The 72,089-nt window shown below is 39.1% G+C and overlaps 2 long non-coding RNA genes across 2 annotated transcripts; both read left to right on the forward strand.

Annotated features, from left to right (window-relative positions):
• Positions 1-29,755: 29,755 nt before the first annotated feature.
• Positions 29,756-57,086, forward strand: LOC108492719. The gene is made up of 4 exons (XR_001873197.1): positions 29,756-30,570; positions 37,259-37,510; positions 50,327-50,489; positions 56,987-57,086. It is a non-coding gene; the product is annotated as an uncharacterized LOC108492719 (long non-coding RNA).
• Positions 57,087-59,879: 2,793 nt separating this feature from the next.
• On the forward strand, positions 59,880-63,860 carry LOC108492720. Its single transcript, XR_001873198.1, has 3 exons — positions 59,880-60,222; positions 62,643-62,800; positions 63,619-63,860. It is a non-coding gene; the product is annotated as an uncharacterized LOC108492720 (long non-coding RNA).
• Positions 63,861-72,089: the final 8,229 nt, after the last annotated feature.

The raw sequence follows: 72,089 nt of genomic DNA on the forward strand, positions 1-72,089 counted from the left end.
AATTTGCCTCAGGTCTCTTTTAAGCCATCTCCTTGGTTGCTCCTTTCTGTGGAAATGTTTTCTTCTTTGAAAGTGGTTTTCTTTAAAATACTATTTGAAAGAAAAGGAAAGAGAACAAATGTTGTTGTTTGGGCATCCTTACAGCTTGTACCAGGTCCAAGAGATGTCTGTCATCTGAGGAAGTTAGTTGCTCTATGAGCATCCCTTCTGTTTTTATTCAGGTCTGATGGCTGAAGGGTCACGTGGGAAGAGCCTGGATGAACAAATGTGACAAAATCCTGGTTCCATGATTTTCTCCAGTACTCCTGATTCAGGTCTGTGGCCAAAGCAATGAACAGTGTCTCTTCCATTTTGCAGATAATAGTGGTTTCATGCTTTTGTCATTGGCCTTCCAAAAGGGCAGGTGTTCTTTAACCTGTCCTCTGAATCCTGAACCTGCAAGTGAGGACCCTCTAGTTGCAGTATGAAATGTGCTGAAAAATGAGATACAGTAGCAAGAGGAATATAGTTACAGGTACAGGGATCAGTCACATCCTAATTTTGACAGGCTTGTATGAGCAAAGGTTGTTTCAATACTGTGAGGCAGCTGCTTCTCGTGATGTGGCATGTCATTACAGAGATTCACACACAGACTGATGTTTCAATACCCTGTCACCTTTGCCTGAAAAATAAGGTCATATTATATGCAAGATGATACTGTATTCATCACTTAATATTTTATAAATTAAAATATTAAGCTAAGTAACTGTGTTGGAGTGGGTGTGTTTGCATATATGTGGATATAAATAAGTATAAATAAACAAGTATTAGTGGTGCAATAGCACTGAATAATTTATCCAGAGCAAATGAATTATTTTCAGCATCTTAATCTTGAAAATTTCAAACTGAACTCCTCAAATTCATTTAAAATTTTCTTTTTTTTCAATAGGCATGTTGCAGTAACAGTAGCTGTGGTGTGTCAGGGTATCCTAACTAGCTAAAGGGTATGATGGCTGGAGAGCCTCCCCATTTTCCCCACTTAGATCAGATAGTCTGATGAGAGATTATACTCCTGTTCGCAAAACATGCTGCTTTACTAACCAATAAATTTAGTTTTTGTAGGTCCTAATTTCTGATGGAAGTGGTATAAATGTTTAAGAGCAAATTAATACAGAGCCCAGAGGATCAGTGAATACTAATAACCCTCCCAAGTACCAAAGTGAGACCAAGTGGAAAACGAAGGATGGACTGATCAGAGACAAGCTGACATGAGCAGCAATAATAGTAGCAATATAAAAAGGCTTAGAATGTCACTGCAGAACAAGATTTGCCCAACACACTGCAGTAGGATCAGAGCAGAGATAAGAGCTTGCAGTATACATAGTTTGCCTATGTAGTGTCACTATAATCAGAGACTCCCATCATGGTATAGTTACCCTTTGATTCGAATTCACCCCTTTGCTCCAGTGCTTGCCTTGGGCTGCACCAGATCCATCTGGCTACCTGTCTTGCTTTTCCCACTCCTGTCATAAGGACTCCTGCCAACTGCTTGTCTCTCAACATGCTGCATTTACTACCCCTGAAAGCAGTGCCTTCTGCTAGTCAGGGAAGAGAGCACTGAGGAGCAGTGAACTGGCAGATTGACAAATAAGCTGAGACTGACCCAGGGCTGGCACCCTCCAGAACTCGCTTATATTTTTGTGTTGGGCATGATTATCTCTAAGTGTGGCCCTGATTCCAGCTGTCATTTTAGGTCAGATGCATAATATCAGTTTACAGAACAAGTGTAGCTAAAGGACCCTCATCCATCATAGCCAGATGGAGGAAAAAAACTACAAACAAACAAAGTAGGTATCAGCAATGCTTGGGACATACTATGATGCTCTGGCACTCCTTCAGCACGGGAAGCTGGGCAGTGGCACCAATTAAGATGGTAACCTACTCTACAACACTCTTCTGTGAAACTACTGTATGCTGGAGAAATTAATATGAATACCTTGTCAACACAAAGATAGAGAATTTTCTTTGTTGGTACTACTTGTGATATATTTGCAAGGTAAAGAGTAGAACCCAAAGTAATTGTACCAAAAGTCAAAACATCACACTGAGCAAACCTTCCATATAGACTGTTTGAGAGCCTTCTCTTTATCAGAAATTAGCACTGATTTTGTAAACAAGATGTCCTTTCTTTGAGGAGACTGTTGCCACATAAGGCAAGAACTAAATAATTTATTCCTTGTTGATGTCAACTTAAAACAAGTTGCAATTACACTCTTTACAAAGGAAGCAGAAATTCTTTTTTTTCCTCCTCCATGTATTTTTCATCCGGTTTTTGTTTTTGTAGAACTTCCCCAGAGCAGTGATCTCATGCTTAAGAGGTCTGTGCTTCCCTGGTAAGAGGAAGTGGATATTACAGCCTCTCTACTTGGACCAGTCCCTCTTTTCGCCAGCTTTTATGTCACTGGCCACATGCTGCTGGAGTACTCTCCAAACACATCTTGCCCCACTTACCTGGGCAAGTGCTATGTTTATATTCTGAGATACCCTGAGAAAGCTTCTGCTGGACCTTTCGTGAATGAGGACACAGAGAGGTAAGATAACTCACTTCACCTCTCCAGTTCAACGTGTATTCTCGTTGGAAAATGGAATTAAGACTTTGGCCTGTGGCTACACAATTCCTTCCTATGGGCTTCTGCAGTCAGCTGTGTGTGTGGATATCTCAGGCTGGAACTGGGTGGTGGTTACTTAGCAGATTCCTTAGGCTGTATGTCTTGTCATATTGTGTCAATAGTGAGTAGTTAAATCCCCAAAAAATAAGGCTATTTTGAAAGACAGTAATTACATATTTCTTCTAAGGCTCATAAGGATTGGTTCCTACCCTTGGGTTTTAGACCATTCTCCTGCTGTCTTTTCTCTTTTCCCTGGGAAGCTATTTCAATGCCTGCAGCTCTGCTACAGTCAGGTAGTGGTTAGAATATATTGTCAAATCTTTTAGCTTTTTTTTTATTGTTGTGTCACACAGCTCACCTGCCAACTTGTTTCTTGTTAATTCAACTCATCTGCTTCTGTTTCTACACTTACTTGTGGGGAGATGAGGTGACTGAGATTGAATAGGAGATAGCAGCGGTAGTTGAAGCAAGATGAAAATGAATGATATTTTCAAATCCTAAGCAGGGCTGCAGAGGCTAATAATTACATTAAAAAGGCCCTCTGCAGGTAGGTGCAAATAGGCTAGTCTAAACAAGTGCCGCTATTTTAATGTGGGCTGTTCAAGACGATGTCATTACCTGACTAGACTGCCACCTTTCACCTCCAGCCATTGTGCTCTGTTAGATCTCACTAACAGGGAGAGTGAGGAACTTGTTTGCAGGGGATTTGTTGTCTCACGCTCAGAGGCAGCTGAGAGACTTGCCAAATGACAGGAAGACGCTTACATTCACAAGGTGTGATTGCCTAAGTGTTTGACTGTGTCTAATTAGTTTGCCTTTGCTGGTTGGTAGCTCCACAGTCAGAAGCAGATTGACTCTGCAGGCTTTAAGCAAAGAGGTCTGATTGGTGTTATTATCATTTGTTTATTTAACCCTCCCACTAGCCATGAGATATTCCCTACAGTATCTCATGGCCTTTCCTCCGTCTTTAAAAAAGGCATTTTAATGGCTTGTATCATGATGACTGTTTTCTGCCATAATCTCTCCTCAACTTCTAGTTGTAATTGGATTTCCTTTAAAAATCTTCAGAACAGGCATTAGTATTAACTTTTTGAGCTTTGAAATATGAGCAATATCTGATTACCTTCAGAAGCAGGTGATGTTAGCTTATTTGTATCATAAATAATAAAGATGCTGTCTGCTTCTGTGTGTGAGTACCTGTTTGGTCAAGCATCTCTGGGAATGAAGAATCACTATGCTATTTTGTTTCCTTACCAAGTGATTCCTATAATGGGAAGAGACTGTTAAAAAAACAACGAACAAAATAGGCCTTGAAAATTCATATAAAATAATAGGTAGCCCAAAGAAGGTTTTCTGAGTGTGAGTGAACACAAAAGCACCTTTCTTTCTCAATTCTATTCCACTTGGCTGTACCTCAGGGCTGCAATTCTACTGTCCAGGTTTTAGGGAACTCTCCATGCTACAATTTTCAGATTTATAGAGCATGAGACCCATTTTTCAGCTAAAAAAGGTTCCAAAAGGTGATCCCAAGAGAAGAAATGAATTTTCTCTCTAGTGGAATTCCATTGCCTTCTTCCTGGAGTGTACTTACAGGTAACCTTTTAACTGTGCCCAAAAAAACCCTGGGTTTGTAAGGATTTGGTGTTCTTGTCAGATATTCCTCCCAAAGATACCACTCCTAATCTGAAAAGGAAAGAAAAGATTAATATCCATAGTCTCTGGGGTGACTTGGTTGACTTTACCTAACATCTGTTCTGTTTTGGTTCTTTGGATGTTACCACTTTGAGATGTGTGAAACTTGAAGATACCAATGCATGTCTCCTCGTTTGAAGGGCAGCTTACATTTTTAGCTATTCTGCTTCTTCCCTTCTGAATTCTATTCAGGCTCCATAGTGAGAATTTCTACGCTGTCTTGAAACTTGCTTGGGTTATCAGTACCTTTTTTTTTCCTTTTAAACATCAAATAGACTGGCTTCTTCAGCATTTCCTAGAGGCAACTTAAATTATCCTCAGGACTGTGTCAAATTATAGAAGCAATCCAAAGCATATAACTGAAAGAATAGGTCACTATCCTATCAGTGAACGAATAATCAGATTAAATATGCCTATTTAGATACATCTTTCTCTACTACATTATTCTTAAAAGTTCCAAAGTAATAAACTCTGTCTTACCATCTCATAATATGATGCAAATTTTGTATGCAATTGACATTGTTATATCCACAAGCGTTATTCTGAATCAGTTAAAACACAGTGGAGCACAGAATATAAATTCTGTCTCAGATTTTTAGACTGCATTTCAGGGCAGGCCTCCTTTTGGCCTTTTTTTTCCAGGAGTGTGAGATGCAAAAGGAAGCTGCTTAGTGCCATGGTCTTGTAATCACAGCGGTGTTGGATCAAGAGTTGGACTTGATGATCTCAGAGGTCTTTTCCAGCGCGGTCGATTCTATGATTGTATGATCTTTCAGGGATGGTGTGTGGGTTCGTGATTCACCTGAGAGAGTGTCATCACATCTCTAGCCATATGCTCTCAATTGGCTGATGATCTCAACAGGTCCAAAAGATCTGTCTGTAGCATCAAAGGTCAGGTATCTTAATTACCCTAATATTACAGATGAATTATTTCAGAAAACTGAGAACAATCCCAAATCTTCATTTTAATCAGGAAGTTAAAGATTCATTAATGCTGTAAGCTGACCAAGTCTTCTTCCTTAACTAGACCTTTCCTCAAACCTCTGTCAGACTTTTGCCTGCTTCAGACATCCTTAAAATTTTCTGCGTTTCAGGACTACTTTGCAGCAATAGGGAGCAGTTTTCATTTCTGGTTCGAGACCCCTCTCGAGCTTGCATAGGCTGGGGCAGGAGGGTGCAGAAAAGAAACCAGCCACTGTCCTGAGTTTTGCTGTCACCATGGAATGGCTTTTGGCTAGCTCATTCTGGGAAACAGAAATCACAGTTGCCCCTTGAATTCCCATGTGTTAACACAGCATGTTGCTGTGTACCACTGGGCCAGACTTGACTAAACTTGTATAATTGTAGTACCATGTTAGCTTATCCTAAATCTTGAAAGATTTTCTCAACAGCAGAGAGGCCAAGATCTCTAAACCACTATTATAAAATAGCAGCAGAAGAAAATATAACCTATCAAGTTCCCAGATTAAAAATAAAACAAACTGATATTTTCCAGAGCTTTTACTAATTGTCACTTCTCTGCAATGTTACACAACTCCCATGTGCAAATGGACTTAGTGACAAGTTCCTGTGTACATACCAGTGCCCTGGCTCTACTAAACCCCCTTATCTTAGCTTCACTAATTTGCCATGTCAAATTAGTGTGATGAAACAAATTCTAATTACACTGGAAGATCACTTAGAGCATTAGCACTGCTGCTGTGGTCCTGTTCTTGTGCTGTCTTATTTGCATACTAGTCCAGTGTGCCTAGGTAGACGACAAAATGAAATGTCTTCTAACATGTTTATGAGTTTTTCCTGGGAAGGCGCTGACTCAGCCTTGGCAGGTGCTCCCATAGGCAGAAAGCTGGAAGGAGGAAACATGAATCACATTGCTCAACCACAGGGAGGATGTTATTGTTCTCCTTTGACTTCCCCACTTGTTTGTTTGATCCATTGGGAAAACAGTAATAATTTTTTCATTTTAAATAGAAGCCAAATAATGGCATCAAGAATCAAAAAATATAATCTTGACCCGTTTGATAGCAAACTTTATAGCTTATAAACACCAAAACCATAGAATAAAGTACAATTTAAAAGGGAGAATTAAAAAATTTCTTTAAATATGTCCTGCAAAAGAATAGTTGAGTGAAATTCCTAATGGTAGGAGTTATGGAATAAGAGCATGGGTTAATGTATTTGTAACTTTTTCCTTCTGTCTCAATGTGTTTGATGAGTTTATGCTTATAAATTGATAAGTCACTTGTTTTCTTCTTGATCAAAAATACTGGTTTGTAAATATGCCTGGCTGCAGAATTTGCATCCATCTGCTCTAAATGTGGATTTGCTCACCAAGGAAGAAAAAAAGGAAAAACTATTTCACAATTTAGGCTCAGAATATGGAACAACCCCAAAATATGACTCTTGAAATTTGTTTTCCTGCTGGTATTACAACTCCTGTTCCATTGGAAACACACACCACATATTAATAGGTTTTGCTTTAAGATTTTGAAGCCATGAGATTGAGATACTGAATCCTGAAAAGAAGGGAAATACAATGTCTTATCATTTGTGGGCGGGACTGCTAAAATCATTTCCCACTTGTCTTAACATGTGAGTGATTTCTTGCCCTTTTATATCACACTACCAAGCATTGGCCATGTCTGGAGATTTTCATGGGAGTCTGCAGGGCTATTCCTTGCTCTATTCCTAATTGCAGTGGGAAAATTCATAGGGAAGTTTTGGCTTAGGTGAGATCTTCAGGATCGTGTTCCGAAAGAAACAAGCTGCAATCCTTGCTCCACCAAGGTTCATGGCAGAACTCTGAATGATTTAAATGCAGCCAGGTTTAGTGTAAGAGTACAGCTAAAATGGCTGGCAATTGCTGCATATCTTGGTCACCATGGAAAGCAGACTACGAGGTAAAAATGTTTGATGTCATGAATAGGTGTATATTGACTTAGTATCCTATACACAGTCTGCAGTGTGCATGCTTAATAACCTAGGCTTATAGCTTTTTCCATATGAATGTTTATTGAAATAGAATAGGGAAGAATTTCTTATATTTGTACCTGCAGAGAAACCATTCTTTATTTGTGTATAAGCATGTCACATAACATATACAGAAAAACAAACACCTCATAGTAGAAAAGTTATGGTGTTTATTACAATTCAATAAAAAGAAATTCACAGAAATATTCATACAACAAAAAAATTAACCCAGTGCCACAGTGCTCTCGTAGAATATGGGTGCTTTTACTTTCCTAATGCCATAGAGGACATTGGTCATAGGTGAGTTTGCAAATAACTGAGAAAATTTTTGATGTGATTATGTAGTAGATGTACAAGAGATGACCTGTGTGTTGAATCACACAATGTACTGGCAAACTGGGACATATAAAATAGAAATTGTGTTATATTTTCATTCTGGTTTTTCAAATTTTTCATGAAATGCTAATTTTGCTACAGATCCATTATTTATGAAACTGAAAGGATTTTTTTCTCTCTCAGTGCCGGAGGGATTTTGCATGTGTAAGCCCCATTTAGTGTTAATGGCAGATACCAGTATACAAGCTCCATTCACTGGGAGGAAAATAGTCTAGTGCACCTAATTAACTAATACCAAATCACTTGCATAGAAGTATTTCCTATACACTGGGATTTAGTATTCTGGTTAAAAGCACAGTCCAGCAAACAGACTCCAAGATTGCACATCTAGCTGAAATATGACATAGTAAAATAGACTTCATTTATTGTTTAAATGTAGATTGTTTGATTCCTTCCTTCAAGTACAGTATAGCTTGTATGGTTCAAGAGCTTAAACCTATTTGTGTGTTGAATTTTCAGAGTAAAGCAGCAGCTCAGGCATGGGACCCTGTTGCTCTACAGGCAAGGTCCAGGGTCTATACCTGGGCTTTCAGTAAGGGAAGGAGCAGCACCTCAGTGGTCCAGTATCAGATTTTCTCTACTGCCCTCACTGAGCACTGGAGTGGTTTTAATGTCCTAATTGATACTCTGAAGACTATAAAAATCTACCTGTTTTAGTGGAAGGGTGTGGCTCTTGTTTCTGTCAGCTTCTAAATTAGTGGTATATCTTAGCACTAAACACTAGTTAGATACCTACAGCAATGTTGTACTTCTGTATTAAATCCTGTACGATTTTCTCTGAAGGATTAAGGCACAGCCTTGCTTTTTTCCTTTAAGGCAGCTTCCCTGAATCCATCATATCTGTTTTTTTCCACTTTTGAGGGCTAGATACTAGCCTAATCGAGAGTGGGCTAGCGAAGAGCTGTCACTGTAGCTACAGCACTGTAGATCAGCCAGGGAAAGAGCTGGCTTCAAATACAGCAATGGAAGAGAGTTAGGATGTGGATCCAGGACAACATTCAACTTCCCTTTGCCCAGACTATGAACACAGTCACAGGGAGCGCAGACTTTCCTTATTAGGGGTAAAGAAAATTATGCATTAGCTACTAAGGTGGGAAAGTGATGATCTCATTTTTACCCATAAAATAGATGAGGAAGAAAAAAGAAGTGTAAGACGTTTCAGTGTATTACATTAAAAACATAATGTGTTTATTTCCAAGGCATTGCAGGTCCCAGGATATTGAACATGGGCTTGTATAAGAAGAGAAAATTGAAGTATTTTTGAACTTTGCTTGACGTTTGGGCTACTACAAAACTTCTTGGCTCAGCCCTCTCTCAATAGATTTACAATATCAGAGTTATGCTGTAATTGGTGCCATACTGACACATAATGTAAAGTGTTACCTACATTTAAAACTTGAAAATAGTATTTGAATTCCATATTCACAGGTAATAAGGGTTCATCTTCATGGTGGGGAAAATGAGTTTCAGAATGACATCTTGTAACCTGATTTTTTTTTTCTTTCCAGTTCAATTCATATGCTTTTCTCAATATGGGCATTATTCTGCAGTCCTTATTCAGACAAAATCCTCCCTGAAGTCATGAATTGCAACACGATAGCCAATGCAAAACGCTTAACATTATAAGTATATATTTACCTTCTAGTTTCTACACTTTCAGTGCAAGTTGTATCAAAAATGCTGGGATGGTCCATATTAATACCAGCAGCATTATGATAAGTCAGTAGTTCCATGTAAAACATTTAATTTAAAAATAACAATAAATAATCGGCATTTTGATCTTCTCCTTCCTGAGGATTTTAGAGCACTTCCCACAAGTAGGTTCAGTTTAGTAATTCTTACAGTAGCAAATACTGTCAAGACAAGTATATCTGGACAATGTTCAAAACCCTTTGGAGAACTCTCTGTTATACTACCATTGTGATTTTGCCAGAGAAAAAACATACATGTTCCAATTTCTTTGGTGAATTTACAACAAAAAGTTTCATAACCCCCTGAAAAAGAGACTTTTTTCAGCCAGCTCTTCTCTTACCCTTAGGTCATGTTATCTCTCAGCAACACGGCAAATCACAGGAATTTGCGCTTGCAGTGTCTTGATTTGACATTTAAATTATTCTCTGGATTCAGATCTTCTGACAGTCTGGCAATAAGGTTGACAGTTGAGACCAAATTTGCTTATTCTGTGGCATTTGTGACAATCGCTGCATGAGTCCTGCTCTTTTAAAAACCAGATTTCCTCATGATCCTTGCCTGGCAGTTTGTATGGTAGGAATCTGTTTAAAGCTGGAGAAAGCTCCCAAAAGAGGAATGGGTAATTTTTCCACAGTGTCTTCAGTGAAGCTTGGAAAGATAACCACATGTATTCTCTCAAGCTTTATTCTTTCCTTAGAAACAAGCATCTAAAGATGATGGACCACAATCTGATGTCTGTAGACAGAGGGAAGGAGGAGATGCAGCTCTGATCATCCTTGTGCTAGAGAGGTGGGAAGGTATCAGCTTAGTCTGCTTCTCCACAGATTACATGGCTTCAGAAAATGTGAAAAGGCCGTTGTTGGGGAAGAGCAGAGATGAGAACTTTTCTTCCCTTCCTTCCCCTTGAGAGTTACCATTCTGGGCAGCTGGCAAGCAGCTGAGCTGTGTCCCTTCACAATTAGCCCATCAGGCATGGTAAGTTTCTGACAATCTCAACTTCTTATTCATTGCATGAGTGAGTGATTAATGAATGAATGTGGTTTTTTGCAGAGTAATTCAAAGCTGCAGTATAATCACTTTGATAGGATTAAGATCCTGTTTGACATTTTAATAAGAATAAAACAAGCATTTGCTTGTTAGTACATGATCAGGAAATACTGTGGTTGCAGATAAATCAATACATAGTATAATATAAGCTGCTCGTTAGAAACTTTTGAAAATGTTACTTGTATTTGAAATACTGCATACTTTGTGAACTGTCTGGCAGTTATATTGCAAGGTTTTCTATCCATTTTCATGCGTTGAAGAAAGATAAGAGAAGGTAAAAAGCCATGCACAAAGCTGAGAGTCACAGAAAATCCCTTAAAAGAACACCCATTAAAGCCATTGGCTGCATATATTATTATTTTGGCAGCATTGTGTCTTTCACGTGATAAGCACCAAACCTAACATCAACAGCTAACCAGGATAACCAGGAAAAGGTACACTATTCCTTTTGAGTGGTGCAATTTGGACCACTATCATATAGCGAATGCTTACATATTTCTCACAAACTATTGATGACAAAAATGAGTTAGACATAGCTGGGAAAGAATAGTTTAATTAAATTCATATTAACTAAAACTTTGTCATTTGGCATAAAAAATTGCATTTAAAATATTGCTTAGCGTTGTTTTTGTCATTATTCACCTTCTGTCATTTTTAGATTCAGTGCCTACTTCTCTTCTACCAGTGAATATTGACTGATGACAAAGCAGGGTCTGGGCTGCATGAAGAGTTCAGCTTAGAAATGCTTGCTTTAATTAAAAAATATTGCATAGATGATGAGGAGGATGTTGTGGATGCGCCATCACAGACTTGCTGCTTGTTCTTAGGCACATATTTTTTTCTAGGAGCAATAATAATGTGAGCCTTTGGATTTTCCTTGTTAATTATGGATGGGGAAGTAACTTGATGGCTGACAAAAAGCACTGAAAGGCCTGTGTTCGTGTCCACTAGCAAGCCAGGTGATTTCATTGATCTAAATGCCTGAATTTTTACAAAAAAATTACACCTCTGTGTCTTGAGGTAACTGTTAAAACAGGAAGGACCCGGGGTTTCTGCAATGAGTGATTTTTTTACTAGATTCTCCATCCATGAATGTCCACATGTGAAAGGGCAATTAGTTTCCAATACTGCTGCACATTTTTTGCTGTTAAATATTATTTGCAAAAGCCATGGGGAAAGTATTTGCATGGATTGTCCCAGCACCCCAAATGACACTTGTGTCTGTGGGAACAGAAGTGAGAGTAAAGATGAGTAATGATTTGATCTAAATAGGGACACAGCTGTATTTCTAACAGGATTCAGGCTTTCCAACGGCCAACTTCTTTCAGTCTGCCTTAGAGGAGCTGTGAACTTATCATTCAGGCATGTGCACATAAATGCAGCAGCTGCCATTGCTGATGGCTTTGAAGCATTTTGCAGGCAACTGCCGGAGCTGGTGGCTCCATGCCAAATCATCATGTGATTCTGATCCTGAGAGATTTTTATGCAAGACTGGGGACAGAGGTCATGGATCAAATGTAATGGGCTGACATGTATTAAGAAAGATTAATGAGTCTGGGCACAAATTAATTGTGTTCTTATCAGATAATCAGCAGGTCTTGCTAACACTTACTTTCAATGTTACGAAAGAAAAATATGTTCTGGGGTCTCTTGTGGTCAGCTATAACACAACAGAGGATTTTTAAATCATTATTTAAATGAAATAAATATCAGTTTTGTCTGGTATAAAATCTTAGCAAGGGGTTATTCCAGAACAGTCAAGGCTGTTTTTCCATATGTCACATTAACAATGAAAGAAGCTGCCACAACTGTCTAGATTTGCTGTAGTATCAGGAAGAAAACCAGGGTAGAGCAGAATAAGCCAAAGATTGTTGTTTCCAACCGCAATCTGAGAAAAGTGAAGCAACATAAGGGTAGTGGTGAAGTACAGAAGATGCTGCCAAAAAAAATCATGTTATAATCCACGAACTAGAAATTATTTTATATTTTTCTTAAGTTAAATGAGAGGGCTTCTGTTCTCTAGGATAGTTTCCTTTTGATTAAACAATCAGAACTAAGGATGCTTACTTCTTTCGAAAACCCAAGAGTTGGGAGTCCAAAGGCAGCACAGATGTTATGTTGCAGGGTAAGTTACAGAACAGCTTCCCTAAAACCTTCTGCCTTTTGGTAGTAGATGGTTCCCTTCAGTGAGTATTTGTGTGTGTCACTTGTGAAAAATTCAGCTCCCACTCTTTCTTGTAAATGTCATACCTTCAGATGTCTTGTATTTGTCATACCTGTTTCTCCATTGCTTTTCGTCTTGTCTGGATTGAATGATTTTTATTTTTTTTTAGTGAGTTATACTAGAACATTAAGCCTGCTGACTTAAGCAGTTCCAAGTCAGCAGATAATAGAAGCAGTAGATTATTATGTATCAAAGAGCCTGCAAGAAGACAATTAATGTGTAGAATTTGAATGAGGGCATTTTCTCCTTTTTTCATTGCTTTTTGTGTGGAAAGATTCCATACCCCGGGATGAGTGAGCTCGAATTCTTGTGTCAAATTGCATACATCTGGGAGAGAATTTCATTATAGTCCATGAGGTTACTTTGAGTTTACTGAATCAGACTTGAACTTTTTGGCAGTAATTGGTATTTTTTCAGATCTTTATGCAGGCGTTTGTGGAAAGTCTTTCATCAAATATTCCAAATTCAAGCTATTTATAAACCAAAATTCTCACGTACCAAAGCCAGATGTTTTAAATAAATAGATGACAGTGGCAACAAGCAAAGACATACAATATATATGCATAATAGCAAGATTTCCACTTTTGAATTTCACCTCAGCTACTCATATAAGTGGGCCAAAAGACATACCTCAGTAGAGCCCACTGAGTGCACATGTCCACCACAAGTTTTAGGATAATTCAGTGAGAAAAGAACAAGGCCAATTTCCAATCCTTCCTGTGGGAATACTCCCAGGATTGTCAAGAACACTTCCAAGAGAAGAATATGAACAACATTCACAATAAAAGAGAGTGGACATAGTAGTTCTTTTTTCATATGTGAGTTTAAGTCACGTGTCAAGGAGAAAGGTGTTTTTCTCTCTCCCTTAGGTTTCTCAAAGAGTGCTTTACATGTAGAGGAAATGCAATCCTCCCTTACTGAAAGAAATCCCATGTATTTGAGCTGAAGCATCACTTGGCTGAAGTGAATGAAGGTGTATTTTTTTATCTGACAGAGCAATGACATTAGAATACTCGATGTCCAATGCCTGTAATGGTTTAGTGCTTCTGCGTTTAAAAAAAAAAAAGACCATAAGCTGGAATTCTGAAATTTTTCAAGTACCATTTAGTCAAATGCTCCCTAAGTGTTACAAAGCTTCCCTTTCTCTTCTTTCTCTAAGACTGAGAAGTAAATTATACCTCTGCAGTTTCTTAATCCAGTGATTGGGTTTTGGAGGGACCAGTCCTGTGTCTGGGTGTTACGGTTTAGCATCATTGTTCTGGAGTCTTAGATAAAATATGGGATAAAGTGGCAAATCCCAGGGTGATTCCTGCCTTCTCAGAGCCTGGTGTAATGAACAACACATACAATATCTGGTAGATATGAATTTGTGGGGAACATAGGAAATGGCAGAAAAATGAATGAATAAACCAGCAACAGAGTATACAAAATACTATGTGACCAGTGAAACATCTGTGACAAAGACTGATTTCTAATTTTCCCAAGTATTCTCACTTCTGTTTTCTACCTGCAGAAATTCACTAGCTAGAGTGAGAACGCAAAACCTGTATGGCAAATACAAATTGACACAGTGCCACTGGAGCCAGTAAAGCCTGGATGCTTTACACTGGTTGTGGATCTGGCCCATGTTGTTTCAGTTCTCATTGTATACAGAAGTGAACCATGGCTTAAATATAAAGGGAATTTCTTCAGTTATAATGACTCCTTGTTTTTGAAATACATGTAGTACAGTGTATTGAAGTATTTTACCAGCCTATCTCCCCTTCAAGAGAATGACACTGTGTGGGTTTGATACGGTCATTAAGTTAGTTTTTCTCTTTTGTAACATTGCCCACTTTGGCGGTTGCATCACATTCACAGCAATGTTTTGAGTTTTTATTCCTAACCACACGTAAGACCTTAGCTTCTCACTGCTGCTTGTTAGTGTACGTTTTGGACAATGTTAACATCATCTCAAATATTCAGGACAAGGGATGAACTTGCTTTAAGTCCTTAGGAGAAGCTAAAAAGACTATTAACAAGCTGAGTCCATAAAAAACATCTGTTCCAGTCATGCTACTGATTTTTTATTAGTCCTTCAAATCCATAGCAAAGATCTCTAGAGCAAGAAAAATGCTCTAGTGTGGAGTGCAATTTCCAATTTCTTAGCTAACCTTATTTTGTTGATTCATACATATGCATGATTCAGTGCTGTTACAGAATACAAACAAAAAAACCCCTTTTGGGTTGTACTTTATTTATTTTCCTTGAAATGCCCTTGAAATTTCATTTGCTCAGTGAAACCAAACAAATAATTGCATACTAAAAGGAAAATGAAGAGTAGCAAGCTAAATAATTTGTAACATCAAATATTGCTCTGCTGTGGTTAACATTCTCAGTTAGGGGAAACAGTCAGCAATAAACAGCCCAATGTATCTTAAATGCAATAACTAATATCAATGTCAAATGCATGAAGTGAAAATACCTTAGGATATGCTTTCACAGTTCTGCTATATCACTGCTAAATGGAGTATGCTATATAACTATAATAGCAGTCATACTTGTCATATTTCTCCTGATCTCTAAGGAAAAATACCCATGTAGGCATTATGCAGCTTACATCTTTTTCTAGTCAAAGTCATATTTTTATGGGGTCTTTATGGTGGTTTTTAAAAGTTTACACTCTGAAAACAAACTTGTCACCATTTGTATATCATGCAGACTATATACCAACTCACATTCCTGATAATTAGGGACATGCCTGTACTCAGTTGTGTACATCACTGCTATCTAGCTTGTAGTAAATAACAAAATATTACTTCTGATGTGGGCTGTGTAATGTTTATCTGTATGAAAAAAAGCAAATAAGCAAGTTCTTGAAGCAGAATTTTTAACAATGACCCCATTACTCAGACAATACCAGTGGAGTAATAATAGGGATGAATTAGACACTTTTTAAGTAAAATTGCACTCATTTCCCCCAACATCCCAGGCACAGACTTCATATGGCAATGAGCATTTTTCACCATGTTCCATGTGTGAAATGTTGCTGAACATGAAGTTTGTATATTAAAATTGGCATTTGTGAGTCAGTAGTCAGCCCCTACTCTTTTCTATGCCCTTTTGTACAGTGTGGTGGTGATATCTGCTCTGGTACAAGGTGAAGAATTGCCTTGATGGACAATGTGTTTTAATGGAGCTCTGCAAGGGCAGCAAAAACCTAGACTGCATCATTTTTCTTCTACCTTTCCAAAAAGCTGTGGCAACCGTGGGTCAGAATGTGACTTTCACATATTCAATTATGTAAATCATTCTCTCTGTGCTTGCTACGCTCATTTCTATTTTTTTTCTTGTAGAAAGTCTTCTCTAACATTCTTGAAAAACTGTTCCTAAGCAGAGAACTAGAAGTAGACACTTGTAAATTATTTTCTCTAATGAATGCAGAGAGGGCCAAGAAATTGTAGAGTAGCTGTGTACACAGGTGCAGATAGCATGTTTATTTTTCCCCTTAAGTATATTTAAAATTCTCAGCTGTTTGTGCATTGTATGATTCAGTTAATTATGAAAAAAATTGTGTTTAGAAATGCCTCCTAACAACATAAGCAAGTTAAGAACAGAAGCAGATGTGGGAAAGACAAACAATGATCACTTGTAACTATAGATGTCTGTAAAGCATAGGGGATTGATGCAATTAGTGGAATATTCAAAATAATGGTGGAGGATATGACATTTATGTATCATTAGACATGAAGGTCAGTGAAATATGCATCCAGAAGAAAATGCTGAATGTTCTGCCCTGTTGGAACTGACTACAGGATGCTCTGATGAACACTTCTGTTGGCTGCTTCTGTTGTGGGTATGGTTTGGAAGGTAGCTGGGAAAGGAGGTCACCAAGTCAGAAGTTATTTAAGCTAATGAAATGTTTGAGAGGTAATTGAGACCTTTAGGGACCTCTTTTTGTCTTTCTGGAAAGGCAAGGTTGGGAAAGGACATAATAAACCATTCTAGTCAACTTTGCAATGGAGTGTTTATGAATTTCTGCATCTCCACATCCCACCAACCCAGCTCTCCAGTCCCTGTAAGCCTCTTGCACACCATGACTGTATAGTAGGGTGCATAAAGAGGACTCTGGTGAACAATGTAATGGTATACTGGTAACCTCACTTTTTCAGGTAATCACCTACTTATGCCTCACTAAGGAGCATGCTTCATTTTCTGCCCAGTGCTGCTATTCTTGGAAGCCTGCTTGATGTAGTTGAAGGCCACGTTCATTACATCCAGCTAAAATGTACCAAATAGACCCAACTGTTTCTTCAGCTGGAGATCTGTGAACTGCTTCCTGGCGGTGGTATGAGCCTGTGGAGTCCTTACACACAACGTGGAGGCATCTGGAGAAATCACATTTTCATAATGTAGCAGCAATAAGTCATCATTTGTTCCACTTATATCGGATCCACTCTGCAAATCTGATAGGAAGATTTCTCCCTGGGGATCTCATCCTACTTCCTTTACTTGTTCACTGAAGACCATGAGAACCACACAAGTGGGGTGAGCACTGTTTGACCCTTGGTAATTAAGATCACTTACCTTAATATGTTTGCTAGTTTGAACAGAAGAACCACCAATGACTTAGGACATTTACAGGGTTGGCTTACTTCATGCATGAAATATTGGAAGACAATATGAAACAACCTTTTAACGATGATTCTGCTCTGGAGCCCATCCCATTACTTTATTAACAAATTACTGTTTTTCTTTTCTCTAAGGTGCTCTATGGGAAGAATACACAGCAGTCAGGGAGAGAGAGATGAATTGGTAAACTAATACAGCTTTAGAAAACTTCTGTACAGAGATTGAGGTGCACCGCCAACACCAACATCGTTATACTTGAGTTCTGCCTAAATGAAGTAAGTTATATCCAAAAGAGTAATCAATCTTTAGTTCCTAAAAAATAAATACGAAGTTCAGAAAAAGCTAATATGTAGATCAATCTGAACTTTAAATTTTTGTGGAAAAAAAAAAAGATTGGACTCAGAGCTTCAGAAAATAAATATTTTTGCCACGTGGCAGTGGTTGTGAAGTAAATATGTCCCGCTGCTCTGATCTTACATCCTGTCACATTAATGTTTCAGAGCACTCAATATAAATATTAAAACTAATAGCTTCGCTCTTCAGCTATTACTCCATCATTCCCTGAAATCATCATAAAACATTCAAAGCCTTTTAGAACATTTACACACTTGAATCTGATGGTGGGGAAAGGAGACTAACAGAGCACAGCTCGCAAGCTTAAATAATAGTGGAAAGCTGTTTATGGAGTATGCTTTATTTATTCATTATTTCAAGTAAAGTTTCAATTTTGATGGAGAGGAGAAAAATCAAAGTATAGCTGTCAAGGGAGAAGACTGAAGTATTGCTTTTCTGTACTGTGGGCTTATGTAAAAAATATGGAAAAAAAGAGTTTTTTTTAAAAAAAAGCAGAGTCCATGAGAATCTCAGTCCAAGGTCAATCAATCTTAGGACTGTGGGTACGTAAACAGCTAATGGATTGTAAAGACACATACCAGTGTTATGAATTTTTAATGAGTAACTCTTCAGCACAGACCCCTATAAATCAATGATGACTTATTGGCTGGATCAATTATGCAAACTTTAAAACATTTAATGACAGGTAATGAACAAGTCTCTGGAGTCCACCAGTCAACAGTGTTTTGCAGTTGTAGTTACAACTACTTAAGTGAAAAGTCTGCAGGAAACCTTTCCTCAGAAATCATTTAAAGCTAAACTCTAAGGTTGCAGTGAAGTGAAAAAGCATGATTATGTTTCTCTTTGTGTATAACCTTAAATGGGTTGGCAAGTGGGCACAGCTGTTAATGTACTCATAGGCATGTATACTATTTTTTTAACCAATGGTATGTTGTGATCTTGGAAAACCTGCTTTCCCAAACTTTATACTTTAGGTTTTCTGCAGGGTATGTGGATACAAATGGTGCAATTTTCAAAGGAAAAAGGTTATTTTTGTATTAGTAGACTAAGTAGTTCTTTCTTATAATACTTTATTTTGTAAGTTAAGATATATGTTAAAAAAAAAAGAAGATTAAAAAAGGATTAGATGAGGGGAATGACAGACTGTATTACCATTAACCAGCACAAAAGGACTGAAAGAAGAGTATAGGCTGAATAATACAAGAGAATAATTATGGTGGCATTATGGTGGTTTAATTACTTGTTAAAATTATTATCCAATGAACGATGAAGGATTTTTTTTGTGGATTTTTGAATTTAATAGTTATTTTAATTTTTAAACATTAACCTTTCTAATGGGCAATTTAAGATAATTCTGAAGATTACAGGAAAGTTGCAGATTAAACATACCGTTTGAGAACAAGAGCAGGTGTATAAGCCCCTGATCCAAGATTTCTCTGTTAACTTAGTTGAGGCTTTACTCAGATTGACCAAGGCCTGCTGGCTAAATCACTGAATTGAGTAAGTGCTTTTTATTGCCATTTACTTTACTTTCCTAAAGGCAACAAATACAAAGAAAAGCTTGGAAGAGAGATTAATCTTTGGCCTGAAGAATCAAAGTTTAAGTGTTTTGTAAAAGTGGTAGAACTACTGTATTTGAAAAAAAGTTGTCCTCAGCTGTATTCTTTACAGGGAAGCTGTTTCCAGGGAGCCTCCCAGTATCCTGTGACAATATATCTGAATCCCAGCTGTTTAAACTCACCAGTAAGGTCTTACCTGTTTCATGCTTGCTGCCAGTAGCAATTCATGAGAGCTCCTGTCCCACCACAACTCCAGCATCCCCCACCTTGCTCTGAAAGTTGCTCTGACAATTGCAAGTGAGGTTTGATGTGAATAGGTGGATACTAGACCCAGCAAGAAGAGCACGTTTGTCTTTATTTTTTCGTGTCGTGCTTGAAGTTTTGGATGTGAGACATACAAGGAAAACGCATGCATGAGAGACTGTAAATAAACTGAAGAGTCACCCAGGGATCTGTAGTAGTTAAAAGCAACTGCTATTTTTTATCTGTTGATATGAACACAAATGAGCATTCTTTGATGAGTATTTATTACTGTTTCACTGTGGATGAAGTACACTACAAGAATTGAAAAGTTGTCTCATTTCACCAAGTTTCCCTGAGCGCCTCTCTGTCCTTGTACGAAAATACTTTTTGGAACAGTGAGATCAGTACATGACGACAAATAAAGTTTCCTTCTTTCCTGAACCCAAGAGAAAATGCACATCAGGAAAGCTTTCCTAAAGTGTTCTTTCTATACTGATATGGATGAAACTAGCTTTTTAAGCACAGAATCTAATTAGGTGGTGGCAGGAAATATTAATAAACTCCAGAGTGTTTTGCTGAAATGAGGAGTGGCCTAAATGTTGGTTATCACTTCCTTTTATAAGTGGGAAATAGAGAGATTGCTCCTGGTGGTTATGGAGCTTGGTAGGACTACTGGGAAATATGGTTGCTGGGGTTAACCTTTTGTTCTATTATCTGACATGTTGCAGAACAGAGCATTTAAACAAGAAATTATGAAGTTCTTGCTGTTATTTCTTTAGACTTTTAGCTTTTTATTGAGACTGTTGTCATTATTCTAAGTGCCATAAGTTATATCAATATCTCCACCAGCTTCATCATATTGTGTGTGGAAGTTCTCCATTTTTATCTGTCAGAACTATCATTCTCCATTTTCTGTGTTTAGGGTCTCTCATTTGCTGTAAGCATTATTTGTACCTGCACAGTAAATATGATGCCAGCTCACACCAGGAGGAAAAGATGTAAATGTTGCTACAAATGAAACTGCTTACTGCAGAGGAATGATACACCTTTTAAATGTTGATACCTTGGCTGGATGGCTCTTTTATGAGCATGCTCAGGAGAGAGAAGTAAAAGTTAGATTGACAAGTGTGATGCTTGCTGGTGAAAGGAGCATCCTTTCATCCCTACCTCCTTCCTACTTTGTCCAAGAGAAGGAAGTTACCCTTCTGATGCTCTTTTTTTACTTAATTGGTTTCTATGTGGACACAGCTGGACTGTATGTTTCTGAAATGATCTGAAAGTCAACAGTGATTTCTTTTTTTTTTTTTACTTGTCAAATTAGAACCACCAGTTTCGAGGAAGAGCTGCAGTAGGTGATGGGAGAAGAAAGAAAAAGCCAACTTGATGTGTTGATCCTTCTGGTTGCTTTCATTTGACTTTGCCTGATAGAACTTCTGAGTTTTTATCAGGTCTTTTTATATTGTTTTCTTCCTGATTGACACTCTCAGGTTATTCTAAAACCTTGCATCAAGTAAAGTAGCTAAGATGTAGTAAGCGGATTCTTTCATGTTGGAAATTCATTGTCAGATTTGCTACATAAAACAACCCCTCATTTCACAGAAGAAGTAACACCATCTCTTTCAACATCTTGTTTTAGGCTTCTCAGTGTATTTCCTAAAAGACTGATGAACAAGATAATTTGACTGACACAAACCCAGTTTTTCCTGACATCCCACGCACACAAAAAAATCTGACAGCTGCCTTCCAAATGTCTTTATGTCTCTGAAGTTCCAGTAAATGCTTCTTCTGGGCCCATCTATTCTGTGTGTTGCACCAGTGGTTGCCAAAATGCACAGAGCTGGCATGCCCTGTCTGAAAGTGAGTTTTATCTTGCATGCGTGGCCATGACTGAGCTATGGAAAGTGAGCTGCACAGAAAAGTCTGTGAGTGTAAGTCAGTAAGTGTTATATGTCTGTCTGCTAATTGTTTTCCATTGGACTATGTGGTAAAATAACCAAAATACCTTAGTTTTGTGTTTCTGTAGCAATTCTGAGATTCTCTGTTGCCACTATGGGCTAAAAAGCCAAATACTGATTATGTGAGACACAATTTCACAGAAAAGTCAGTGTCATTATGAGGACAAAAGTAGCTCCTGTGTCAGAAAAAACAAGTCACAATTACCTGCGAGATTCTTAGGCATTACCAAGCTCGTGTGTATGTGTGTATTTTGGTTATTCACTCATTTTTTTTTGTCTTGCCAAAGTAGCCTATTTAATCATGGAAAGTTTTCTGAAACGTAGGGTAAATAGGGACAGATAAAGTTACATAACATTGGGCTTACAGTCTAAATATAAACCAATTTCCAATCCAATTGCTGGTTTGAGAAACTGGAGTTTAGGTTTTAAATTAAAAAATTGTTAATGATTCTTACTTGCTTTTAGGTTTTTTGGTTTGTTGTTCTTTTGGCTGTAGGGGTTTTTTTGGGGGTTTTTTGGGGTTTTTTTGTGATATCCAACCTTGTGATTTCAGCAGAGAAGGGAAAGAGAAAGTAGGAAAAAAAAAGGAAAAGTGTATGTGCCCTCTCTAGCAATATTTTTTCCCCAGTTCAATCAAAGAATTGGAAATCTTGTGACAGAAATATGGAAAGCAAATGTTCTTGAATGATTTACAGCTTGATATTCAAAGCAGTGAGCCATGGATAAGACTATTTTGCTCACTGTCACGTGTTTAGCTGAACTGAAGTGGAATGCCATGCAAATATAAAGATGTTGATTTGCATATGCACATACTTTTTTCTTTTTTTAAGAAAACTTTTCTCCGGGAGTTCATTTCTGGTGTTATCGACTTCCTGGTAAATCATATTCTTTCCTTGCACTAAGCTAGGAAGCAATCAAGTCTCCAGTGCTCAATTTGGCAGTGTGTTTATTTTGCCTTTTTGAAAGCACATCTTTGTATTTTTTATCTACTTCAAAAATAAATTTGTTAAAGAAGGGGTCAGGAGATGATGACTATACTTCACAAAAGAAACAGTCATGTTGAGTTGCAAGAATTTATTGAGGTCAGTGCTGATGTGAAATGGATAGAGTATGCTTAACAGTCTACTTGTTTTTCAGTATATTTTTTCCAGTGCTCTAATGAAATTACTGTCACTCTTTTGTGAATGTTATATGACCTCTCTATCTTTCTGTTCATCAGGACACTCTTAATCTTACTCCTTCCCTCATTTAGCAGGTTTAAATGTATGTAACTAGTCAATGCATCAGATTTTTTGCCCTTGACACAACCTTTTCTTGATATGCACATGTACCTCCTGATCTCACTGGACATTACAAAACTGAGGAAACCAAGCTGAGGGAGGAAAAAACGGAAATAGCAGAAGTTCTTTTCCCTAGCTTTCCCCCAAGATTGCACTTTTCCCCCCATTTTTTGGGACGTGGACATTACAGTTGAATGAAATAAACATCGAAAGTCCCCAGAACTCAAAGCTTACATTACAAAACTGACATTCTGGTATCACTTTGCTAATGGTACACCTTCTTTCATTTGCAGCAGTCTTAGCCTTGCAGACAACTTCTCTCCCACTTCCTTCGCAGTGCCAAGGGTTGCAAGTCTCATATTAGATATTACGAAGTTTCTACACTTCTCCAGCCCATATTAGTCTTTCTGTCGTTTCTCCTCTGTGTCGGAATTGGCTCTGGTGTGTCTGTGAGCACTACTTGTATGCAGGCTTACACTGCTTTTCTCTCAACTCCACAGTACAGCTCTACCACTTGGGCGAACTGATGCTTCAGAACTAACTGTTCTCCAGCCAGCACAGGGACACATATTGAGGGAGAGTTTGTCTGAGAACTCCCTGGAGCATTACAAAGGTTCATAGATTTTCAGTCCCGTAGTCAGGCACTGACCTGCACTGTTCTTTTGCCATTAGTGGCGCTTGCACAGACGCGTTGGCCATTGCAAGACATGATCCTCACTTTCAGCTGCTGAGTAGACCATCCAGGGTAACCCTATTCCCCTGCTTGTGTCCTGTATTACTGCATCCCCAAAAACATCTCTCTTGGAGGTGACTATGTGGTAGAAGGTATGTGAGACAAAATACATGCTGTGCTTGCTGTCACTCAGAACAGTGGTGCTATAACCATTACCTCTTCTGATATGGAGCATGGTAAATATGTGGTTGCCATTGCTGGGGGATTCTGGCATTCCTGTTAATGGTGACTCCTGTGTTTGGGCTGGAATTTCATAGTTGCATAAACATAAGTGTTATGGCTCCTGACTCACATAAGGACACTTCATCCCAGCTTAGGAACAGGTTAAAGTGAAAGAATAATACCATGGAAAAGGCAGTACTGGAAAAAAGGTATGTACAAACACATTTGCTGTAAGGTTAAAACATAATCTTCTGCAAATGAAACTTCAGTCCTTTATTACTCAGTGTGGAATTTTACCTGTTTTTCTTGGATTCTGTAATTTATTGTGTCTCATTAAAGAACTTAAATCAGGAAAATTAATCCTTGAATAACCTAATGTCTGAGAGGTGAATAGATAGTGTGACCCTTATCTCATGCTGGACTTTTGTATTTAGAAGTGTCTATAGAATTTTTTGGTTCCCAGTACTGCCTTGACTCACTGTGCCTGAGAGACTGATCTTGAGACAGAGCTATAAAGACCAATCAGTCCAGTCACAAAGGGTGACACTGTGGTCTGGCCCTTTCCCAGAAAAATAGCCATTACAGTCAGTCCATGCAAAGATCAACTGCAGTGTGAATGCACAGTGGACAAAGAGTTTATCAGAAGACCTTGTTTATCTGTAGGTAGCACAACTGCTTAAAGAAATGTATCTTTGGAAAAAGAAGGCCACCAAAATGACTTGTGGGTTGGATGCCTGTCTGCTGAGCTACCCCTTTGGAAAAAAGGAAAAAAAAAGATTCGGTTTTGACAAAAAAATGACTTAGTGACAAAGACATCATAACATAGAACACCATGGTAAACTATTGTTCTTCAGTGTTTAAAATATGCACCTTTTTTCAAAACAGAATTCATCTATCTCTTTCTGGATACTTGATTTAGTTATAACTTCCACCATCAGAGAGCTATATTTTGAATATATATATTTTTCTAGATTGTTACTAGCTCCTGATGCATTTTTAATAACTACACATATACACAGTATGATCCAAAAGTGTGTCAATAGAAGCTATATTTTCCTCCTTTAAGGAAGGAGAAAAATTTCAAACTTTTTGATACTTTTCTTGAAAAGTATTCATCAGAACTAGGCAGTGCGTATGACCAGTGACTTCATCAAAGCCTTAGCTACTTTTGAGCATAATTAAATAATCCTTATCCCTTAAGACTTTTGCAATCAGAATAACTGTAACACAAACATGCCACTGAAATATGGCAGTGTAACGAACCTCACAGAGAAATGCACTGGAGCATTTTCGTGACCTGTGCTCCCATCAGTCACTTCCATGTACTGCGTATACAGTCTGGAGTCCTCCCAGTGCAGGTGGCTAGATAAGCATGCCTTCTCAGAAAATGGATTTAGGAGGGAGTAAAAGTGGTGTTCATTTCTTGTATAGCAGTCAAGAGAAATGGCAGCAGCCATCCCCTTAGATGTGAGTTTGCTGGAATAGAAAAGACATGGAGTCAGAAGGAAAGCAAGTGAAGGAGTGTCACTACCTCAGAAGTTAGTCTACTTAGTGGGACGGGAAAGAAAGCAGGGCAGGTTTTGATGTCCAGTGACTTCTCAGTAAAAAGATTCCCCAGTGAAACTCTTGATTAAGTTTGACTGTTTCAAAAATGTGCCCAAAGTAGTAATTCAAATTTCCCAGCTTGTAACCAAAGATACAATAGTTTCAGTGGAACAGGTCACATGCTGGAGTTGTGTAGCATAAGCATTGCAAGACAGTTATATACTTATGTTATTATTTATTTATATTATTTTATATTATTATCTGCAAGGCAGAAGTGAGAAAAACATTGTTCATTTAGTGGTTTTGTGCTATGGCTTTTACTTTCAAAGCATTGAATGAGAAGGACACTTGTTAATGATGAAATGTTGATACATATGTTCAATTAACAACCTGGTAAGGTGAAGCATGAAACTTTTCTCCTTGTTTATTCTTATTAATGCATAAACCCATCAGGATGTACTGTGCCTGAGAAAGAACGCAGAGTTTGCTCTGAGGGGTTTACAGTGCTGAGACCTGTTCCTTCAATAGTTCATATTTGTTCATCAAATGGGGAAACACTCCCTGTATTTAGAGATATTATCTGCATTAGTCATCAGTACATGCAGTAAGTGTTGGTACAGTCAGGCCATCAGTAGAAGATCTTTACTGGAGACTTCGGGGAGAGCTAGTTTCTTTACATTGGCTCTGTGAGGTGAGTGTTAACTTCCTCTGAATTCAAATTTAACAATGATAATCTCATCTCTAATAATATGTTGATCTCAGCCTCATTTTGATTTATGCTTTGTTTTTCTCTTCTGTACATCAGCCCAGTGATGACAGGACTCACGAACTGTAGAATACCACCCAAAGAATTACTGGTTATTTCTGCTGGAAAGGTCTGGACAGCAAAACATCTTCCTGTGCAGAGACCTACCAGCTATCTCTGAATGGCTTTTGCTGCAGGTCTGCAATCTCTGGATGGCTCTTGCTCTGCCTAGCTGAATAAGGCTGCCCCTGCTCAGCTGAGAGATTTAGCCGGTACCGTCCCAGTCCTGGGTCAGTGCTCTTGCAGTATCTCTGTCCAGCCTGCTCTGTGCTGTGCAGACATACTCCTGGTGATCCAGCTGTCAATGCTGATGCTGATTTAGGGACAAGGGATCAACTCTTGCATATTAAGCCCAGAGGCTCACTTCTACATTTGTGGCTCTGACTGACTTGCATGAACCTGACTGAGTTACTCATGCTCTGCCCGGAGAAACTGGTCTGATTCTATCTAGGTTGAAATGTCCTTTCTTCTTTTTAAATCGATATTGTTTGCCATGTTTCCAGGTTTGGTCACTCTTGCAGCAGGTAATTTATGCAGTTCAGAGAGATGTATTTTTTGCTGAATCAAAATTTCCTAAGAAAACCTTTCATTTGAGGTTGAATGAAAAATTCTGTCTGACTTCAGATATTTTTCCTTTGTTTTTATAGGGTTTGAAACATTTTTCTTTTTTATTATAATTTAACTACATCCTATTACAGCATAATTTATTTCTAGAAATGTTTCTTTTGGTAAGCTTCCGCCCCCCTAAAAATAATTCACTGAAATGGGATTGTTTTTCTTCATTGCTGTAATTTTGTAATACTATAGGCAAATCACTTCCATCACCTTGTTCGTCCTTATGCCAAACAAGAGTAATATCCCACAGCTGAAGAATGTGATGAGCCTTAATTCATTGATAGCTGTAGCATGTTTCAGAAATGTGTCGTATTCCCAAGAATATTCTCAATTGCACAGATCTGCGGGGGAATATTCAGAGTTAACACTAAAAGACACTAAAGAAGAGCATAATTTTGTGTTGACAAAAAAGGCTAAGTGCATGGCGCTGCCTGCTGATGCTTTAATTTCACAAATCCTTGTCTGGAGACCTTTCTAGTTCTAAATTTCTGAAGAATGACTAGGATTTTAGCTGACTGACTTCTATTTGACTTTAAAGGGAGATCTGCATTTTAAAACCATGCAATATTTTGAAAAGTTCCTCATAATGTCCAGACTAGCATTATATTAAATCTGTCCGTGGCAATGGCAAATGATGTTATTAATATTCAGTTGTTGCAAGATGGATTCAAACAAGGGGAGAGTGGGGAGTGCTCTTTAGCATGGCTCTTGGTTGTTAAGAAATTAATAAACCCTCCTTGTCTCTGATTTTATAATGGACAATAACCGTTAACTGATCAACAGAAGGAATGTCAGGTGTGGAATCAATGCTGATAGAGAAATATTTCATCTGTTTACATTTACGAAGGATCACTGATAAAACCTTTGATCCCATTAAGGATATAAACTCTTCACATATAGTCGATGACAAGTCTGATGAGCTAGCTGAGCTCCACCAGCCTCACTGTGCTTAGTGAATGTTCAGCTAAAAAGGGATCAAATTGACTCATGAATTTCAAGATTCCTAGGAAATTACCATTGTGAGGTGACCCAGTTTTTTGATTAGTGTCATGAAAAGACAGGTCTCACTGAGAAATAAACGTAATAATGTCAACCATGTGCTTAAGTTCTTCTCTCCGTTATACACATTCGCTTTCAAATTGTTTTGTCGTTTTAGCATAAACTGTACCACTTGCTTTCATCTGAGAAACACAAGCTTAGCATAGTTCTGTGCAGAAATCAAAGATGAGCATGGAAAAAAGGCCCCTCTTTGCCTATTGAATCATTGATCAGACAAGCACAGGAGATATTTGCATGGATCCTTAGTAGTTAGGTCTCAGTAGCTGCCTTAGATGGTTGTTGGAAGGGAAAGAAGAAAAGAGCATCAACTCAGATATTTCATCCATCTGTTTTTTCCCAACAATAGCAGACCTTCTTATAGGTTGCCCTCTGACATCTATGCTGTTCAAGCATAGAGGAATCAACCACTGATAATGGTGTTGTTACTGTTATCCCCTTGGTACAATTGAGTTTAAATCAGGAACAAGAAGTCATGAAATGGACTGCCTTTCCTTGTTTACAGATATTGAGGAGGAATTGTCTTACTGGGCCAGGAGGATATTGAGGAAGAGAGGGAGAAGGAAAGCAAAGATTCAGAAGTGCCATCAAAATTGAATTGCTGTGAGACTGATTTCACACTGTATTATTCTCTCCTCAAAAAGCCATTTGACTGAATTTGAAAATACACGTGCAAATAGTATGAACTCTAAAAGTTTTAGAAAGTTTTCGTAGGGATCAGGCTATGGTCAGTCACTGTCTGTTAGTTGGAACGTTAGTGTTCTCACCTTTCTATGTCACTGAGGGCTCATCAGTCCCGTTCAGTTTTTGGGATGCATCCATCCCTATCTCTATTTCTTAGCCTATATCTCTGACATTTTTGCTCATCTCTTTCAGTGTTTCCAGCTCATTCAGTTCTCTTTTCTCTGTTTCTGTTTTCCTGTACAGGTGCAGGGAACTTTCTGTGCAGCAGAGGCCCACATCACAACCAAAGCATGTGAGGATAACTGCCTCTACAAGAACATGAGTTCTTTTTCCTCCTCACTGAACATGCTTTGTGCTTCCCTCAGGACTCATGACAGTTTAGTGGAGAAGAGCTGGTGAGTATGGCCAGATAAAGCAAAGGAGATTTACCTGAGAAAGAGCTAGGTGAGAAAGTGGTCCTTGGCTTATAGGCTTATGATCCTCACAGATAGCTTCAGTACAAAAGCAGAAGCAACACAGTTTTCTGTTAAGATGTCTAAATGGTCAGATGAGTTTAAAAAAAGAGGAAGGAAATCTCTCCATGTTGGGTAAGTGAAAACAAAGGGAGAACATAGTAATGTACAATCACAGCTCTTCCTCAGTGTGGCAGCAGCATCTGTTAAAAAATGCAGGACACTTAAAACTGTCAAGGAACTCTGAAACCCAGGTTGAGCTGCAAACCTGGGCTGTATCAAACAGATGAGGGCTTCAGTCAGCTGCGATAAAGTTTCCTACTAAGTGCTGAAGTACCAGTGGCTCTGGTTTCCTACCCTTCTCTCTTTCCTCTGCTTTTTCTGCAGTGCTTCCCAGTTATGTTAAAAACTAATGCTTGGTTCTCTGGGGTACCTGTTGACTTTGATCGGTGTTATAAGCCCCCTGGTGATGGGCTGCAGTAGAAAAAGCAGTTGCCACTGGAGGTGAACACAAGGTGAGAAAAAAACTGAACAAAAATATGGCATTGTTCTTTTTAAACTGCAAATTCAAGTCAAAGGTGTGAACACCATAACCTTCAAATAATAAATGTGCAGACAAATCTTTCAGATGCACTCTGAGAGCTATTTTGGAAGACATAACCACAAGCCTCTTGAGTTAGATGTAGTGATTGCATAGATGTAGACTGCCCTGGCAAAATGTCTTTTCATAACCAAGGCAGAGGATTTCATTAAGAGTGCATTCATTAAATTATCTTTTCTCTGCCTCTCTTAGTTAATTTGCTTTCTGAGGCTCTCCCAATGTCTCAGCTCAAAGGAGAGTATGTCAAGAAGAATTTTCACTTCTTCCAGAAGCTCGTTTCTGTCTGGTGTAAGTTGGGAGGGAAGGAACTCCAAAAGAAACAACACCCTCTTCATAATAACCATTAGCCAAAGAGGCTCAGCTATTACTGGTACAAAGAATCTCAGCTGGTTAAACTGCCTACATTTCTCTCTGAAGTTAACAGTAGAATAGCCAAGTAGAATTCATTCCCCAGATGTTACAAGTGCTCTGAAATATGTTTGAAACTATCTAAATACTTTACACTTCTTATAAATTCATAACTTGATCCCAGAAGAGGATCCAGTGCGCTCACCATGGACTAATAAACATTTAGAAAAGTTAAATTACTTAGAGATATTTAAGTATCATACAAATATGTGTAAAGTGTAGACACTCTCCAGCATAAAACCCAACCTGCAAAGATCTTTGTCTATTTAATTGCATTTTGGTTCATTCATTTAATAAAGAGGATTATTTTTTAACCTCTCCAGTTCCAAACAGAACTTCAGATTCTATTACAACAGAGTGGAGGAAGAGAAATCTTAAACCAAGGGCATTTAGTCACCTGCAGAGTGAGAGAGATTGAAAAGGAAAATGGATTTACTGCCTTCCACATCAGTTTGCAGGCAATTTGTGTTTGAATTCCTCTTAAATCAATTTCTGCATAAAATTAGTGGTCTGAAATGATGCAAAATGGTATTGGAACACAGCCTCCTTTTGCAGCACAGATAAATTCTCTCCTTCAGCTCTTGTTATTCTTCTAGTCATCTGTTTTCCTTTCATTTATTCTTTCATGATGTGCTGTGCCTTCTGACGAGTGAAACGTGAATAGGAAGTGGGAAGGAGCAAGCTTTGTCTCTACTGCCAGTGTGCCTCATACATTTGTGAAGAAGCAGACCTGCATCATAAAACCAACCGAAAGCCACGGAGTTACCTCTCTAAAAAATGTAATGGACTGTACTGAAAGCCTAACTTTGACTGATGTGAGGTTTGGGACTTTATCCAGGTAAGAATTCATGCAGCAATGAGCACAGATAAGGCAGATGACCCAGAGTAGGGCCAAACTGTTTACCAGCAGATGTGTTTTTGAAAATCTTCCTTAACTGGTCATGGCAGCGGAAAATACCCTGCTGTTAAACGCATCTGCAATCCACTGCGCTCCCAATCCACCTACAAAAATTCTGACCTTTAAAGAAATGATGGAGAAGCTGGTGATTTTTTCCATGGCATTGAAGCTCAGTCTATTTTAGGCTCCAAGGCAATTGCAGCCCTTTTTGCTCCCTATTTCACATCACTTTTAAGTCTTGTTCTGGCCACTATGAACCCTTCAGCACTTCTCCCTGCGCAATCACTCGAGTCAAGATCTGTGATTTGTGATTTGCAGATGACATGTACATTTCTTGGCTGATGGCTGTTAAAGCAGTTTGCAAACCTAAGGCAATAAAGTGCAGGGATGCAGTTGGAGCTTTCTATTGCCACACTAAATTGCCATTCTCATGCAAATGAATAACAAGCTTCTCTCAGATTGAAAATGAAGCATTGTAAATTTCTGCATTAATATTTTAAGGAAATAATTTTGTCAATTACCATTATATACCTTCAATAGAATATCATATTTAACTAGTCTGGGTATCAAAAACAGTGATGCAACTTGATGTATAAGAAAAAAAAAACAAGCAGTTTCTGCATTCATGAAATCTAGGTCCTTTAATCCCCTCAGTGTGGAAATCAATTTATTACTGAGCTGTAGAACAGAATAACAGTTTGTAAAGTGTTAACGCAATTATTTATACATTTCTGATCATCTTTCATTTAAATATTTATAAAATACTTACTGGGAAGTTTATACCTTTTAGAAAACTCGGTTTCTATGTCATTTTCTTAAAATATTCACTTCTCCTAAAAGATATCTAAAAAGAAAACCTCCTGAATTTTAAGTGGCACTAAAAATGTACAAACAAAATGTAATCTTAAACAGAAAATAATATGATTACCATCAGAAGGATTACTGTGGTTTGTTGTTCAGAGAGCAGGAAACACAAAATGATTGTTTCAAACACTCGGTCCTGGCTTGCAAAAAACCAAATGTATTGAAGTGCCTCAGTCTTAATGTGCATCCTAAAGTCTACATATTGTATAAATTCCTAATCCTGTCAAAATGTAAGTCTGAAGATTAGCAGAATGTATAATAAATGATTTCATGTCATTACACATAAAAATAGTATTGCTAAATCAAGTGTGGCCCTTTATAAATGTAAAAAAGCCTAACTTAAGCAGATTTGTGCTTTATAATTCTGCAGCTCGGAGGAGAAAAAAGCAAGGTCGACTAAAACAGATTCCTCATTTCTCTGATATAAATCAGTTTGTCTTCACGCACATGCAAAAAGACACTGGCATAGATTTCTTTAGCAAATAACTTAATATTTATTGAGATTTCTTGTACATTTAATTATTAATGTCAACAGTGTTACAGTATTTCTATGAGGTTGCTATTACTGACCCTGTACCTGTTGGGTTTTTTTCCCCCTCATATTATTTCTTCTACAAGCATGAAGGCATAACACTTACCAATTATTTTGTGTGACAGAGTCAAAAAGACTTATGGTCACTAGATCTCTTATTTGTCAGCATTTCAGGCCTTGACTGACTGTTGTCTACAAAATATCGTTTAGTTTAGTTGTTTTATAGTTAATTCATTTGGTACATTAATGATAAACATTTACGGAACTGCCATTTCTCAGTGTATTAAAATGAATCTTGTAGAAATGTTCAGTGAAGCCAGAAGAAAATGTAAACCACGTGTACAGTTCTTTGTTCAGCAGTAGATGTAACCTAGACACAGTAGTGCTACTGTTACAAGGTGTGGTGATTTGGGCTGTTAAGGTAGAATATTACAGGCACATTCCTATACAAAAAATCTTTTATTATGTTTATCCTTTCCCCTTAATGAGATAAAATCGCTAGAATATCAGAGAAAGGTCAAATTGCAAACCTGTTCTGTTGTATATATATTGTAAATATGAAGAATGTTAGAAATAATGTATGAACACACTCCTTTTACTGAGTTGTGACACTTTTGCATGGTTTACAATGGAAAATAAGTCAGTAATCATCTTGTTGGTGAAAAAATTGTTTTTAGACAGTCTTTTTCCTCCCGCACCTTTTAAATAAGCCAGCTAACCAGAGAACTCAGAGTGACTGAAGTCAGTAGACAGCTGCAAGATGCAGCACAATTGAGCTCAGTAGTAAAACTCTCACTGACTTCAATAGAGGCAAATTTCTCCCCAACATTTTCAAAGGTGCCTGGAGGGTGTGCATCACCAACTTAAGGAATTTTAAGGAGGTATTTCACACTGATTGAAAATCATATTTTTCAGATATTTCTTATCCAGACTCTGACATGTAAAAATAGCTCTTATAACAAGCACTAAAATAGGGCAGCTCCTGTTCCTTAATGACGAAAATAGCTCTGATCCACCTTTTGTGATCAACTGGCATGTTGTATCAGTTTTGCACATTCTTAAGTGTACTGATCCAGATTCTGAGGGTCTTACATGCACAGCAACCCTCCAGTCATCAAGGACAGCGGGAGCTCTGCTAGAGTCAAACCCTCAGGACTAGACATAAAATCTACTCACAGGCTCATTATTTCTTTCACTTGAAGAACTAAAAATGACCAAAAGAACTAACTATCATTTATAGAAGGAAATTAAATGTCCTGGTTATCTAAGTCTTCAATTAAATCAGGAGCATATCTGGCATTGACTGTCTTGAACAGAGACTATTAACACATTTATTGAGCAAGACTGTCTCTGGGTCTGACACATATAGGCACTGGGAGAGAGAGTACTGAAGACTGAGTTTAAAAGCACAACACTGTAATCTGTCATTATTTTCTCTCTTTTTAAATTCACTAGTAGACTCTCAAGAGTCAGATCTCTCCCTTTGTGCAAGCCAAGGAGCTTCTTCCTAATGCTCGCATTTTGGGGAAGGAACACATCTGCTTCTCATCTGCTGTCTGGGAACAAAGGCACCAACCAGCCCAATACCATCCCTCACATGCACCTCTCCAAAGATCCCCAGACTCTCCATGCACAGAACAGCACTACTCCAGCAATTCAGCAGACAGAAGTTGTTGAATCCTGAACTCGTAGAAATCCATTTTCAGCCCTTCTTCCACACTGCTGACAAGTGGGTATTATATGCTATGTTATTTCTTACAGTGCAAAGGGAGGCAAAGAGTAGGGTATAGGACTGGTATGGTTGGTGTAGGTAACACAGTACTACTCCATAATTTGTTATCCCAGGAATTCCTTGTATTTCAAATTGTAGTGTGGCTGTGGGAGCTGTATGGTGCCCATGAACAGGTGCTCAGCAAGAAAAGAAAGACACATGTTTATCAACCTATACTCTGAGTCAGCTTCAGGCAGTTCATTCTTTTTGTACCTCCAGTGACCAAGCTGTCAGGGAGCTTAAATGACCTTATGAGAGGGATCCAGATCTTAAAATAAATATGTCACCTATGCTTTATCGGGGAAATAGGCAGGAGAATCCCCAGTGCCCCAGTTTCTGTTCCTCTAAGAACGCCAACCTCCTTGAAAAAAGATCCAATGCCATGCTGAGGTCTGTACTAAATCAGGGCACAATTTTTTCCCCCTGCTATTTCTTTGGAAAATGGCAGCCAAATCAAAATCTTATATGGGAAAGAAAGAATGTGAATAGTATTCAACGTGGGTAAGGGCAATAATCAAAAATATTTGTTCCAATATTCTCAAAACTAAAAATTCCAGTGTTGGAGAGCATTTTTAAAACAAATTTTCAAATACAGGCTTAAAAAATACTAAACTTAAAAAAACCCAAAACAACTGAAAAAAAAAAGAAAATGCAAGAACCATTTCAGAGATAACTATTCTAGATACTCCAAACAGAAGATTTCTTGATCTGGATAAAACTCCTTGTTTATTCCTTCAGGGTTTTGTTTTTGGTGTTTTGTGTTGTTTTTTTTTTTTTTTCAGAACAGAAACCAGACAATCTCTAAATACCACTGACTGTTCAAAACAAGTGCTTGCCTGCCACTTACAGTAGGACTAGTGCCCTTGACCCTATACTTACCAGCATAAGATTCAGGGCTTTAACATAAGAGTACATGTATATAATAAGCAAAGAAAACAGTTAAATCATTAAAAAGTGACAAATACTTTGGCTTTATACAGTCCAAGTGTCTTCATTAATGACCACTGAAGCCAACAAAATATTCCCTCTTTGGGTGAATTTTGGATATGACTATATTTTTCCTTTGTTATAGGAAATGCTGCCATGTCACTAGTACCTCTGATGAGCAGAGTATAACAAGCAACAGATTCCCCAGGAAAACACTTCCTATCTGTTAGAAAAAGATGACAGTTTTCAAATAGATGATACATGATTTAGGTTTGTTGGTGAGTTATGTTCACTGGGTTTCACATTAAATCTATCACTGAATACACATTTATCATGGTAACAAGAGAGCATCACTTAATAGAGCTGCTAATATTCCCTCTCAGGATATATCATGGTAAGCATAATTTAAAAAAAAAATATCTGCAGTGCATCTTTAAGTGTGTTGTATTAATTACAATATTCATTAAATAAGGAAATGAATAGCAATCAGAGAAAGCATGATAGATGAAGAAGGAACTATAGAACTGAACAGTGATCTGGGGAATAGCTCTGATATGGTGATTGTTTTCTTCCAGCATGCTCTTTAGTATTGCCTTTTACCCCAGAAAAGCTTTCAGATCACAGCTGCTTCTATATTGATGAGTATGGGGAAAAGAACAAACTCTAGCTGTGAATGTTCGATCAATCTTTATATAGGTAAAATTGTCATTCTCCAGCTGATTTATGTAATGATTTTAGTTTGTGCCAGGAAAGCCGTAACAGAAATCCACTCCCATGCAATTAATTGTTTAAATCAAATACACATGCTTCCTGCACAGGATGTTTATGCCTAAATGTAGGAGACAAGACTATACTTCTTGAATAAACGATGCAGAAACTGGTTGAAGTTTACTTTCTGCTATCCAGGGACCATAGTTGCTTCTTGCCTTCTTCAAATGTAGTCTATTTAATCTCCTGGAGTGTAGGAAATTATGTTCAAAATCTCTGTGATCCTCTATCCATAGTAAGTTATGCAAGTAGTGACAAGTATACACCATAAATCTTGAGATTCTGTCTTTAATGTGTGGCTACAGACTGTTGATCAAGAGAGCCTGAAAGAAAAACATTATTTTCAGGTGTGAAAAACCATCACCTTTATCAAATAATTTCTCTTGCCTCTCTCCCAAGGCATTGTACCCTATTTAAACTTGGGAGGTTAAATTTGTAGCATTCATTATGACTGAAAATTTAGTTCACACAATCATGATGTTCCCCTTATTAAGTGTTACTGTTAAACAATATTAAAATAAGGACAATGTGATTGGCCTTTTGAAAGGTTCACAAGGTATTTATTTTTTGTCCTGTCTCTTAATTGTGTCTGCTTTTTAAGATTCTGATATGCAAGCTAATATTGCTGCTGTATGCCTTCTTTGCCACATATTATCTGATTTATCTATGCATATCTTACAATTTACAGTTCTGCCTGGTGTGTATAATTGAAATGCTTATGGGTAATGTAAATGTCTTTTGACAGAGCTATGTCTTGAATCTTTGTTTGGTAGGTTTTCTTAAACCTCATAACAAATCAGAAATAAATTCTGGCAGATAGTCTGACAGTTTTATCGTACTTAGAAAAATATATTCTGTAAGAATCTTCACCCATGCCATTCTATGACTTATTAGATAGAATAAAGACAAGCTTCAGAAACTATAGACAAGCTTCAGAAACTATAGCAACAGTTACCCATATTAAAAGTGGCTGCTTCACCCACTAGTTCTCTCCCAACCCAGTTCAGCCCTAGTTCATCACTACCCCTTGACAAATAGTCTCCAGCCTCCAAAATAACTGTTCTTTTGTTAGTAATTTTCAGTAGCCACTGTCATGACATGTAAAGCACTGGACAGGGTATTGATCCAACCATGCTTGCTGCTGGCAGTGGGTTCAGAGGCCTGAAGGGTTCCTTCAGTTAAACTTTGGGGAGACTCCACATTCAATCCTGAGTGCAGGACTCTTGATGCACATAGTAAATGTGTGCAATATGGAGTGCTTTCCTACTACCCATGGCCACAGAGCAAGGAGCACTTCAGGAGCTTTGGGATGTGCCAAGATTTTTGCTAGATGTAGTCAAGTTCCTGCTGCATCCATGCAGCATTGCTGATCAGCAGAACTGGCAGATACAAGAAAATTGTTTCTGCATCTGTCCAAAATGGGTAATGGTGAATGCGTGCTCAGAAATGTTTTTCCATCCTCTTGCTAGGGGTGAGTTATCTCCATATTGCCTCTTACTGTGGGATGAACCTACTTGGCCTAGTGCAGTCCTGAATTATCATCAAACATTTGTTATTAGTGCAAGATCATTTACTTGGATGAAAAATCTTTCCAAAGCACCATGTTAATTGTACTAATTGTGTTCTTCTCTCTAACCAGATAGGAAATAAACTGGACAGGAGCTGGGCAGCAGTTCAAGCAGGCACCAATACTCCACTTTTGGGTGAGAGTTCCTACGTTTAGAAGGCAGTTTGTTAATCATTATTCCTTTCCTCTCTGCATGCAGGTCCTTTTCAAGACACTGAGATATCAAGACTCAGATTTTCAGTCATTGACTTCAGCAAGAGCTGCACTTCTCTTTACAACAGACTAATTGAAGGGAAAAAATCCAAACCTGTAGGATGTGGGAGTCTGATCTTACTACGAAAAAAGGAAGAGACATTGATTCCTCTACTCCATTGGCCACAAAGCCTATTCTGGATAGAGGAATTGAGATGTTGCTGAGCTTTCATTTTAATAGACATGGGAGCATCAAAAGGTACTTTTTTTTTTTAATTTTAAGATTTTGAAGTGCTTGGGGGAGCAACACCAAAACCTGATGTAATTCCCCTGGAAGTCACTCCGATGCACTGGAAATGCCACATCTCCACTCCTAGGACCCAGGGCAATTATCTGGGGAAAGCAGAAAAATTTCCAAACTACTGACTTACCTGTAGGTCTAGGTCAATGTGTCATGATGGTTTTCAGCAAAAGGCTCGCAGTGGTCTTTAAAAACTGACAAATTATAAAGTTGTTTGTTGCAACTTGCGAGCCAGGAGGTTATGGAACATCAGCGGCCTTGGAAGAAAGGTGTTGTTAAAGTGAGTGGAAGTAGACTCTTCTTGCAGGACTTCTCTGCTGAGATATGACAGCTATGGCAAAACCATTTACTGCCATCAAGAGGCAGCTGTGAGAGAAGAGTATGAAATATGCTGTTCTTTATCCAGGAAACATAGTGTTTCACAATGACCAATTTATTATTTTCACCATGTCCAGCACTATGGAAGGGTGCTTCAGGGATCTGCCTTTCTCTCCTCTGAATAACTTAAGTCAGGCTGCAACACGTGAAATAATTAGGCTGACTAGAATTTACGGCTCTAGGTGGAGTTTCTTCTTTTTGTTGGGTTTGTGAGTCATGACAATGAGAGTTACCACATGAGCATGATGCAAAATGTACACACTCATTTCTTTTTCATTTTTCATTTTCATCCTGCTTTATGACTCAGATCAGTTCTAGCATAGTCCAGCTCTCTTAGGCACAAGTTTCTACAATGATTAGGTATCATCTTTAAAAATTAGAGCAACAGACAGATCATGCGAGCCATGCTCTTTCATTTTTTACTCTGATCTTCAGATAGTAAGTCCCGCATGGCTTTCAGAGAGGCCTGTCTTGTTTAATGTGGACTTTGTTGGGCTGTAATTTATTTTACTTAATTATTTATGGCTACATTATGTATATTAGCTACACTTGTCTAAATAACAAGGGTTGCAATGGAAGACTGCCTGTTCAGCTGATTAATTCCTGTTACTTTCTGCATTTCTTAAGGTGATTTTGTGATGAGTTTAGATTGCCGTTTATTGTTTCTGGATTTGTGTCTAGCAGGAACACTCTGGGACAGCAGGAAGAATAGACACAAAAGCAGAACTTAAGTTAATGGACACATAATATTGGATCTGTTTTGCACTTGAAGATGATTTCAGAAGAACAGGGAAATGTTTGAGAACTCAATTAATAAAAGATTACTCTAAACTACTTTTTTTTAGTTAAAAGTGCACTTAAATCAAGAGCTCATTTTATTTCTTACAGTTATAAATTTGAGACTCTTGCCAATTTTTTTATTCTATCTTTCGTTCATGAAAATAAGACAGTGAGTAAATGGAAACTTACCCAGAAAAAAGAAATAGATTGGAAGATTGGTTTCTTGTCTGACAGATTCTTTTGTCTGCTTTTTACTGCTTGCTAACAGCTTGCAGCCATGGCAGGCAGCTAGCAGACCAAGTGCAGATTAACCATTTTAATATTTATTGATAGGAAAATACCCTGAGCACACTTCTAATGTGGGTTCCTTGGACATAAAGGCATCAATGGCTCTATAAAATGTAAATACATTCTTAATTACCTCAAGTGCCCCTCCTGCCCAAGTGGCTCTTTCAGTGAAACACATCTCACTGGTAATGAGCACAAATATTGCTAATGGACTATCAAGGGCATATCGTATAATCTTTTTTTCTGGGGTGCTACGCTGGTAGTGTGTAGGGTTTGCTTCTTGTTCAGTTTAGGAAAGTTGGGGGGGGGCGGTTCCTACAGTAAGGAAGCTCTTCCTAAATGAAGACCACCAGTCTTATTCTGACTGTCCTTGTGTTTCTTACAGTCTGTTTTGGGCTCTCAGTGTCAGTAAGAGGAGACAAAAGCACTTTGAAATGTGTTATGGCTTTTGTTTTTTTTTCCCAAAGGAAATACTTCCCCAGAAGTTCCTTTCATTTTTCTGCTCCCTATTTCTATTTCAGGAACAAGCTCCAGTCCTGCTTTTTAGCCTCTCTTAGAATTAATATCTCACATTACTCCGTGGTCTGAGTTTATTCCTTCAATTCTCACACTTTGAGGTGGATGTTACATTCTGAAAACTTCTAGTAGGAGAAGCCCAAACTCTGAGGGAGGAAATTTCTGGATTTGGAACACCACCTGAATGAGGCCCTGTGGTGGGGATATTACCATGAAAGGAGTTGTAAGGTGTGAGAAATGGAGTTTGCAAATTTTTTTTCAGAACAACAGTAGGCTGCTTAGAGGCTGCAGAGTGAAAGGTATAATTTAATGGGCAGAGGAAAGGGCCACAGTGCCTTTTTTGAGAGTTGTAGATGGAGAGAAACTGGTAAAAAGAAATTACCCCACACTGCTGCACATTGACTTAGAAACTGTGTACTGACATTTGAGAGTTGTGTGTGGCTTTCTTGAAAACCTGCATGAGGGCAGATGATAAAAAGCTCTGAAACCTGCTGCTTCTTGAGAGGCTGAGATTCAGGCCTGGCTCTGCTGTGTTGCTGCCTGGAAAAATAAGTTGTATGATTCTAAGTCTTGTTGCCTTTGACTAAAGAAAGCATGGATAAATGTAGGCTTGGAATGGGAAGGGTTCATCTGGGATATCAAGGGCAAGCAGTTAATATATTTAAGGTGCAGTTTCAGTTCTTTGAGAGGGATTTTATGGTGACAGCAATGCAATTCACTCACCCAGAAAGGTCTTTGTAGCTTCTGTTTATTTGTAAAATAGGCCTACTGCAACTACCAGGAATTGTGAGAAGATGCACTCACTAGCTGTGAAAACCACAAATGGTGCAACTGCAAGTAGCATGGAAATGTCCATGCGTAAGGGAAAATTCTTCATGCTGCTACCAAGAGTTTGAGGAGAGTTGAAGATGTGGAGGTGTCTGAGCCTCATTCACTGCTGCTGACATACCTGAAATGTCCTCCGTACACTATGTGCTCTATGAGAAGGATGCAGCTTTTGATAAAGCAGTGTCTGATTCTCTATTTTCATTTCTTGTTCAAAAATCAAAGAACTATCTGGTAAGTGGGCAGAGCAGAAGGGAGAAATGAGTGTGTCACAGAGTAATTTGGTGAAGACTTTGTACGCAGCTCTGCTGATGCTTTCTCTGATCCTCAAGAAGTGGATTATCATGGGAGAAATCAGTTTGTTCTATCATAGTCTTACAATGACCCTTTTAATAGAGAGGATTATGTCACTCTGTAGACTATGTTAGCCTAGACAGTGACCTTGAGCTCTCCTGTTATGGTTTCTTTTGTTTGTGGCAGAGATGCTGTGGTTTGAAGTTGTGCAGTGTTTCTCCTGGGGTTTCTTGGGTGTGACAGCAGTTCACACTGCTGCAGCCATGGCATTAAATGGGGATAGATGACTGTGAGAGTAGAAAAGATTCAAGACAAAGAAAAAAGACCTGAGGAGAGAAAAACAGAGTAAAAACTGGGGCAGAAAGGGAACTGATCTAGAGAACTTGCCTAGTCCTTTGGTGGAGACTGCATCCAGTGCTGGAGAATACAAAATGTTTCAGAGAGGAAGTAGATTTACTCTTTCTGCTCCTGTGCTATAATCAGATATGTGTCTCATTTACTTTTCCCTCTTCTTCCCCTCTCTGCAGATATATAGACTTGGTAGTAGGAAGTTCATCATGCTGCACAAAATTAGCACATCTGTAATTTATATGCCTTTTAAATTCTAGTTACTTTTCATAATAGAAGAGCTGAGGTTCCCAGCAAATCATTTATGGTACCAGAAAGCTGTGGAGGAAGATTGCTTACTTCCTAATTCAGTGTGACCCAAAGAAGTGAGAGAAATAACTCAGGGCTACGTTGTTTCCTCTGGAGTGTTTTATACTGGAGTGGCCCACAGCAATAAGTGCTTAAGTGGCATAAGGGAATAGAGGAAGAGTATATAACCAGAGATGATATCTTTTCTAATAGCATTTTTAAGAATTAAAGAATATGACTTAGAAAATAGGATAACTGAAGCACAATGAGCTAGAAAAGGAGCTTTTTCATTAGGGGACAGACTAATGAAAGACTAGAGTTCTCAGACATGAGTTTGACTTAGGAGTGATTTTTTTTTCCTCAAACTTGTTTGGAGGAGATTTGCCAGCCTCTTCTGTGCTTCCCATAAGCTCAGAAACAGTCCTTTTGTCATATTTGATGTGGATATATAGTACTCTGAGTTGTTTGGTTTTTTTAAATAAGATAGTATAGGATGTAATGAACATCTAGCAAAACCATATGGGGCAATTATCTCCCCTCAGATTATGAATCTTGAGAAAGCATAAAGCAGTTCTTCAAGGCTCTGTGTATCTGGAGGTATCATGTAAAATACCTGGAGGAACATTTGTGTTGTTACACAAATTCATTTTCCTAAACATAGTGAAATTTCTATAACAATTTTGGAAATGTGCATTAGCAGGTAGAATCACTGCTGTAGGAACACTTGATCTGTTGATTTTACTTTCATGGTGGACTCTTTACAGTCCGTATCATTTCCACTCCACTTCACTGATGGTGGAAAAGCTTTTTTCATGGTTTATTTAGCAGAAAGTCATTTTGATTAGCAAGATGAGTAATACTTTACAGCTGTTTGCAATTACTGCATCTGTTCTATCAGTGGATTCAAATATTGGAGAATCTATTGACAGAAATGTGACATGCAGTAGAAATGGGTACAAGAGGGGACACACCGACATGCATGCACACTTCATGGGTCCAGTCGTGTTAAGAGAAATCAAACAGCATGTTAGTTTAAAATCTGTGCCACAAACTAAAGAGCTGGATTTTATGAATTTGAAAAGCAGAATTTCCTGTTTGCAGGCACAGAGGTTTAGTAGAGGTTTTGTCAAAAGCAGCGTGGGCAGCAGGTCAAGGGAGAAGATTCTGTCTCTCTGCTCTGCTCTGCTCTGGCGAGAGCCCGCCTGGAGTACTACATCCAAGTCTGGGGCCCCCATCACAGGAAGGACATCAACCAGTCAGAGCAACTCCAGAGGAGGGGCCACTAAATTGGTTAGAGGGATGGAGTACCTCTCCTACAAGGAAGGGCTGAGAGAATTGGGATTGTTCAGCCTGGAAAAGAGAAGGCTTCGGGGTGACTTAATTGCAGCCTTCCAGTACCTGAAGGGAGAATACAAGAAAGATGGAGAGGGACTTTTTACGAGAGCATGTAGTGACAGGACAAGGAGGAATGGCTTCAAATTGAAAGAGAGTAGGTCTAGATTAGATATTAGGGAGAAATTCTTTATTGTGAGGGTGGCGAGGCAGTGGAACGAGTTTCCCAGAGAAGTTGTAGATGCCTCCTCCCTGGAAGTGTTCCAAGCCAGGTTTGAAGGGGCACTGAGCAACCAGGTCTCGTGAAAGGTGTCCCTGCCCATGGCATGAGGATTGGAACTAGATGATCTTTCAGGTCCCTTCCAACCCAAGCCATTATATGATTCTGTGATTTCAGGGCAGAACCTAAGCTTCTTGGTTCTCTGAAAGCTCTGTGCTTTTATGATGCAGATGAGTAGGTGATCTGCTCTAGTAGTTTTGTACCATCTTTCAGGATGAATTTCTGAGTCCTTTGGATTTATCCATGTTCAGGATGTTCTCAGCAACATGGTGACTGAAGTGAGAGAGTTAGTACCTCTGTAGCATGGAGTGCCTCTAGAGCGCTGATTTCACTGCACCATTCCCCATGATTTGGTCCTCCTTTTCAGACCTCGTGGTTATTTGTGTTGTCGTTTGTTTCAATGTCAATTTCTATGGTTCTGAAGTATTCAGAGTCTCCTGTGATTGCAGGAGCAGTGTCTGTGCCTGATCAGATTTGCTTGTTACTTCTTCAATAACTAAGAAATGAGGCATTACTAGGTGTTCTGAACTGGTGTTTTATTTATTCAGATAAATAATAGCCGTGGCACAAAGAGAATGGAGAATCTGAAGTTTGCCACTGGCGGTGGGTGGGGACTTTGCCCTGGGCATGGCCGAGGTGTTCAAGCTCTGAGAGGCACTGGTCATGTGCAGCTGCTTCTCAGGCCAGCTGCCATCCCAAACTGTCTTCTTTTTCTCTAGATTGCCAGCACACTCTCTCTTGCCAAATACTGTTTGGGTGTATAAATGATGTTTTATTTCCTTTAGAGACCCTGAAAAAAAAAAGGTTTAAGGAAGTTTTGATTCCCCAGTAAAATTGCTTTGGGATGGCACACAAACTGTCTCCATCCTTGGATATGGTAATAGTATTTTTGTCTCAGCCTTGCCTTTAGAAAGATTGATGTTGTTTACAGTGCTTTCTATGAGTTTGCATTGTATCAGAGTCCTGACATTCATCAGTAAAATTTATGTGATATATTAGCTTGTCCATTTCTTTAGGTTAAACATAAATGAACTGAGCAGATTTAATGTCTCTATATATGAGACATCTTAATGCCACATTTCTTTCCCCCATTACAGACTACTGAAGTAAGTACATTCTTATAGCAAGTATTAACACCAATCTATGTAAGTGATCTTACTGAAATTTGGTCTTTCTCATTTGTAGGCAGAACTGTCTTTCTAGAATACTATTCCCATATCTGAAACAGCAGCTACAGCCTATAAAGTAATGAACCTCCATTGCTTACAAAGTGGAAAACTGTATGTGAGTGGTCTCTCAAATACCTTGTGAAATTATTAGTGTACCAGGACTTTGTGTCAATGTCTCATTGCATATTTACAAATGATGGAGGAAACTTATTTTTGTGAATGAGAACTGAATGACTCATGAATGTTAGCTGAAGAGATAAACTAATCCGCCTTACTTCCCCCAAACAGAATGAACTCTACTTATTGTGTTCCAGCCTTTATTATGTAGCTGTAATTGCTTGAGTATTTTGAAAGCCACATAAATGAGAGTAGATAAGAAAAAAAATATGATGATTCATGTTTATCAAATAAAATTAAAGTAATGTCCGGGAGAGTCAGACTTACTAATTAAAAGAACTTAGAAGAAAGGACTAAAAATATATTGAAATGTGGCAAACTAATCTGAAAGTCTGTCTGAAAATAAAAACCTCTTGCAGAGCAAGAGGTCCCTATAGCTGCAAAATTTAGATTCAGGTGCATTTGCAATCACAAACAGCAGCACCTATGCTGTGCTGTTAAAGAGTGTTTTCCAGCTCAGCTTGATGGGCATGTTGATGCAAGTTTGACAAAGAAAACATAATTCATTTTGCCAGTGATGGAGATTTTAACACTTGCTTGAAATAACTGATAATCTGGCAAAAGAGAGTTAAAGTATTACTGCACAGTATTTCGTTTGACTAATAACAAAAGCTCTGTTATAAACTCTGAGAACCATGTTTGAAGGACAGTGAAGAAACATTGTTTTAATGAATTTTACAACAACTATAAAAATTGTTTTTTCACTCATACCATGCTATTTTCTGTTCTCCACAAAGAAAAACAGGAAAAATGATCAGATAAGTCATTTGTCGTTGCTGGTACACTTCACACACAGGATGGGGGACAGGTGGTGAGAAAGATCTGCATACAATTGAGAAGGCTGTAACGGAGATGATCAGAAATCTCCCATGGAGGGAAGTCTATGAACATATAGATAGAATACAGGGCAATACTTTTTCTTTCATGCCCTTCAATGTGTTTTTTACTTTTATTTAAATTCCTTCTTTCTTGCTGCTTTGTGATAGTAAAGGGATCTAACTGCCCTTTACTCGCTATGTCATGTTGTGTCACATTATCACCTTGCTTAGAAGCAAACGTTATGTAGGAGCACTGTCCAGCACATGTTTTCCTGTGCTACCTCCATCCAGCATTTTAGCTGCATTTGCAGTGCCAGGGTCCCTAGGAGGGTGAAGTTGTTTCCTGCTTCAGATAGGAGATGGGATGTTAAAACTCTCTGAGTTCAGGCTGGGCTCAGGCTGCCCTTAGGGTTCTACAGGGATGCCAGGGCTGTCCCAGTGGAGTGATATACAGGCACCCACAGAGCACATTGGAAGGCTTCTTGCAACATATATGACTTCCCCAGCTGAGATAATGCGGTCGGAGGAGTTGCACCTTTTGCCTCATATCAAGACAAGATGATGTGTCACCAATACAATTTCTACTGGTGGTAACTACTACTGTTGCAAGGACTTGGTAAACTGCAAACTCTGTGCTTTTGGCTGCCCCAACAATTTCAACTGCTTGGCCTAGCTGTGGAGAACATGAGGGAGTAATCTCTGTGTTCCCCAGACAACTGGCAGTGTGGAGATTTACAAAAGTGCATTGGCCTTCAGCAGCAGCTGCAAAGAGATGGGGATCACCCAAGTGGTAGAGCAAGGGTACCGGACATGGTCTCACTCTCAAGCATGCCAGTTGCATGGTGGAGAATCCCTTAATGTCATATATTACTGAAGGAATGTAAATAGATCTAGGAAAGTCAAAATGCAGGGGAACCTAAGCTGCACTCAACATCCCTCTGTTCCAAATTCAGCGCTACAGTGAAGGCTGGGGCTCTTTTAGGAAGTGAGTAGAAAGGGTTTCACACTTGCCCTATCTAGATACATGCATAGGGTGGGAACAGACCTTGTGCAAGACAAAATTTCCCCACCCTGGATTAAGAAGTAATATCTCACATTACATCTAGATTTTCTCCCTCTGCTTTCTGCTTTGATTTTTATTTTCTTTCCTGCTGTTCTTGAAGATCTGGATGTCTGTGAATTAATATTCCAGTGAGTCTGGGGAGCTGTAAATGTTGGCTCATTAGTTCACAGGTTGTGCTCTAAGAATAACGAAGTTTTATCAGTGTCAGGCAATGCGACTTTTACCATTCTGGGGATGGGGAAGTCATGTCTATCTGCTCTGGCACATTTTCTGTGCCATGTGGAACAGCTATAAAGGCACACTTTTTTACTGGAATCATGATACTAGATTATGATTAAAACTGAAACACATCAAGAATCATCAGATTTTGTTGCATAAATATTAAATAAGATTTTTTTAAAAGTAACCAAACCAGTCACATCTTAAGTGCTTAAAATGGGACATGTGATTTCAAAGTGGTGAATGTTGACTAAAAAAAGAAAGGGGAAAACATTTTTACACTGAGAAGTGGATTGTATACCGTCTCTAACATTAATTTTCAATTTTAAATGCAAAGCAGATTAATATTTATTTATGAGTGGGGTCTGCTGTATCATGCAAATTCTTTGTGCAATATTGAGATAATTATTGTAGTTCAGTATTTTCCATTCTGTCACACATTCATTCTTTACATTTCTTGAGATTTGTTTCTTACCAGTACATAAGTGAAGACTTCTGAGCTGCACACCACAGGGGACATACAATTCCAAAAGGGGCAGAGATGGAAAAAGTGGAGTTTCAACCTTTACAGATGAGAATGTTTGTCCATTTAACAATAATAAAAAACCTACCCAACTCAAAAAATATTTTCAGAAAATTGAAGTCCCAACAATAGCTTGCAGGAGCTATGGGGCTGCGAAGAATTATTCTATGACCAGCAACAAAAGTAATGGTCCAAGAATCAAGCTGCCACTTGGTAACTGCATACACACAAAGGGCTAGTGCAAGGTTTCTTTACAATAAAAGAAATTGTTGTTTAATGGTAAAAAAGTATGAACTCAAATAAAACAGAGAAAAGGGTAAAAGAGAAGAAGGATGGAAAAGAAAGGCTAGGGAATTTAGGGAAGCTCACTGTCTCTTCCAGTAGAAGGATGTCCAGACAAATAAGGATGACATTTCTGCTGTCCCACTTATCCATTTACATTTCTCCCCTCCCTTTGCACAGTAAACATGTGTAAATACCTGAAGAGCAGTGCCCTAACTTTGGTGTCTGTTCCCTTCTCATGCTGGGGAAGGCTCTGGATGAGGCTATACTGTACCTGCTCCCAGCAATTAAAATAGCATTGCCTTGAACTGAATGTGTTAGCTTAAAACATGAGAAAGTGTGAATGGAAGAAAGGAGTCACTTTTCTCTCTCTTGGCTTCTTCACGGTTGCCCCCTTCTTCTTCTCTGTCCTCAGTGGCATGAAAGACTCGCCCAGCCTCAGTGACCTCCACTGACAGTCTGCAGGCTGCAGTGGTTTCCCACTGCTGGGGAATTTGTCAAACCAGTGGCCCTCCAGACATACAGTCCTACTTCAAGAAGCTGCATAATGCTCACTGTCAAAACCTCTAGAAGCAGAGCCAACCCTGGAGCCCCAGTGTTTGCTGGGACTGTACTGTGTCATGTGAATCATTGGAGTGGGCTTGCTGGCCAGCAGCTTCTGCTGTTGTTTCTAGAGAGAGCTGTAAGATATCAGAGCTTCAGAGAGAATCAGCACTGCTCTGGCCTGAGCCTTAAGGTCAAACCTGCAGCAAACTGCTACAAATTCACCCACAGAAGACAGGGCATTTCTGGTTTCCCATGTGAACACAGCCTTCACACGAGTCCACGCTGGTCCTGCCATGGTGCTGTGAGCCCAGAAAGCCTGTTGGGAGCAAGCTGAGCGTTTTGTAAGTATAGGCATCTCTGTGGGAACTGCTAGAAAATTTTGTGCTTGTGTGTCCGGGTCTTCCTACAAATATGTCTCTTAAGAAGACGGTAGAAAAGACCATTCCAGAACTATTTCTAGTCCACTAAACCAAAGGTGAGAATGTATTTTCCTCTTCCTTATTGTTTCCCATCTCCCAGTAGATTTTTCCATTACAGTCTTCCAGTAGATCTCCTTTCTCTTACTGTGGCCTTTCCAGTAGGATCCCTTACAGTTTATCATCTAGAAAGTGTCCTTCCTTCCACAAGTCTCAGCTTGCTCTTTTCCTTTGCTACAATTCACCTGAACTCTACTTATTAATGTAAAATAAAAAAGATGTAACTCTCATTGCATAGTCACAGGAAGGCCTGTAAATTCTATAAAAAAGACAAAGTTGGAAAAAGGATGGGAAACAAAGAAAAGAATTGAAATAAGTCACTTTAAAGGTTTGTGAAAGTGTGAAAATATTTACTTTGGTTGTCCAATATTTGTCATTCATTTAATCAATTAATTTACTTCTCACAGCCAAAACACTGCCATTAAAAAGGCTTACTCAGATGCTTTACCCTGTTCATATTGATTCATTTTCAGTGAAAATATCAATATCTTTGTATAGATCTAGACCTTAAAGTTACTTAATTATTGATTGAGAAACAGTTGCTCAGACTGAGGAGGCAGATTTCTGCTGTGTTCAACAATAATAAGAAACCAAGCTTTTGCATGAACAGACATTGTGTAGGACCATCCTTATTCAGTGTATTAGTTGTCAGAGGGGAGCAGAAGTCTACCAAAATGACTTTTCTGTGACCTAGTGTGGTCAACGCTTCCCATTTCATTCATCAGCTATTGAAAACTAAATTAGAGAACTATGTACCCTTTTCAGTAATTGTTTCTTACTGTCACTGTGAAGACAGAATGAACTTTCACGGTGAAAACTGTAATAATAAATAAAACATTCAAATCATGTTGCTTTTCTGGCAGCTTCTGAGCATAGTTTTGAAGCATGAGGACTGTTATATGTTGAGATATAATTGATTTAAACATTTGGTGGTTTTGGTGGCCTGTGATTTCTGCTGAAACAACTGGTGGTGAAACAAGGTTGGAATTTCATCTCAGATTCTATAGCTAGTTTATTGGTTTGTAAGAAAACTTAGTGTTTTGAAATTTTTCAGAGAAAAGAAAAGGAAAAAGAAAAAAAGTTTTCTAATTATGATGATTGTAAGTGAGGAGCACAAAGCTGGACCCTTAGATTTCCTTGGGGTAAAAGGAAAACCTGCTGCTGTGAATGCAAATGAGGTAGTTCTGTGGAGATCCTGAAAAAAGGTATAGCAGAATAACTAGATATAACCAAAGTCACCCAGTGCCTCTGTAGGGCATTCTTTAAATCTTAGACTCTTGCACTTCACAGCCATGGGCTAAATGACGAGTTGCAGACACTGTGACAGCCAAAGCTGGCTCAAGGCTCCTCATCAAGGCTAGCAAACTTGAATATTGTCACCCCAAGAATGAGGGCTTGGGGAAAGGTGGAAGCCCAGCCCTGCATTCCAGAGGAGGTGGAGGAAGCCAAAGGAGCAGAGTTGGGCTCTTCCCTCCAGAAGTATCTCCAATACAATACAGCATTTTTCTCTAGTGTCAGCAGCAGCACAATCCTGTATATCCAAGTGTCTGCTGTAGGGTAATCCAGGTACTGGCAAGGGTCAGTTTTAATGTGTGACCCTGGGTTTGCCAGTGTGGTGCCACAGGTAGTTGCCGTTTCTGTCCATGCCAGGATGCGACCTTCTGGCCAAAGCCTAGAAATACAGAAGCAATCATCCTACATCAGCCATGTGTTGACTCTGACCTGGGGCAAGAGCAAATGTTTCAAAGGAGGTAAGAGATCATAGCATGAAAAACATAAAAGAGTCTGCTCAATAGAAATCTGCAATTTGCAAGTACTAAGATATAGAATGGCTTGTGTTGGAAGGGACATTAAAGATCATCTAGTTCCAAATCCCCCCCAACACAAGCAGGGATGCCACCTACTGGATCAGGTTGCTCAGGAGCCCATCAGTTGTCAGTTGTGGAATGATTTCAATGTGAAAAAAAATATCTGGTTGTTTTGTTTGTTTGTTAGTTTGTTTTATTTTTTGTTTTAGTTTTCCAAATAGTTTGTAAAAGACCACAGTTGAAGGACTCAGAATGCACAGATACGCTTATTGGTAACGATGCCTCATTTACTAAATGCTGCATCTGACATTAACCAGACCTTGTCTATCTGTCTGTCTGTCTGTCTGTCTGTCTGTCTGTCAAGGTATTATTTTCAGTAATTCTCTAGGTGAGATGGACCAGTTTGAAAATGCTGACAGCTCTACAAGACTTTACTGCATCCAGGACAAACAGCAATGGAACATTGGTCTGGAAGAATGCAGGGAGTTGAATTGGAAGTCAGTTGTTTTGGTGTTGACAATGTCAAGGTCAGTCTATCTATCCTGGCCAGCTGAGTCAATGGGATAACCCAGTTGTTGGTAACTAAAGGCTGTATCAGCCTCATATGTTTTAGGTCCTCAATTCTGGGGTAATAAACTGGGTAATAAATGGAAGACCTTTGATCTCACATGTAAACGAGAGTTGTCCAGTGTACAACTGGGTCAGATGAAATTGTGAGCTGATGTTCAGAAGGAAAAAACAGCCCTATTAGGATGGCTTTTCCCTGGATGTTCTGCATTTTAGAGGTTTGACAATATTGAATTCAGAGGCATGATAATATGAATTTAGATAAGAAAAATATAGTTTAATAACATATAAAATAATTTTTTTGTCCTGCAGCATATATAACTACTACAAACAATAGCATATCAAAAATAGAAAAATATGAGAATAGAATAGATTTATTCTGCTTTTGCGTATTCTACATCTCTTACGAAAAACAAAACCTTTAAAATGGAAAGTTGCGGAGTTCTGAGCCTCATTGTGTCCACGGGACCTGATCTTGCATGAAATCATGCTGTTTACTGTTCAATTGTTAGGACACTAATAAAGAATAAATGCCACTATGATAAAGTAAAAGTGTCTGTGTAAAACTGGCCTGTGATCAGAGTCAGGACAGGTTACTCTATGCTGCAAATCAGCCAAGAAGATGGTAGATCAACTCTTTTCCCATATAAGGAATGATAATTGTACTACATTAAGAAAGATTTCTTAAGACATACCCAGTATTTATCAGCCTACTTATAGTATAGTTTTAGAGCAAATCTTCCATTAAAAATGCCAGAATGAGAAACAGAGATTAAATTTATGCTTTAATTTGTTTTGGTTTTGTAATGTTGATTTTTTATTGATTTTAGTTACAAGTCATTGAATTCCGTGTTGCAAATCGCTCACTCTGTATGTGTGAAGGGTGCAAAACACTCTTTTAGAAAGATCATACTCTTCTGTGACTCTGTTCTCCATATCCACTTTTGCCTGCATGTGCCTCCTTTCCCCATGGAGTTCATATGCAGAGTGATGTGGCACTCTGGTTACCCTTTGTTAAGCAAAAACATTATAAATATGACCTCTACGTTGGCATTTACATGGGTTTGGGGCAAATATCATTGGCAGGGCACACGTCAGAGTTTCTTTTTAATCATGCCGGGGAGTAACACTCATTTAATGAAGACTGTGCACTTTATTTTACCCTATACCATGCATCAAAGAGGAAGCTTCCATGAGCATGTTGAGCACAGGAAGTAATTGGGTTTAGATCAGTATGTGGAAACTGCCTCAGCAAAATTTTCTTAGTCATGATGACTTCTTCTTGCTATTGCTGGTGTCTCTGGAGAGTATATAATTTTTTATCTTTGCATGCAAAGATCAGAAAAACTGATTGGAGACTTTAAAAAAGGAACTAACCTCTAATGCCTATATTCAATGAATTCTCAGTTATTCAGAGCTGGGAGGTAGATTCAGAGCACAAAGACAACTTCCTGCACGGGCTCATTTTTTCCATAATGCTCTAGGAGCAGCAGAACAGAGATGAATGGAAAGTGTAAATTGACTCACATTTTTCAACACTGACCAATTTGATAGAGATGGTCTGTTTCTGAAAGGAAATTTTCTTCATCATTATCTGAAAAATCAGTTCAGTTTCTCCATGTTGTGTAACATCCGTGTACGTTGATGACTGCCTTGGTTACCTGAAAAATAATTTGTTAGGGAAAATCTATGCAGGGAACAATCAATTCAATTTATTTATTTTTGCTTAGTCTTTATTTTGAAAATTCACAGACATTATTAATTTCCCATGTGGTTCTTTTCCTTTCACTGTCAGTATGTTGGTGACCCTGTGTCTTTGTTGGCTCTGCTCAACAGGTGAAGCAGCAGTGTCCATGTCCGGACATTCTTTCAATAGTGATCCAGAAGTAAGAAGGCTCTGCACAAGCCACTGTACTCTCCTAAAATCCTTCAGCAAGTTGAGTATTTTAAAAAAATCACAGGTGTCTAAACACAGATTTCACATATGGTGAAATGGTTGTGTTCCATGTATCTGGAAGGCAGTGGCCGTTTGCAAGCAGGATATTCTTATAGGGCCTGATTTCCAGATAACCTATGCGTGGAAAACGTGAGTCTATTGAACACCTAAGTTTTATGTGACTTAGAATGGTTATCTGTGTCTATAGGTACTTTATTTTGCACCTGATAGTGTTCTAAGGCTGTGTATAAATTACGAGCAAAGTTATGCATCTATACATAAGCCTTTAACATGGCTGCTATTCAGTGCTATGATGAACATGTTTCAACTACTGTGATGATTTTTGCCTCAGATATCCATGTTATTGTTTTGGATATTTTAAAGCTCACTATTAAATCTTAAGGACCGAATAACTGAACTGAGTAAAACAGCACAGCTCTCTGACTTCAGTAGAGAGAGCCTGATTTACACCAGCTGAGAATCTGATTGTCGCTTTTGAGCTGTCGTAATTGCTTAAGTGAAACAGACAAAGTAATTGGTGCAAACTAATACAACTGATGGAAAAAGATTCAGTGTTTGTCAATACCAACTATGCTATGGAGAACCTGATCAATGAATTAGTCTGTCAATTAATTAGCCTAGGCAGAAAATGACTCCCTGTTCCGTTAGTCCATGAAAAGATCAATAAAGTCAAATGTCTAGTTTAGTGTTTCTCACGTAATGATTATATTATGAGAAGAAGAAAAATAATGTTTATACTGTTTCAGTTACAGTTTTCAAGTGTTCAATTAACAAAAAGATACCCAGATAGTCCTGTTAGAAAGATTAAAAGCAGAAACTTTAGGATTTTAATGCTGTAAAGTTACTTGTCGTCCTGCCTATTTAAACTGCATCTTCAAGGGACTGATATTTCTATAAAGAAATGATTCTCTGGTATAAGGATTCACATATGCTGAGCAACCATTTTGTCAGTTCCTCTACGTGGGAAATTGTGGCAAGAACATCAGGCTTTTAGGGCAAATCCTTCATTTTGGCAGGGGCTAGACTGAGCCACCTCTCTGGGATGACTTTGGCAGTTCACAGCTGTTGTTGTGTCATCATCAGAAACACACTGGGCAGAAAACTGAGAACTCAACCTTTTTCTGTTTTAATTGGCTGCAGTCTTATTATTTCTGCTAAGTGTGGCCTGGTCACTCACACTTTGAATTTTGCATATTCATAATTGACTTTACAGCAAAAATAAGCAAATACATCTTCTGTTACAATCTGCTAAAGTCCCTAATTATAAAGCCTTTAATGTCTGGCTGTTTGCCCTGTAGTATGAAAGAGAGGCAAGCATTCTTGCTTTCATGCACACACATTTGGTGGTTACAAACTTTAAAAGTATGCTTTGCACTACAGAGTTTTAGATATCATTTGTATAAAATGTGAGAAGGGATAATCATGTGAAAACCGAAGTAGCTGACTATTAGTCAGGCTTGGAGGCTGATGAAAGGAGATTTTGTGAAGGGAGGAAAAAAAAAGTCCAGATTACCTGAAAATAAGATTTTACTGAAAGAAAAAATTTGTTGCAGTAATGCTGTGATAATCTGCTGTGATGAATAATAAACGTACGGGAAATATCAAAATAAGGCTATCTACAGTCAGTGAATAATTACAGCTTTGAGATCATCTAGGCTTTGGTGAACATGTAGATTACTCTTAATGTCAGTCATAACCTTTTACCTTTTTCAGTCTGTTTACAGACTACAATACTGTCTTTAAAAGCTTAGTCTTTTGCAGAAAAATTATGTGTTACTTCATGTTTCATATTCCAGTAGCAGTTTTTCTATTAAAAACAGATTCAATTTTAAATAACTAGTGATGATATGTTCAATGTGAGTTAGCTGGATGAAAAACTGTTGGCAGTCCTCCTGTTTTGCAGGGATTGGCTGAACTAGTCAGAATAAAATTTAAATGTGCCTACTTTTCTCAGTTTCAGCATATTCTACCTAAAACTTGCACTTGGTACATGCTCAAAGATATAAAAAATAAGATAATGTCTCACTTTGAGGTAGGGAATGGTAACTTCCAAGCTGTTGCACAGGGAATCATCATGGCTAGGCTTCGCGAACGAAGATTTGGGAAGGCTCTATCCACATTTGCTACAGGCACGCTGGTGGCTTATGAGGCCAATACGTGACAGACATATCCGATTGCAAAAGGCACAACAGAAAGACTCCTTAGATGGAGTATTTTGCAATACACGGTTCTTTCTGCGTTGCCTTTTTTCCTCGAGAGTGATCCTGCGTGTGTTCTCGAAGGAGACAGCTGCGTTATAGATGGTGTGTCTCCAGGCCTCCCGATTGGAGGCCAGAGTAGACCAGCTATGGTGATCAATATGGCCAAGGCTGAGATGTTGTTTCAGGGAGTCCTTGTATCTTTTCTTCGGGGCTCCTCTCAAGCGGCTGCCAGTGGCAAGTTCACCATAGAGCAGGATCTTAGGGAGGCGGTGGTCCTTCATCCTTGAGACGTGCCCTGCCCATCGCAGCTGGGTTCTCAGTAACATGGCCTCAATACTTGTGACAGCTGCTTGCTCTAGAACAGATGTATTGGTCACATAACCTGACCAGTGGATGTTTAAGATTGAACGGAGGCAGTGTTGATGGAAGCGCTCTAGGAGTCGTAGGTGGTGGCGGTAGATGACCCATGATTTGGAACCATATAGAAGAGTGGACAACACTATGGCTTTGTAAACACTGATCTTGGTGCTTTTCTTCAAGTGTTTATTACGCCATACTCTTTTGTGGAGCTTTCCAAAAGCACTGTATGCCTTTGCCAACATCCACCCCACTTTGTGTCCTCCTGAATGCCTAGTTTTGAAGCAGAGGATCCCATGCATCTCACCACTGTGTGAACATGGTGGTTGTGTTACCTCTTTGCAGGAGGTGTTTGAGGCCTGCAGAACAGCAGATGAAAAATTGGTGACAGAGAGAGTAAATATTTTTAAACTGTTTTCATATGGACAACTATTCTGGGACAAAGGAGGTAAACGCAGACTGTCACACTGACAATCCTTTCTTCCAAAATTCACATCGTGATACCAATGTCATATTCCTAAAATACAACCTTGCCTCAAGGATTGACTGAGTCAGAATAAGGCAGTAAACTTCTACTTACCTGGCACACTTCCCAGATGAATGTCCCGAAAAGGGCTTTTCTCAATCCAAATTCAACAGAGCATGGGCATGTGTTTCCTGACAGTGAATATCTGTAGGTTAGGAAAAACCCTTTATGGATTTACGTAGCCTCAATATCCCAAAATAGTTCCTATAAGAATATATTAAGGCTGAAACTTTCTTTGGAGTGTGCAGGAATTGCACAACATTGTCAGCAGGACATTTTTAATGAAGATGTGGCAGATGTGCAGGTCTAGGGATCAGTCTCTTATAATGGTCCTCTATGAGAGTAACCCATATTCATCACTGCCAAATCCTTAATTCATGATGTCACTAACCCTGATGTGGATTATCTAGGTAAAAATTGCTATTAAACCCCCTGATGAGGGCACTACATTTTCATAACAACCATTATGTTCTAATGCACCTACAGATAGATGAAGTAAAGATACAACTTCATTTACCATTTCTGCAGCTGGTCGTAGGTGACAGCAATCTTTTCACAGACACTTCTGGAGACACCTTGCATGTCTAAAGATAAGAAGCTTTTTTAAAAAAAAAAATTATCAGCAATCAAGTGAGAAAGAGATGTTTTTTTCTGGGTATGAATAAGAGTAAGAATCTAACCAAATATGCCTTAAAGCCAGCCAGGAGGGCAGGAAATCTGACTGCAATCCTTGATCACCCCCAGCACATACACACATCTATTTGGCTTTTCAGAGGAAAGAGATACCCCTCATCTGTTGGTAAATAGGTACCTTGAGGACTCATGCAGCACATTAATAGAAATCTAGTTTCTTCTATTATTCGTCTTTCGCTTGAGTGTGGGACTTCCTCTGCATAAAACAGCGGAGTGCTGCTTCACTGGATCTGAGCAATCATGGAGGTGGTTTTAGTAGCAGTGCAAAAAAGTTCAGCTTCTTCAGGCTTTTGCATTTAAAGTCAGCCTTCTTCAGGCTTTTGCATTTACAGGGTTGGTAGCTGCAGGCCAATGTATGCGATACAAACATTGCCATCAGGAAACATTGGCCCAACTCCTTACCTGGTTCAGGATGACTTGCAAGTGTTGCTGTGATGAGGTTGCAGTGGAAGAGACAAGTATCCCACACTTGGTTCACCAAACATTTCCAGTCACTCTTCATATTAACATAGCACTCATGTCTCATTTATGGACAGGGACCAACTTGTGCTTGGCACTGACCATGAAACTCTGGGCCCCAAAGAGCTTACACCCGTCTGCCAGCACATGAAGAGGGCAAGGGGGCAAGGAAACGTGCTCAGCTCTGATGGAACAGGAGAGCCATAGCCTGCAGTCTTAAGCATGCCAGCTCTCTAAACATCTCTACCTCTTTTTTTCTAATAGGCAAAGTAGAGTTTCATAAGGAGGAGTTTGAAGATCAGTGAAGTAACTTTACTGTTCTTTACAAGGAACCTTTCTGCAGCCTGAGCTACCAACTGGTAGATACCATGAGTGAGTAATAATACCACAGATGGAGTAATTCCTTTGATTTTTATTTTTTTTTTTAGGGGGGGGGAAGAATACTGTATTCTTTTGCTTTAATTAATATGCTTATTCAAGCTAAATATGGGGACAAATGCCTGGTGCTATTAGCCAATCTCACGTAACATTGTTATAATAAGGAACTAGAAAAAGATAAGTATGACAAAAGCTTAGCATAGCCAGCTATGGAGTCATGTTAATTTTAGACTCCAAGATCTTTTTGAAAAATGTCTGATGGCCTGTTGGGTCCCATGTGGTTACCCCAGGTGGCACCAAACCCCATGGAGTTTGCAGCCAGGTCCCCACCAACAGGGGATCTCAGTGCAGTAGAGTCCACCTGGAAGCTGGCAAGGAGGCAGAGCTGGCTGTTGTGTGAGTAGTGTCCTGCTGCCTCTGCCTGGCTGTGACATGTCTGGCCCAGCAGGAGCAGGGGGTGAATGGTGCCTTCCAGATCCAATTGGGAGCAAAGAGGACTAGTGCACATCAGCTGATAAGGCTGGCACAGCTTTTCTCACTAATGTTGAGTAAATCCCTAAAGGCTGTGGAAGCCAGTAAGCAACTAAAAGTTCTAGTGCTTGTCAGAGTAATCTTATCCCAATGATCCACGTCTGTTGGTTCAGCAAAATGAGGGCTAGAAATGTCATGAGAATAGGATCTCTCCACAGAGCCCCATAATTCTGCTTCCAGTCTCCTGGGGCAGCAGCAAGAACTTAGGTGAATAAAAATGGTAAATAGTATTCACAGGAGGAAAAATTTCTCTGTAATCACAGGAGCTTTGCATAGAGTTTCATTCTTGACTTTGAAATTGTGAAGCATTTGCCTTACATTTGCCTTGGTTCTGGTTTGTATTTTTTACTGAAACATACATCAGATATTTTCCCCAGTGTAGTTCTTGCAAAAATAACAAGCTCTAAAGCTTGTCCAGTATGCTTCAGCAAACCAAGCAGTAACACTCACTGCACTGGACCATGACCATATGTACATGCAGGGCTGTCTTTTTATTTTCCATTCCCATGTTCAGACAGTGTCACAATGTCTTTGATACAAATGATTTCATTGACTTAATAGTTGATTGTGTACCACAGAAGTTTGCAATAGCCTCGGAGGTCATGTTTAATGACACTGTTTTGCAGAGCCCAGCCAGTGCCTTCGACATGCACAGCTCAGCTCTCCATGTGCTTTGAGCTGTACCATAATCCTCTTCATGCCCTAGATTGCCCATAGCCTTCTAAGTAGGAGAAGCTTCATGAGGGAGTGTCCTCACAACGCCACTGGAGACATGGGATCTTTCAGGCAGGACAGTGGGTACCTGCATTGCTTTGTGTCACTGGAGTTGGTAGAGATTTTACATACCACATTTCAACTTTTTTTTTTTCTGCTCCCACTGCCCAGATAATTCAAGCAGGATCTAACAGCTGATGCAGAAGCAATCCTCATGGCCTATCTAGATAGACAAAGAGGTGAACCTGTTTTGTCCAGGGGCCTACATTTTCTAAATATAATATCTAATCTACTAAATCAGCTTCTTGGGTAGCCTATTGCTGTAGGAAAAAATAGGTGATTTAATTGCTGATTTTTCATGCATTTCCTGCATTGAACTCTGTCTAGAACTTGACAGTACTCATTCGGGAGACCTGGAAAGGAAATTTCTGTAAGGTGGAGACATTTGCTTATAACTAGTATAAAAATAATCTGGTTAAAACTGTGTTTAGTGTCTCATGCAAAAGAGTCTTGAAGAGTCAATTAGACATGCACAAACTAACGAACTGCAAAAAAAAGGCTTTCCCTCCATTAAATGCCTCTCCGTAATCATCAATATTCTTAAAAAGTGTAATGATTTCTTATCAGTGCTTGAATGAACCGTAAAACTACCTTTTGAAATATTGATATTTCCACAATTTTGAACACAAGAATGTTTTCCCTTCTATATAGAAGCTGACGGGCCATTGACTTGCAGTGTATTTTATTCCTGCTAAAGAACATACTGTATAATGCAAATAAGTACTCAGCCTGCATTTTTCTTCTAACAGGTCTATGAGGCTCCTTTGTTTCACATGCTTTAGCTTTTGATTTAAGGCTTAATCAAGGCATTCTCTGCGTGGGGTGTTTTGTATGAATAAGGGAGATAGCTATCTTCATCTTTGAAACTGAAAGCAGAAACATTTCACAAATGGTTTATGCTCACATTTGTGAGGATGCTTTATCAACATCAGATCTAAGGGATGATATTCATCTGGGCAAATCATGGTAGCTCAGTTGGTGTCCATGAGCTGCAGTGATTTACATGGCTGAATGTCTGGATCCTGCAACACTCAACATCACAAAGGAGAATACAGCCATAGATGAGAATTGTGGAACATATGTTATAATGAACTTTCTTGTTCTAGAGTGGATTGTAAGCACAGTTGATCTCAGAACTAGTATCTACAGGTAAATATCTAGCTAACAAAAAGTCAGTGGGACATTATTTTCTTCAGAAAATGCACTTCCATCATCTCTGAAAGAATACCAGACTGACTTCCCCAACAACCCATATCAGTCAGAAAGAGATATAGGGGTGTCAGAAACTCAATATTTGGCAGACAGATCGATATTTATGAAATACAGTATTTCCATTTTTGCTTTTCAAATTTCTCATGTGTGTGGTTTATTTAATGCTGTTATACTCTAGATGACAAGACAATTTAAACATGTAATACATCAAAAGAAAGCATTAAGTGATTTAAGATTTCTTCTATTTCTAAAGAAAAATTTACTTTCATTTTGGAAGAAAAGTAGGTTTTGAAGACTCCAGGTCCTGTATTTCTCCCTCTCCAGTCTGCTCTGCTAATGACATCAAGTTGGCTCCCCCTGTGTTTTGGGGGGTTTTTTTAAGGAAGAAAGCATAAGTAACATTGACTGAAAATCCTTAATGATGGAAGCAAGGGAAATGATAGGCTGGGCGAAGAGCCATCCGTCCCTGGTGTCTCATGGTGGCTGTCTGTGAGTGGCCATGCCCTAGGAGTTCCCTCTTCCGTGCTGCACACACCTGTCCCTGTGCCGTAGTCCATGAGTCCTGGAAGATGCCGCTGCAGCTGTCTCTGGAGCCATCTTGCAAAGTGAGTAACCAAAATTTTGGATTTAAAGTTACTTTTTCATTTGTGTTCTGGCACAGACAGTGCTGTACCTCACTCTATAACTCTCTCTGCGCTACAGTAGAGTTTCTGCTGTTGCCACTTTTGGTGAACTTGCCCTAATATTAAAAACGTGTTTGTGGAAAAAAAGCTGGTGCAGAAACATATGTGTTTCTTATCCCAATCTGGACTGAAGAAATCTGCCAGTTGCCTAGAATACTCATATAATTGTAGACATACCTTTATCTCTAGTCTTATAACTACATGACAGGAAAATGCAAATCCTTCACTATGCTACAATTTAACAGCAGGACTCACTGAAGCCTTACAATATTTATTAGGTCTTTTATTTATTGTCAGTTGCCTCCTTTTAAATATGGCATGGACACACACCGACACCAACACTGTATTTTTCTTATGTCAGTAGGTGTGGATCATTTTCCAAAACAAGTAAAAAGAGTTTTAAAAGGTGTCTGTCATCTGTGAAGCTTTTTATTAACCAGTGTCAGCCACTGGAAATTATGTACAAACTAAAGCCAATGGAACAAAAGTTAATTATCTAGTACAGCTATTGTTATTATGTAGAGGAGCCAGCCCCTATTGATTAATGAGTCAGTGCTATGTTTGCTCACAGGAATATTAATATCTCGTGCACAAGAGAAGTCATTAAAATGAGCAAGGAAGACCTTGACTTTAAACTTAAAGTGCACATTGCTCTAGTTATCTGAATCATTTTGTCAGGTATAGCATCACAGTTATAAATTATTGAAACAAGTAGTTATTGTAAAGATAGTTCACATACCCTGTTTTAAATTAAACAAGTCGATACACTTTTCCCATTATGTTCTTCATGGTTACAATTAGGAGACTTTAGGTGGACAGAAAAAGAGTTAGGAGATAGAATAAGACTCTGGTGTGCGAGCCTTTGCCTCACCTAACCCCTCACAGCATGAAAAAACTGAGTAATACTGGGTCCGTGCTGAGCTGATGGAAAGGGTGGGTGTAGTGGACAAACGCAGGATAGGTCAAGAGAGATCTCTCATAAAGTGACTGCAGAGCATTGCAGATGGCCTGATAATAATTAGCAAGTAGGTATTAAGGCATATTTCAGAATCCAGATTCAACACAGTCCCTCTTCTAATTCCCAAAGCCACCAAATTATGCACTGGAAAACCTACATTACTATTTTATGAAAATGTATGTTACGGCATTAAGAATATGATAATACTTTACTGAAAATACAATTACATCATACTAAGACCTCAGACTTAAAAAAGTCAACATAGATCTACAAAGTTGAGGTCTAGGATTCATTTACACTAATGCTATGTTACATCACTCTGACAGAGTAGAGGGACATTTAGGTGAGAGTATATTTTGTTGTATCTAATCTACATGCTATTATCAAGAGCAAGCCAAAAGCAGTCCTGATATAAATGAGAATCAGGTGTCATGTAACCTAAGAGGAGAAGATATCAAAAGGGAATATAATTTAATTATATTAACATATAAGTACAATAGGAAAAAAAAGTTAAAACTTTAAGTTATTGAAAATATTAAGCAGTATTTTGGGGATTTTTTGTAGGTATATTGTAGGTGATGCAAATTTGTTTCTGTAAAGATGCAGATGTAATTTTGAATTACACATTGTGTCTCCTCAAGCTTAACAGATTACTCCTGTAAATCATGGTGAACATATGTCTTGGGGTCTTAATCCACCCAGAATTAAACTCCATTCTTGGTAAAATGGATCTGTGAGACCAAACCTGTATCTCTAGAGACCTGTGAGTCTCTACCAAGCTGAGTGAGCAGTAAATGTCTCTCTTTCTTCAACATAACTAATTTCCAGGACCAACTGTTACCTTATTTGGCTTGCTGTCATGGCAGAACAGGAAACAAATCTCCAGAAGTGGATGATCAATAAGAAACTGTCCAGAGGATAAGAACAGAAACAGCTAGTGGTCTGGAAAACATAATCTACTAGGGAAGATTGAGTGAGTGGTGTGATTTAACCTGGAGAAAGAGACTGAGGGAGTGTAACAGACTTCAACAAATATGAAAAAAGTTATGGAAAGGAAGGAGGGAATTATTGTGCCGTGTGTTCAATTCATATAAATAATCGATTTTCAAGGGTAGATAGATCAAAGTGTAATCTGTTTTAACTGTAGCAAGGAAGATGTCAATTAAGAATGATTGGAGGTAGACTGCATGGTGAGGTCAAGGCAATTCATCCCCTTTTTCCTTTTGTGTTCCATTGTTTTGAAGCTTTTTCCTTGTGCTGGTCCTGCAACAGAGGATGAGAATGGGTTGTAGGAGGAATATAGGCTGTCTAGAGAGTTGCAAGGTGGAGAGAATTTGGCCTCTTCATCCTACTTCCCTCTCTGTTCCAGCAACCTCTTTTGCAGGGCCCGAGGCAATGTGCTATATTGCTGTGCCATGAGTCTGGATGTGGCTGACCCAGAGAGCCTCACAGGATACAAAAATTCAACAGGAGGGACACACAGGGGAGAGCAGGAATGATTTTTTTAACTGGAACCTCAGCCAAATGTCAACAGAATTTTGGGTAAGGTAGCAAAGCTGCTTCTGGACAAGAGGATACCTCAGTGCAAGAGAATTCCCAGCTGCAAGCAGTGGGAAGATGAGAGCATCTTAAAGTAGAAATTACAGAAATCTTCTATAATGGAGCCTAAATCCAGAGTACTTGTAATTCTTTTGTTGTGGATCGTGCCAGCATGGAGAACTAGCACTTCATCCTGAGTCTGGGATATGAGACCAGGTGTGTGTGTACACAGCAGCCAGGAGACCTCTTCTCCTGGGCCCCAGGACATGCATCGGTATGGGCTGGGCTGGCACTGAGTGCGCTAAATGAGACAGTAGTCTCAAGAGACAAATTCTGCTCTTAATTAGTCCAGTCCACCTTATTGATGTCAATTTGTCCGAGCATTTTCCTGGCTGTTGATGAGCTACTATCCAAAGAATTTGAAATCAAATGTTTCAATGCCAGTCACAGAGCCATAAAAAATGACACCTTCTCAGAGGACACCTTTAAAGTTCTTGAGCTATATTACAGATACATTTCTGGTAATCTGATGAATAAATATTTTGGGCTGAATTAAGTCTGAGTTTAGCTTTCTTAGTCATGGGTGGATTTTTGTTCCCACTCTGATAACTTGCAAGGAGAAAAGAAATCAAAATAGACTTAATGATTTCAATTAAACATCTTATATTTTTGTATTTTTTAAAAAAACTATGACATTTGCACTGAGATGTTTTAAGGTTAATAGATTACCTCTGAATCCCAAGGAAATCAAGCTTCCTGTGCCTGCCTGTCATTTACTGGAGTGGTTACTTATCTGTCAATATTTCTTCCTTTTTTTCAAGTCCCAGGCCTACTTGATCTTGTCCATTTGGCACTGCTGGAGGAATAACAAGTTTCTTCCCATCATGCACCTTTCTGGGATACATCATGACAGAGAAATCTCAAAGCCCAGGTCAATTATAACAGAAGATGTGTAGCACCTCTGCCCCCACAGCGTCTTCTGGGGATCCACTCAGCAAAATGATATAAAACTATTTCCGAAGACTTCCCATGGTCTGGCACTACTTAGAACTAAGTAACTGGCAAAATGTAAGTAAATATGCATATGCACCTCAGCTCACCTCCCGCTTTGCCACGGAGTAAACTAACGTTATGTGCGGGGAGGAGCCTGAGGCTGGCAGATTCCTCACTGTACAGTAATTACTTTTTAATTAGAATTCATTGAATAAGGGATAGATACCTTCCATACCTTCTCCCACTGATGATTTTAATATTCCCCTGTCAGGTATTATGAGGCAGTAGCTGACAGTGAGTTACATGAAGTAATCCTGTAGCTGGTAGCGACTTACATAAAGTACCCAACTTAACCATTTGTCTTAGATAAAATATGATCCCCATCCTTACTTCTTTCCATGGAGTCTGTCACTGGCGTGTTGATGTAGTGTTTGTTTACTCTCATTCCTGCAAGAGGAAATATCATAGTTCATGTATCAAATTACTGTAACTGACTGGAGCATTTTTATTTAAAATAATGTATAGTGATATATTTTCATAGTGTCATTGATGTATTTTCAGGACTTCTAATTTTTGCAAGCATATAATCTGAATATCATTTATCTGGGTGTGCAGTTGTAAAATCTATGGTAATATCTGATCTCATTATAAAAATCAGCACTTAAGAATGGACTAGAGTAACTAAATCTGAATCTGACTGGATATTTGCGGTATTTTGATAGAAATAAGAAAAAAATTCAGGGTTTTTTTCTTTTTGCTGCAGGGCCTCTAAACACAATCTGACATGTGATGTATTTTTGAAGTCAAAGTTAATAATTCTCTTTACATAAAAAATAAATACCCCCTATTGAATACATGCTCTAAAATTAGAATTGCATATTTCTAAGTAATATACCTAAGGAAAGTGATTTATTCTAATGCAATAATGGCATAGATTTACAAAGCTTGAGTGATACAATGTTTCTCGTTATGGTTGTAAAATATTTGTTGCCACTGTGGGATTTTCTAGATCATTATTTTAAAAAAGGAAAAACCTACTTTGACAGATGAACTGGGGCCATTCTGAGCAAATCACAGATACTTCATATAACAAGGCCTCCAAAGAGGGGAGCACAGACTTATTACTATGGCAACCCAGATCAAAACACTATTTTAGTGGAGAGTTTCCAGTTTTACAATGCAATGATGATTGTTTATAGTACTATTGAAACCAGATTCAGCAAAGGTTCAAGAAATGAGCTGACAAGAGGAAAATCATTATAGATAAACTGGGGATACGTGAATGACATATTGTGGAATCTGCTATTATTTGATCAAATGATGAAATTGTTATACAAACAGATAAATAGTAGTAGATGATAGAGTGTGATGGACCCTGTTTTGTTCGTTGTGTTATATTGTATAATTATTGGTTCAGTGCTGAAAAACACAAAAGCAGATTTAATAATATAAATTACTTAACTTTGGAAAACCCCTAATAATTTATAAGATTTAAATTAAAAAATGCTTTCATTCCCAAATCATTTAGTAACACCTACATAATAACAAACATCACCTACACTTGGTGTATAAACAGCACCTCTGGTGGGGTGTTTTTCTGAAAGTGCATCAGATGGCACATGGGCTGGATAATACATGCTTAATCCTATATCAGCTAATCAGTGCTTAAAAACTATTAGTCCTACAGCTGTAAACCTCAAACCTCTCTCATATCTGCAGTGGCAGGGCAAGGAGATTTTTTTTTTTGTGGCAATAGCCTAGGAGCCGCTCTGGGTACCCTCCAGCTAGTTTCTGCATTGTATCTGCTGGCTCAGATAAATGAGTTGGTTATTAACCTCCTTCCTTGCTGTAAGGGTCCTACTGGTTTCAATATAGGAACCACAGGAGTCTGGGGACAGCGATCTGTTTTCTGCTTAGGATTATTTCTCAACACAAGAGCCATGGATGAGATTACTTGTTCTGGCTTCCTTCCAAGTTCATACCATCCTTCACCTCAAGATCTTGAGTAAATCATGACCATTCCCCTCACCAACCTTCTTTCTAGCCCCACTTCTCAACTTTATAACATTAATGCTCAAAATCCTGAGTTCACCTATCCATATAACTGGGGCAGTGTGGTTAAAGCCTCTGCTCCCACAGCATGAAAAGAAGTTCCTAATGTCTTGTCTAAGGGCTATAGAAGCAGCTCCTGTGCAGGAAAAACGTTGCCAGCCTGAGAAAAAAAAACTGGAAAGAAGAAAGGTGAATGAAGACTGATCCCAGCAAATTTCCTATACCTGTAAATAGTCTGATCATGCCTGAGCATGCCTCTGGCACAGGTCTTCCCTCTGCAGGATGAAGCTTGCTTCATGCTTGATGTTTCTCTCAGGGGGACTCGCTGATGGGACAGTTCTGAGACCAGCAGGGCCCCAGGACCTCCTGAGACAGGGTCTTACTTCTCCATCCCCAGGACAGTTTTCTTCATGGGATTCCCAAGGTGAAAGTGTCTGTAAGCTCAGGGCAGTTTTATTCCCTTAAAGAAATAAGAGATTTACTTACAGAAGCCTTTAATAGTTGGACTGAAAGTAAAAAGTGGGTGAAATGTTTTCAGAAAGGTGATTTACTATGTAGTTTGTATATTATTGGGGGTAGAGAGGCTTTAGCTCTTCATGGAAGTTTGAAGCAAAATTTTGCCTTACATTTGGTATTTCAGATGATGCAGGGAAAGCATTTTCTGGTGTAGTCATACTTGGACCAGAATACAAAACACATCCTTTAGTAAACTGTGAAGCTTTAACTTGTTCAAATGACACTTTCCCAGCAAATCATTTTGAACTTGAAAGCATTAGAGGGGTCACATTTTTACACAGCTGATCTACTGCTGAACAATCTTTCTTTAGGCCTTAAGAACATCCAGCCTTTTTTCAACACAAGTTATCATGCCTCATCCCTGAATTACATTTTCCTGAGTTTATGACCATTTCAAGGAAAATTAAGCCACTCCATTAACATCTGAGACCAGAGCACCCTTCAAAAATCCAATCCAGTAGAGCAGTTAATGGTATTTATTGCTCTTTCCTAGTGCACTTGTATTTTCTCTGCCATGTGAGGACTATTCAGACATCATCATACAAGTAACAGGAGTGTACTCCTTGTCTCAACTCCTAAGAGATGCCATTGGCACATACTTACTCATGGAGCAATTATAATCTAAAAGACTTCCTAGAATACAGATTGAGTCCCCATGTAAGTATAAGGAAGCAGTGAGTGTTTTCCACTGTTCATACACTCTTGCCTTTTCCATCTAACCTCACAAACATCTGTCTTCAGCCAAGAAACAGCAACAAGGATGTCAACAGCTGTTCTGTTCAGCCAAGAACAGTGCTGATGTTAAAGTTTTCCAAGATCACTGAGTTCCTACATTATTAATCAAGGGCTTCAGAAATAATTCTGCTGACAGACTACTTATGAGGCTTGTCTCCTGTCTTCAAAGTATGGTCAGTTCCCTGTCATGTAGCATGGAGCACAGATGAAGGCTGCTGTTCAGCTGGTGAGGACTGCATTAGTCACTTGGAGGTCATAAGAAACATCTGACAGAAATGGCCAAGGTAACCTTAGGTCCCTCATTGCCCCCCCTTTTTTTTTTTTTTGGCACAGTTACATTTATTCTGGAATGTCTCCATATAATGTGAATCTCCAGGAGTTCTTGTAACAACAATGGCAAAGAACATTTTTGCCTTTATTCATCCTTGCTCCCCAATACTTACTTCTGGTTATCCAGCTTACCTGGTGGATATCCAGCCCTGCGTGGTGGATGTCCTGTGTGGCTAATGGTAGGCAGCATCTGAAGACTGTAGTCACTTGTTTACTCGATATTTCTGATAGTGCTTCCCACACAGAGGATACCAGAGAGATGGTTTCTGTCTTCCTATGAGAGTTCTTGATGGCTGAGATAACAAAGACAGTAAAGATACCAGTCTTCTCATTTAATGAAAAGAGGTATACCAGCACAGACTCTTTTTTTGCCTTAGGCCCTATTCAGTCTGACTTACATTCTCTTGAACTTCAAGCTATCAGGTCATTGTCTGAGGCCTCTGGTAGGTCTGGGATGGTGAAAATGGCCTGAGCCTTGATTTTTCCAAACCAGTTTAAAAAATCTGAAAATACGAAGTGAGCTCATCATTTTGACATTAAATAGAAACAATCTTCAAGGGGAAAAAACCTCATCCAACACCCCAGTTATGACCATTGTATGAAACCTCTCATAGGCTGAACAAAGCAGCAATATGAAAATGTTGAATATGAAAAATAAGTCTATGAGATAGAAACAGAACAACCTGCTGGCTCAGAAATGTCTCTGTTCTTCTCTTGGTCATTTTCTTCCGCTCAAACTTTCAACAACTTGTATCATCCAGAATGTCTTTAGCATTTTATCCCAGCCCACAGAGCAAGTAAGAGATTTGTTTAATAGCAGCTTCTTGATACAAAATATCTCATGAATTTGAAATGCAAAATGGCTCCTACATTTCAGAAAACTGCCAAGTGAAGATGCTTCTGTAACAGCACAACAGTGGCTCTGGGGAAGACTGTTTCCAAGGAAGAGCAGCACAGAGCCAGGTTTGCATGGGTTTCTGCTCTCTATCACTCATATATATGTTAAAAAATAATTGCATAACCTGATCATCTCCATGCTTAGAAGTCAGCACAGCTTTATTCCTAACCAGCTCCCCTGCCACAGGAAAAATCCTCTCCATCTATCTCATCTATCAGCTTTGTGTAAGTGCTCCATCCAGTTCTCAGTACTGTTTTTATCAACAAGCATTGTCAGGTTAAAAACTGGATGACTTACGTCCAGTAAGCAATCTGAAGAATTCAGTGCCACAGAAACATGCTTAATGCTGGATAACCATCCACCTTTCCCAAGTGAATTTTTAATGGCTGGGGCTGCATTCCATAATGTGCCGAGCAGAAGGAGCTGTGATTAAGCCCCACACTCTGTGATTTCCATCCAAAATTTTCCGCTCAGCGGTAACAAAATCTTATGTAGTTTTCACTAAACTCTCCTCCAATTTCCCACTGGCTTTTAGTATGTGCAGATAATTCAGAATAAAGCCCCTTGTCACAGTAATATGTGTTCTAGCGTAGCACGGAGGAGCTGTTTCACCATGTAAAAGCCATATTGCCAAGCTGTATTATGCTTTACCTGTCACCATGCCAGGAAACATTTAACAAGGAAGGAAAACAAGGAGAGTGAATGTGTTGCCAGCTATTCAATATAGGCCATTTACTGTTAAACTGTGGCAAGGTGCTGGAGTTTAAATGCACCCTGGTTTTCTTCTGATACTGATAGCAAAAAGCTGAAAGGTTTTGCACTGTTGAACCGCTGTTCAGTGCTGCTAATTTGGACCTGGACCATCTCACTAGGTCTGTATGGTTCGCTGGTCTTTCCTGAGCCTCAAGGGGTTTTTTTGTTTGTTTTCAAAAGGTTTATGCTCCAGAAAGTGAGTGTTTGGCCGAGTGACCAGTTTCTGTTTCTGTGAGAGAGGGTGGCCCAGACTGCTTGAGTCCACTGACTGCCTGGTTATGCAGGTAGAAGGCTCAGTCTCATGCAAAAACTAGGACAACCTCTTAGGTACAAGTGTCTTGCCATTGTAATGCCTTCGTCATCCTGACAGTTCAAAGCCCTGAGGTTCTTGCTGGTGCTCCCCATGCAACAGGTGAACAGTTAGGCCTTTGAACAGCCCTAACACTCACCAACAGAAAGGGTAGCATAACTTTTCCCTTTTGGAGGATGTCCAACAGTGTTACCCTTCAGTTCTGCTTCCTGCTGCAGGCGCTGTCTGTGCTGTTCACGTGAAGCACTAGTTTGGTGACAGCCATGGAGCTGGGACTGTAGGATGCATCCTCCCTTTAGGTAAGGAAGTAAAACAGCATCTGCAGTGTACGTGGTCCTGGCATCTGGTAAATTGAACTTTGTCTTATTTTCTAGAAAATGGAGTGACTTTGGTGGAAAGACTCAGATGTGCCTTTATGCAGCCCTGCTCTGGACAGCCCACGGTCTGCAGAACGGCAGAGGTCTGCCTTCAAGTTACTGCAGGCAGAAGAGGGGACAGACTCACAAGTCCGGCATTCAGCAAGATGATCTGGTATAAAGCACCACCCAATAAGTCTTAGTAAGTAACTGTGTAGTTAAGCTGTGACGTTATGGGTATTTGTAGTTTGTATGACTCAATGCTTTTATTGTTTTAATTGTTTGATTTTTCTGTGGTTACTTTGGGCTGGTTTTGGAGCACACTGGCAAGTACTTACAGTGTGCTTTTGGAGTGAAAATTAAGACCATGGATGCGGAGTAGTGAAAGAGTAGCTCACAGAGAGGGCCTCTGCCAGCCTTTGTCCTCCTGAAGTGTGAAGCTGTGTGCCTCACTTCAAAATATCCCGAAGACTGGTTTAAGTACTGCTCTGAAACCCAGAGAGACCAATGACTGTTGCAAAAACGACGTTGATGAGTGTTTTGCAACAACCTTGTTATAATGTGATCTGCTGCGATCGGGTGTGTTATTCTGTCACTTAAGCACGTGTCACTGTAATACAGTTTGAATCCAGGGCACAAGGGGATTGAGGTGCCCTCCATTTACAGTTGTTTCCATGTAGGAACCTTGAGCTACAGGGAGGAAAACCTGAGCAAGGCAAGATATTATTCTCTGAGTGAGACCCCTTGAGGACCTTATAGTGCTTAAAATGTGGGTGAACATTGCAAAGTGTGGCTACACAACAACTCTGGGCCTCCACAGAGGCTTCACTGGGTACTGGGGAAGAACAAGGCTGCTCTGAGCCACATGAGCTGTGAGGGAATTGGCAAGGCTGGTGTTGATGGCTGTACCTGGGCTTCTCCTTCCCCTGCTGCCCCTGTAAGGATTCCTCAAGCCACAGATCTGACTGATCCTCCCATTCTTTTTAAGTGCTTCGAAAAGGCTATTTCAAAGTGGAAACAAAAGGTCCAATTAGATGCAATCAGCAGTTCTATCTCTCCTTCCTCCCCCCAGTTGTGCTGCCTCACTGACCCCGGCAGTCATTTTATTAGTCCCCTCTTGACTGGGCTCTAAGTCTCCCCACCTGGTGCTCCACTGCTAATTGGTACAATTAGCCTCTCCCTCCCTGGGCTAATTGCTAAAGACTGTCTCACCATTCTCATGGGGACCAGAAGAAACTTGTCTGCAACCACAGAGACATCAAGGGGAAAGTGGGGAGCTGGGATGGGCTGGTTTGCTGTTATCCATTCTTCTCACGTTCGCTCACACAAAGCTCATAACTCTTTCTCTGAAAAACATAACATTTCTCTGGTTCATACTACCAATAAAGTAACAGGCTCTGCAGCACCAGGGAACCAGTCGTAGGATCTTGTAGGGCCCTTCGTGGCATTCGAGCACTTGGGCTGCTAATATGCACAAGGTAAAACTCCTTAGCTGTCTGCCCAAGGTCTTTGTAAGACACGTTTCATGCAAACACCTGTCTGGAGAATATTGCTGGAAGTTGCTCAGAGGCTTGCAGTAGTAGAAAAGTTAATATCCAGATTGTTTAAAAGGAGCTGCGAACAAAAGCCCTATTGGCTCTTCAAAAGAATAGTGTGATCTCTATACAAAAAAAATACATGCTCTTGAAACAACTACATGTTTAATATTAATACAAGTATTTGTTTGTGACTATATTTGAAATGGCTTCAGATGACAGTTGTCCTCTGTTGTCCTCAGTAGATAGGGAGCCTTGGTGAGAAGAATCTGCTTAGAATTAGAGAGTACATTTATAAGAGAAAATATTGAAACTGCTTTTTCATACCGGGACCTGACAGTATTTATAATACCTTCACTTTTCTAAAAGTACATTAATTAGTTCTTTAAATTGCACTACTGCTCATACTGTTCATCACTGGCCATTAATATAACTGGGATGAAAATCTGATAGTTGACTGAAGCTGACCACTAGACCTGCAAGGACACAAACAGCATCCCTGACTCTCAGCAGAGGGCTCAGGGCTGTCAACTGAACTCTTGGAATGCAGACAAGATCTGCACGCTGGTGCCAGGGTAGCTGGAGGGGATTCATCACTCTGTGCTTCACTTGCATAGAGGTAGTTGTTGGGACCTTACAAGGTACAGTGAGCTGCCTCCAAACAGTGCTCATTGCACATGTGGGTTCAAGGTGACAATATCCAAGCAGACCTGCCAACAGCAGAACTTGGTTATTTTCTCTCCAGTGTAAGTAACATTTTGTCAGTGAAATGTCAGAGTCCAGATTTAAAGACAGCTCTACAGCCACACTCGGG

The sequence above is a fragment of the Lepidothrix coronata genome, unplaced genomic scaffold (assembly GCF_001604755.1).
Source record: "Lepidothrix coronata isolate B3197 unplaced genomic scaffold, Lepidothrix_coronata-1.0 Scaffold12, whole genome shotgun sequence".
In the NCBI taxonomy this organism is placed as follows: Eukaryota; Metazoa; Chordata; class Aves; order Passeriformes; family Pipridae; genus Lepidothrix; species Lepidothrix coronata.